This window comes from Dipteris shenzhenensis, chromosome 3, assembly GCF_047967505.1.
Source record: "Dipteris shenzhenensis isolate YYH24624 ecotype China chromosome 3, Dip_SZ_1.0, whole genome shotgun sequence".
NCBI classification, from domain to species: domain Eukaryota; kingdom Viridiplantae; phylum Streptophyta; class Polypodiopsida; order Gleicheniales; family Dipteridaceae; genus Dipteris; species Dipteris shenzhenensis.
Genome location: NC_141598.1, coordinates 32,084,624 through 32,156,712, shown reverse-complemented (window position 1 = coordinate 32,156,712; position 72,089 = coordinate 32,084,624). Strand labels below are relative to the sequence as shown.

The window sequence follows — 72,089 nt, the reverse complement described above, 5'->3', positions numbered from 1 at the left end:
CGGTTTGACACATCAACCAAGTTTGGAGCCTCTAGCAAAAGCTCTGCCTGAGCTGTGGGACCCATCCCATGATCTTGGCTAGTGGCCAATCCATTGAAACACGTTTGTCTACTAAAGAAGACCCAACTGGGGGATGGGCCAACACACCAAAGCCTTTCTACATGATGTTTGCACCGACTCCAATATCCTTCTAAGTATCCTGAGGCTGAGGATCCGCTTGCAAAGATGAAAGAACCCCTTGTGTTGAGAGTTGTAGTGCCATGAGCACATAGATTAAAGGGCAAAGGTATGTGATAAGGAATGTATTAAAGTAGCCACCCTAGGATGTGGACTACATGATATGGAGATGTGGATTGAGGATATCCACAAGGAGAGATGTGGATGAGAGGATCCCACATGGTTTGACTATTAAAAGGGCACTCTCTATATAAGAGGCCTACCATGTATTGTTGAACACACACATTGCAAGAGATATAGATTTGCTACCTCCCTCTCATGTCTTATTAATGTGCTTTGAGCCTCCTTAGTTCTTTCGCTAATCTTGTGTGCACTAGGCTAGTACGATCCGCACTTTGTCATGGTATCAGAGCTTAGGTCTAGTCTCCTAGATTAGTTGTAGGCTTGCCTTAGGAGCACATGTTCTCTCCTAGGTTAGTTTTAGTTTTAGATTGAGAGAATTCCGTCCATCGAATGAAAATTATATTCATTGCTTTAAGATATTTCCGTCATTCCTAATGAGAGAGAGAGAGAGAGAGAGAGAGAGAACTTCATTCTTGATTGAAAGCCACAAAGGGCTGATTAGCGATCCACAGGTGGCCAAAGCTTCAACGACTGGCTCCGACCTATGCTCCTATGCCAATGGTCAGCACACGGTGATGGAACTCCCACAGGCTCCACAAATGCTAGGAGGGGATTTCATCCTTGCTATCAACCACTAAGTCCATCGATGTCTTGGCCCCTGGCTTCTCCTTCGTAGTCACAATGAAGCAGCCCATGCTTCATTAACAGCTGGCAGCAAGTGACCAAATTGAACACCCACAATGCCATGGTAGAGCCAGGCCTCGATAGCCGACAGTCCATGGAGACTCCAACTCTCTCATTCAATAGTCATATCTCCGTCTGACTCAATGACCCTGCATAACGAGCCTGCATATCCTTTGATCTAATTATCTCCAACGAATCTGTGTGAGTAGAGCACCTCTATGTGAGCACCTCTATCAAGACCGGCTTCCAACAGCCTCAACGATCAGCAGTGCAAAGTGAGCAGCACCTCCAACAGCAGCTACCTCTTCAAGGCCTTAACACCGCCATACAACATCATAGCTCCATGCTACCAGACCTCCATTAACGGGCTGCTACAAGCAATGCGTCTACTTATGCCAGCCAACCAGGACTCCATCTATGCTCCAAAGCCTTTGCATACCAGCACAATGCTATCCCACAGTGCCCTAGTGTATTTCCACAGACAACTATACGCCCGCACCTCTTACGTCATCGTTCTGCAATAGCAGTTCCTTGCAGACGACCTTATCTTTCTCTTCTTCCTAATGTTCTCCCCAAAAATGACATGTGGCACTCCCATGAGAAGACATGTGGCAGATAAGGTTGGGTATAGTTAAGCTAAGGTTTGGTTATGTTTACCTTTAGTTAGTTTGACTACGGTTAAACTAATGGTTATCATGGTTAGGTCTAGTTGGGTTAAAAAACTGGCATGTGGCATAGTGCCACCTAAGCACTGTTGACCCTTCACAAGCACACTCTGGATTCTACATGTGACTCCATATGCCCCCCCCTCTTCTTCATAGAATCTTCGACAAGCTGTAACTTCCAATCCAGGAAGAATTTGCACATGCTCCAAAAAGGAAAAGTGATCATCTTTTTGAGCTCCACGCGCCTATCAGATTAAAATCATTGTTAGCAATTAGACACTGCCAATATTGAAAGAAATCAATTAGTAAGACCTTTGCAACAAATGACAAATCAAACCATGAATGCACACATTGCTATCATAAGCATGCCAAAAGCCCAAGTATATGAGATGACCATAGCCCGAAACATGGCATCCACACATAAAGCAATAAGGCACATGAAAGAACAAAGCATCATGCATCAAGCTACATCAAGTAAAGATGCAAACGCCATCGACATGTATTGAGAAGCAACAACCTTGCCACCTTCAGCCCCCATATGTTTGTAAAACAAGCCTAACCACTTGAGAGTAGCTATGAAAGCACCTAGGGGAGGTATTGACATGTAAAAGCCACACTTTACCACCTTAAGTAGTAATGCATGCACTAAGGGGAGGTGATGGAATGTAACTCACATCTAACCACCTTGCAGTAGCCAAAGGATCATGGCACTAAGGGGAGGTGTTGAGAGTTGTTGTGCCATGAGCACATAGATTAAAGGGCAAAGGTATGTGATAAGGAATGTATTAAAGTAGCCACCCTAGGATGTGGACTACATGATGGGGAGATGTGGATTGAGGATATCCAACACAAGGAGAGATGTGGATGAGAGGATCCCACATGGTTTGATTATTCAAAGGGCACTCTCTATATAAGAGGCCTACCTTGTATTGTTGAACACACACATTGCAAGAGATATAGATTTGCTATCTCCCTCTCATGTCTTATTCAGTGTGCTTTGAGCCTCCTTAGTCCTTCCACTAATCTTGTGTGCACTAGGCTAGTACGATCCGCACTTTGTCACCTTGTTCACCGCTTGCCAGCTTCATGTTAGCCATCTTTCTTGGACAGTTCCTGGCATAATGTGAGGTTTCCTTGTAGACACCTAAAATATTCAAGGCATTCTATGTCTTTATTCAAAATTCATAAGATTAAGTATACTGGCCCACAATTTGATATGCATTCTTCACACAAAAAATCCCATTACCATTCCAATTTATTGACACATCAATTGATAACATCTTCATCATCTCCATTTCTCTTTACCCAACCCCTATTGAACTCATCAATTATACTTGAGGCACCAACGATGTTAGTAATTTTTAAAAAAACTCATCAAATGTACTCAAGGCACCAATCATGTCAGTAATAGTTAATTGCATTGATTATCAACTCGATTATGATGAAGACCATTAATCACAACCCTATCCCAACATTATTATGCTCGACATACAAACATAAAAAATACACCACTAAATATTTAACACCAATAGTATGAATCAAAATCACCTAGAATACTACAAAGACTATTGCATAGTAACACTAATCACATTAGTAAACTTAGTATTACATGGAATCACCCACAATACCAACATCTAGCCTCAAAAGACATAGGCTTGGCTAGGCATCTCAAGCTACTCATCACGAAATGCATTCATTAGAATCTTTGCCACATTTAGTGTAGTTCCATGGATCACTTTAGAATAGTCTCTCACTATGCAATAAGATAAAAATGGAAAATAATTTCATAACATCCTTTGTGATTATGTTGCAAGTAACCTAGGTTGTGCTTTTGAATATACGAGTCAACAAGTATAAGACAAGACGTGGACTTGCTCAAATATCCATGGAGCATCATCACGAGTCCTCATCCATGGCCTATGCCCACTGTGGCTACTCAATGGGATCCTTGAACTTCATGGGTTCCTTATCCTGTAATGCATTTGTCATATGGACATGGTGCACTACCACATACCCATCGTAAGTAAGTCTCTGTGCATGGTAAAGTACTTTCTAGTGTACCTCTTGCATGAGGTTGCAAGCCCATTTCTTGCTAAAAAATAATAGTATCGAATGTGACATTAGGGCTACAAAACTCCTCCATGTATGGTAGCTGCATTAGTACTACCATATGCATGATAATCTGGACTAGTTTGCACCGATCTAGAGCCACTAAATAGTAAACACATGGATCTAGGTATGATTTAATGCTACAATATCAATCATACGTCATTCATTCCAAATCATGTTTGCATTCCCTACATTTGTCTATAATTATTCTAGCCATGGGCTCATGATTTCTACATTGGTCACTCCACTTCCTAACTTGGATGAATCCTCCACATTTGGCTATCCCTACACTTGATTTCAACCATATATGTGTATGTATCTAACATAGAAATCACCAGCTCATACCCACTATTAAGCTTGTCAAACATGGCATTTCTACTAATATGAGGCTCCCATGTGATCATATTATAGGCTTAGACTCTAATTGCATAGCCAACAAAGATACATTTCTTAGCTTGTGTATCTAACTTTGTCCTCTTCTCATCTAGCACATGTACATGGTAAATTAGTTTAACATATGATACATCTAGCTTTTACCCTAAATGAACTTCCTCTAGTGTCTTATTGTGCACCACCACTGTAGTAGGCATTCTCTTGTAAGACTACACACTTCCTACCTCTTCACAAAAATGTATTGGAATGTGTTTCTTGCTCAAAGGGCCTCTTTTGAGTTATGTAATGATACTATTCTTCCTTTTATATTTAACACTTTGCTATGGTATGTACACACATGAAGCCTGCCAACAATGAATGCCATGCACATCAAGATATGCCGGAAACTCCTTGGCCTACCTTGTGGGCACAATGGACCAAAAACCACTTCCTTGCACCCACCCTAGAGAAGAGAGGAAAATTCTCTCTCAAATACAAAGCACTAAAAATGCCTGATGGGCTCCTTATATAGATGTGGCAGTAAGAGCATCACAGCCATTACCGGTGGTAATGGATCTATTTCTAATGGATGATAGACTTAACTGGGATTTTCTTCTGTAATCCCTCAAGAATTTGGGGCTAGGGGCAAAGTTCACATCATTTGTTGCTTTGTGGTTTTCCAATGCATCAGAAAAGGTCTATGTAAAATGAGTCAAAGTTTCTCCTTAAAGAGATTAATAAGACAAGGGTGCCCATTGGCCCCTTTATCATTTGCCATTGCAGTTGATGCTTTGGGGTGGTTAATAAAAGATCAAGTGTCCATGAGATCAATTAGAGGAATTGAGCTTCCCTCAGGGAAATATTTAGTTAATGATAAAGGTACCATTACTAGTGGGCAAGGTAATGTTACCAATGGTACTAGACTCTGTACTACTAGCAACAATGATACTATTAGTGGTTTAGTCTCCCACCATCTATCGTTTTGGTACTATTGCCTTTGTTGGCAGTTGTACTCATTCAACTAGTACTAAATGCATATTTGCTAGTACAATGTATCAAGGCTATTACCAAAACTCCAAATGGTGGGTGAGCTTTTGGTTTCCCATTTTTATAGATTGAGAAGGTTTTGTTGTCATTGTGAGTTAATGGCTGTTTTTTGCATGGACTATCAAATGTATCGAGAGTGCATTTGTACTAACACAGACAACACAAGTCGGGATGAGTATACAGACAGATGATGTTGAAACCCAGAATACACAAATGGCAAAACAGAAAGAACAAAAGACAAAAAATAGAAATGCTAGTTGTATATGGAAAGGATGCAAATCTCATTCCACCATGGAGTAACACCTGTGAGACAACTGAGCTGTAAAGGTGCATTGATTCCCTTGACTATAAACTTTGATAGCCTTTATAATGGGATGATCCATGCTTTAAGTATGTGTTTCCACCAATAGCCATCCACATCTTGTGATGATGCTGGGCATTTAACCTATCTAGATGTTCAAACTTGACTCACATCCATTCACTCGGGGTGGCAGTTACATAACTACCTAGCTAAAGTGCCAGTGGTATGGCCTTAAAGGCATGTTAGTTGTGGTTTCCAACAAGAACTTGGACAATGGATAGCTACAATCAGATAGACAAGACTTAGATGAGTTGAACTTGTAACCCTACAGCACACCCAAGGGATGAATTAAAATCTAGGAACTCCTACAAGGTCGGGTTAGAAGTCAGATGCCTTATAGTGATATGCACAACCTATTCTAATATATACATCAATTTAGGGAAAAAATCCAGGGCTGAGAACCCATAATGACTTTGAATGATGCTAACTCTAAGCTAGAAATGACTCAAACGATGCTATTGCCATGTTGAAGATGTTGGACAATTGGTAAGGAGGCTGGTGGGATCTATGACCAAATTGTATTTGAGCTCCTACTACTCATCAAGCACCCGTGTGCAGTTGAACACCTACTATAAGGTGGAACCATGTCCTCCATAAAGGCTATGAAACCACTTCTACAAGAAACGACAAAGAACTTGCCAACTATGGTGACCAAGAAAGTGATCATTAGACTGGTCTAATTTTTTGAAGATTGTTATTGGAGGCGGCTATCGTGCGTGTATGTGCATGCTTGCTACTATTGATGTGGGAGATGGCTTCCTTAGGAAGGGCTATTAACACTCAGGTGGGACCACTCAGCTATGGTGACTCAATCTATGGTCCAATCCTACTTCTTCAAGAAGAAGGTCAGAAGTAGTAACATGTTACCTATTGCCAAATCACTAGAGACTTGCTTGCAACACCTTCCATCAGGCTGAAAGGCTTCATGCATCCAAGAACTCTATGCCATCATCATTGGGGGTAGGGGTGGCAATAGGGGTAGGCTAGGGGACAAGAGGAATGGGCAAGGGTGGAGGAAGGAGCTAGGGAAGAGCAACATGGTTACACACATAAGACTACATGAGGGCAGAGAGGTTCAAGTACCATGGAGGTTGTGGGAGTTGGGCTTCGGTGAACATCTATGCCACGTGCTAAATGTCCATACATGCACCCTCTATAACCTGATTGCAAAACACTTGCTTAGGTTAAGACTCGGCCAGCTCCATCTAGAGGGATTCATAGTTTTGATTGAGCCCCTACAAGTCTTTGATCTTGGTATTCATCTTGGCCTTCTCTTCCATTAACTATAGGACTTGAGACATGGTGGGCATGTTCAGACCTCACCCTCGGGTCTGGGGTGTCAAATGGGCTAGAATTGGCACCAGTTGGGTCAAACATGGGGTGGAAGGTAGTGTTCTTAGATTAGCTAGACCCACAGCTATCAGAGTCTCAAGGGTGGGGTCTTCCAAAGCTGATTCTCTGCACATATTTCACCTTTGGGTGTAGCACATTGAGCTGTTTGGTTTAGCTTTGGATCAGTCAACCTCTTGTGTATCCCATCCCTTGCTCTTTGCCCCAAAATACAGCTTTGCCACCTTGAGATATTCCTTGGACACGTCCTAATTCTATTGGACAATAATTTTCTCTTTCAAGAGGATAACCTCCAAGGACTCCATGGATATGCCCTAGGCCAAGTAGGCTAGAAGCATGAGGGTCTCCAACCTGGCTGGTACCTTGATCATGACTACCTTGCCCTTTTGCTATGTCATAGATCTTAAGGTGGCCTTCTTCTTGTCGCATGATAGGTTATTCCCATTGTGGCCTTCTCTTGGCCATTGTTGCCCTTCATGGTGGCTAGACCCATGGTCTGCAAGGTCTATTGAGGGGGGGTGGCACCACATAGCTTGCATCATTGTCAAGTTTGGCTTGTCATTTTAGAGCACCTCCATAGATTGGTAGCTGTTCGAGCTGGAGGATCGAGCACAACTACTTGATGTAATGTTGCCATAGGTTGTATGCTGACTATTCAGAATCCTATGAGCTCCTTAAGCCACCCGAGTACACCCGGCTACTATGAACATCCATCGAATATGAGTGTCCATCAAAATCCCATTATGGTCACTAAAGTGTTAATAACTATTTCCTATGTTAACTATCAAACATATTGAGAACATGTATGTACTAACATGAAGGACACGAGTAGGGCTGAGTACACAAACAAATGATATTGGAACCTACAATAAACAAATGGTAAAATAAAAAGAACAAAAGAAATGCCAACTGTGTATTAGAAGGATACAAAGCTCATTCCACTATGGAGTTCTCTATTCAACGCCCAAGATAATTGAGCCACAGATTCTCTGTAAACTTTGGTAATTGTTATAATGGGCAGATCGGCCCTTTAAGTATACGTTCCCACCAACTATCATTTAACCTATCTAAAGATTCAACTTTGACTGACATCCACCCATCTGGGATGGCAGTTACATAACTACCTAGTTAAAATGATGGTGGTATGGCCTTAAAGGTGTGTCAAGTGTGGTCGTCAACAAGAGGTTGGATGATGCCTAGCTAAATTCGAACAAGTCAGAGTTAGATGAGTCGAGACCTATAAAATTGTGTGCATCATTTCATCAAAAATATGTTCATGAATATAAATCCTGCAAAAAGTGCACGTGATTACATCAATGGGTAGTAGCTCATCCTAAAGAAAGGGCTCAATTACAAACCTCCGCTTTCTTTCACACTACTTGGATGGGAACATTGCATCTTCTTGAATGTTCTCTCTATCAAATTCTAGAATTTGTGAGGAATCTTGTGTTATAGTTGAAGTTTTTCTAGTTTCATAAATCTTTCTTTTGACGGAAGACAAAGATATATTGGTTGATGGGTACATTGTTTTTCATTTCCTTCATTGTTTTCTTTTCTTCTTCTAAATAGATTTTCTTCAAGCTTCCCTCCATTTCATTAGTCCATATTTTTCTCTTATCAAACTTCTTTCATATGCAGGTGCTGTATTGCAATTTGCATTGTTATTTTATCCCCCAGTAATCTTTGGTTTTCAAACAAATGATAGTTGAGTTCAATGTTGTCATGAAACAATTCAATTTTGAATGCAAATGATTCAATCAATGCACAAAATAAGAAAGTGTTAAATGGTGAGAAGAGGAAATCCAATTTTTGAAATTCATACAAATATGTTCTAGCATTTGTTATTCCCGGGTATATTTTTTGGATATTAGGGTCCTCAAAGAATTTATTGTTCCATTCATTGTCTTCATCTATACTTGAATCTATGATATTCATAGGTTTGCGAGAAATACAATCTTTCAAGGCTTGTGTCGAGATGTGAAAAGTTAGTAAGAAATACAAAGTAAGATGCACTTATTGTTAGGGATTTGAGACATAAAGTTCATGTTTATTTCAAAATCACACAATGAATTTTTATACTTCATTTTAATTCTAGTAGGTGTAATTATGTTTTTTTTTAATTCTTCATTAAAAAAAATACCAATGAGATGGACAACTATGAAAAGGAGTAATTTAAGCCACAAGTTACAAAATTCAAGAACTTGCAATTTTGGAGATTGTTGAGTTGCAAGATGGAGGAAAGTAATATTTAGAAATAAACTATCAATAGTTCATTGCATTAGAAGATGCAATTCAAAGTAGCATCAAAAGATTTAACTGCTGTCATTACATATTCTTTTGCTCCTCTTCAACTTTAGGTGGAATATTTGCAATGAGGACCCCCAACCTATTGATTAAGAAACGTCCATATCCCATTATGGTCAAAGAGATATGATGTAAGTAAGTGTGTGTTGTCTAGCTACATGAATGCTTGCAGGAGAAGATTCTAGAGGGAAAACATTTTTTCTCTTTCCACCACCAGCATATATCTCTATCCAAAAAAAAATGTAATTGTCAAAATTTTGATTTTCCTTTCCAACATATGTCAAATAGCAATGCTACTAATGATAATAATCTCCAAATGGAGAATGCTTTCAAAGGAGTCACAAACTAAAGATTTGCTAATATGATGTGCTTTTTTGGCTGAGTTTTAAGTTCGTTTTATAAACTAAAACAGCTTTCCAAGATTATGTCCTGATTGAAAAGGAACTTGATAATGCTATGCAAGTTTCAAACTTTTGTAAAATGCAAATACACAAAAGAACATTTTGTTAGAAGTGATTTCACTACCATTTTGTTTACATGTGTAATTCAAATAAACTCTCAATTCTTACTTCTATTTCACCTTCTCAGTTTTAGTTAATTATCACAGACATGTATATGTAGCTGAAAACTGGTACATTATAGTGGACTAAATTTCATGCTTAAAATAGAGGAGGCAAATTACTGCACATTAAATACTAAAATTTAAGCATTCTTGCATATCCCTCCAAGCTATTTTGGTTTGAAATAATGTATTAACTATAACCTTCCCTTCCTAAACATTTTTGCACATACCCTCCAAACTATTTTAGTTTGAAACAATGTATTCAATATTATCTTTGTATTGTAATAGAGTAGTAAGTAATGGCACAAAAATTACCATCTTGAAAGCATTCATATCTACATTTTACTTACTGCACATTCAATGGTGAAATTTACAAATTCTTGCACATGCCCTCCCAACTATTTTGGTTTGCAAGAAATATATCTACAATTATTTTTTAATTCTAATAGAGAAGTAGCATTTGAAGCATTCATATCTGTGCATATTCCTGGAAATTGCAGTGGAACGTAACAAATTTCACATCAATGATAAATCCTTTTCCACATAAGCTGAACATAATTGTCTACAATATTAGTTTAGTGGCTTTGTTTCAAAGGAAAATTTACAATCTACTATATTTCAGAATTTGCTCATGTATTAATATAATGAGGTTAGCATTAAAGCTGTCAAAATAGGCAGTAGTAATACATTTTATCATATATCCCGAGTTTAATAACAACTTCAAAGGGTTCCAACCCTTCAAATCATGATAAATGAGGATAATACTCTATAATATAAAGGTTGCAACATCTTAATATTGATAAAAATTAAAATGTGGGAGGTTTCCATAAACCTACACAAGCAAACAACGCCTTCATAGGTCACAACAATACAAGTAAGTAATCACACAACGATGCACACTTTCAAAATCACACAACATGTATTAAGCACTCTGCTCTCTATTTGTAGAGAAACATCAGAAGAAGAGAGACTAGAATAGCCTTCGAGAGGTTAGAAACGTTTCTGCCTTATATTCCAACTAGAGACACAAGAAATACCTACTTGTAGCCTGGTAGTACTTTGGATTGGAAGCATGAAACGTAGCACCATGACTCGTCATTCCAATGATATGAAGGTAGAAAATTAAGATAGCACACACAACCCACTGCTACTCATTTATAACTTCAATGCAGAGAACCAGTGCACACTACACGAAGCGTAGAGCAGCATATCCAAATACACATGAAGGTTTTGCAAGAGATTGAAAAATCCATCGTAAAAGGCCAAAGAAGACAGCGCAATATCAGAGAGCAACTAGACCTTCACAATCTGCCATGGCAATATCAGAATCCCATAGAGAACTTTGCCACAACACATAGGCATACCTACACGAGTATGAGAAAACATCCAAAGCCCAACATATACAGGCACATTTGTATAAATCAAACGAGATTTTCATGAGCACACACATTCCGCCCTCTACCTAGGTGGAATCCGCACAGCTAAGAGCTGGCCAAGACCACAGACCCCCATATTTGATGACAATAAAGCCCCTCTCTTCTCATGTAGCAAATGAACTCTACCTAAAATAGTTGTCATTGACAAATATGAGTCAGCAACAAGTGCCACCATTAATTCGGTATTTCCACAATGGGAATGCCAATAACATTGGAAGCACCCAACTGCATGTTCTAATGAAGATTCACATCTGCTAGAGCTGCAAAACTAAGCCAATTACTCACAATCGTCCCCAAATAGAATAAAATTCGAATTGCTTGCCATTGATTTGCCCTATCGCAAAACGAAAACTTCCACCATGCATTAACACCATAGCCTCTAATTATGAATCTATCAAGCAAAGCCTTCGAACCGTGTCCTGCAAACTTTCTTGCGCAGCATGCAATAGTGGCGGATGGGAATCACTCAGAAACCATCCACAAAAGAGTCACTTTGCAACCTTGCACCCATAGAGAGTAGAGGAAACCGCTCAGATGTAGGTTTACAACCACAAAAGTGAAAGGAACTCACACAGATTCGCCATGTTCAGAGTAAGAGGGATGCGAAAAAGCCCCTAGAATCATAGAGAGTTGCCACGAAGAGCAGGATGACAAAACAATAGCTTGCAGAGACGCTGCATGCCTCAAGTCTACGAGAGAGAAGGGAAAGAGCCACCAGCATCATCAAAAGTAGAGCATGGAGTTACGAGGAGGAAAACACCAAATACATTTAGGGCCTCTACATAACAACAGAAACCTAAACCCTAATTTCCTTAATCATACCCTAACCTACTACTAACTTTCATACTAACTAGAATTAAACATGCTAAAGTTGACCATATGAACTGGAACCTCAACTATGAACCTCAACTACGAACCTCCTTAATAGAAACTATAACCACCTTGCAGGGCCAAAAACTTGCAATTTTTTGGTTGAAATAGAAAGAATAAGAAGATACAAAGATCAAATAGAAATTTGCAATTTCAAAATGTTCAAATGGAAAGAATAACAAAGTACAAAGATCAAAATGGAAAGAACAAGTGAGTACAACTACTTGTGAGCACCGCCTTTACTACGGGAGGGAGGGGGAGGGAGCCAGAGAAGGAGTGCCTTTACGACTCGGAGAGAGAGAGAGAGAGAGAGAGAGAGAGAGAGAGAGAGAGAGCACAAAAATAAGAAGATCAAATGTGGCAAAAAGTTGTGTGGGACACGTTTTTAATGAAAGTGTAAGTAGAGCGCTGCCTAGAAGGCAGTGCTATAATAACAAGGTACAAAGATCAAATAGAAATTTGCAATTTTTATGAAATAATAACAAGATACGAAGATGTGAATAGAATGTTGGAGAGGGCAAAATGATGGGGTGAGAGAGGCTCAACAAGATACAAAGAGAGGGAAGTATGGATGGAAGTAACAAAGAGCTTGAAAAAGGTGCAGATACAAGTTGCATTCAGATGGAAGGTTGCTCTATTGGGAGACCAGGGCAATCTAAACGACTCCATTTTTTATGTATGGCACATCATAAGTGGGGTAGTACTTACCCATCTCTGGAAGTTCAGGAATGACATTGTGTTCGAGAGACCTCATCATGGAAGAACTCTAGGACGATTGATCGTTGAGGATGCCAAGAGAATGATCCTTTGTTTTTGGAAGAAAGAATGAGACCTATGCGGCCTTAGCTAGAATCTGGATGTAATCTGCCTTTGCTCCCTCACAAAGGGACATACTTTTTCCTGTCTTTTCTTTTCTGTTGTAATTACTTCTTTTTTGTAATATGAGATACCTATTTTACCCGGGAAAGAAAAAAAACAAGTTGAATGACTTTTGTCATTCATAAGGCCTGCCCAAAAGGAGTTAGAGCAAGGTTGCAATTTATTAGCCGCATCACGATAATGTGGGCTTGGAGATCGAGAGCTTGAGTGTGTGTGAGAGAGAGAGGGAGAGAGAGAGAGAGTTGAGAAGAAGTGGGAGAAAATGGTGGAGCAATAATAAGCATTTTCGCTTTGGAAGCCTCCCGTGGCAGGCCAAAAAAGTAGGATTTTGAAAAAGGGCAAAATAGAACGTGGGGTGAGAGAGGCTCGAACTCTCGACCTCAGGATCACTCAGAGCTATGAGACCTACGCGCTAGCCAACTGCGCCACCACCCCAACTGATGAGACAGATGTGGTGTCAAATGTATAACTACTAATCAATGCGGTTGTTCAATGCAAACTACTTGGAGGACGAGACGTGATTTTGATCCAGCAGTTTCATTGTAAAAGCAGGAGAGCCAGAGCCGGAACCCAGTGCCCTTCCTTCCCCCGTTATTCGAGTTCGGGTTTCTCATAGTTTTGCAGGCATCCAGAACCGGTTTTGTCACCGTTTTATAAAGCGGCCTGCCACAACCAATTCTCATGGCAGTCTCCAGCTGCGACAGTGTTCGCTTGCATTCAAGGTAGCTGTCTTTTCCTTGGATGGAGTTATTATTGTAGCATCCTGGCATTATTAGTTGCCACCTCCTTGCAACCCTGCACCTTCAGGGACTTCAGAGAGGTCTTGCGCTCTGAGATTCTTGTCTGAATCTTCTTGGGAATCCCGCAATTCCCTGTAATAGAACGAGCAGTTCACTTGGAAATACGCAATGACCAATCCATTCTGACTTGTCAAACCATTCATGGCAATGACTCTGCAAACCCGACAAATTCCGAATACAGAATCCTACCCGCTGCATGCTCAGCTTGTGGCATGCCTTCCCAGTTCCGTAATATGGGAACTTAACAAGTGTCCCCTTTTTGAACGACTTATTAGTGTCGGAGCTTGAATGAAAGAGGGGAGATACTTGGTCCACTTTTTGCAGCAAATGGCTGGAGGGAGCCATTTGCCGGAGAAATTGGTTTTCCCTGGTTCAATATGATTATCCTTGGGATTCCATCATTCTCAGTTTATGGATTAAACTGTGCGGATATCTTAGTTTATCTGTCAAAGCTTTGTAGAGTTTGCTATTTGCAAACGCTACATTATAAAACAAAGGCACGGTGGTGTGTTTGGTGTGCTAGCAGCTATTCAAAACGGGTTGTTTCGATTTGCTAAGGGTTGTTAGGAGGCATAATTCCCATCCACACAGGTGATGGGGCCAAAATAATTTCAAACAACAAAATTTTGATCGCAGAATTCTTGGATCGTTTTGGAAAGCAAGAGAGCGGTTTCCAAGGCAACCCCGTGGCGCAATCTTGAAGAACAGCTGACAATGGGCCCTGATGAAAGCAACAAGTACGGTGGAGGAGGACGACAGCAACGGAAACTTTCTCCTTTCAGGAGGAACTGTACCTTGAGCTTCAGCGTCAAACTCAATTGGTGAAGCAGAAAGTGAAGGAATCATCCATGGATAACACTCTCACGCCCTGGTCCAGATTGTAGTCTGCAGATCTACAGGCACTCACAATGCAGGGCATTCTTGTATGTTCTTGCTGGAGTGCCTTCTGAGGCAGAGTCGACAAATGGTCAAGAGGCTGCTACCTCTTTGGTTTTGTCTGGTTGAGTCTCTTGTATGACTTTGAACAGTCGTTCAGCTGTCCTTGTTTTGTCCAGCCAGTTCTCCCACTTGGCCTTTCCAAGGCAGTAGCGACTTTAAATCCAAATAATTCAAGAAATATTTACTTTATACAGAAAAATTACCCTCATGCTATACTTTATTCAGGAACCAGACTATGGTAATAGTTAGGCCATAGGCGCTGACATGCATATTTCACCTTGTGAAGTTTTCATCCATGTTGCGGCCTGCTGATATTGTGATAAATTCTATCTATCTTAGGTGGTGCGTTGCCCTATCAGCTTTATTTCTAAGCTTAGAAATGCTCTTGCAGGACTACGGTTAAATATTGATGAGCATAGCTGCATGGAGGCGGTCCAACGCATTGTGGGCTTATTCGAAACCTGGTGAAGCGAAATCAAATGAATTTGCTTCATGGGAACTTTCGTCTAAAGAAGATGGAAGCATGCTAGATTGATTCTCTATGCCAAAGTAGTATTTGAAAGTGAGGTTAAGCAAAGCATGCACACAACTAGGGATCCACTATTTCAAATACTATCAAAAGGGTATTGAATGTGAGCCTCAATTAACGATTCGAATATTGGTGCTCTCATATGGTTCAAAAAGATTTAGCAGCAGGTCATTAGACTTGTCTTTTGGTCGGTTGGTTTATAGATTGGGTTAGTCAGTATGTTGACTGGTCAGCCACGTCTGTGGAGCTATTCAGCCCTATGAAAAGGCCCTTTTGGGGTCAGACATTCTTTCCGGCAGTCCCACCCTTGCAGGTCACATTTCAGGGTGAGGAGCAGAAGTCCCAGACATCTAGAGCCCACCTTGGTGCAGACCCAGACATTGTAGGAGAGCATAAGGTGGTGCAAAGCACTCAACTTCGTCTGCAGAGAACTTGTGCGGGAGTGCTCAACTTAGAGCAGCTACTGAAGTCCACTGGGGACAGTCGTTTGTTTAGGAGGAGTCTGTAGTAGAGGGATCAGCAAACAAAGCTTGTTCTTGGTGGCTTACCTCAGGGCTTGTTTTGGCTATATTTTGTACTTGGAAATTACCTCTATTTATGAGATTTGTTCGGCTGAATATCTGTGTTTTCTCTCTATAAGCACACACAGTGAGTTGTCATTCTAGTTTTTGTTGTGAGATCTTAACTCTTTATTTATTACATTGCATAAGGGCTAGATGCAACAAGAAATCCTCCTCTCTAACATGGTCTTAGAGCCAAGCGTCTGACTAGCTCTAGCTTCTTGGAGACCAACAACAAGGACGGCCCTTCTCCAAATTGAAAGTGGAGACCTAAGCAATTGGCCATGCTTCTGGTCAGCAAGTTTCCGAGAGCTACCAAGGGTTGGTGACGACTCTCCCGTTAGAGAACAGACAGGTCGAGGAACTGGGCTCTCTGTTGCTTCAGGTAGAAGCTTAGATGGAGCTGTGCAACGGAAGTGACGATGGTGATGAGAAGGCTCTCATAGCCAAAAGCAGGATTGGAAAGGGGAAGCTGTTGGAAAAGACAGATGCCAAGAATGATGGAGGGGCCTCTTCTAATGGAGGGGACTCTTTTGAAAACAAGAAGAAAAGAAAGAACTTGTGAATGCGTAGACATTTTGCTATAGATTGGAGAAAGAAGAAGGCTGACCAAGGAAAGAAGGACCAGTCAGACATGGCATCTGCTAATGTGGGAATCGATTAACTCTTGTAAGTGACAACACCTTGACACATTGAGACAGAGTATGCAGATCTAGGGGTGACAGTGTTCATAGCATAATTCAAACAATGGTGCACAAATTCAGACTCAGTGGTGGACGATGTAAACTGTTGCTCAGTCATGGGATCTAAAGACTGGTTTGTACCACTTGCGGAAATGGAGGAGCATACCTAGAGCTGGAGCTCAATCACCTGGGGAAGCATGACTTCAAGGGTTACACAGAGGCACGGAAGATCATGGTACTTTTGGGAGGTACTGAATGGCAAGCATCACCAAACTGAAATTCCCGGGTGTGTGTTTTCACTATCGTTTCTTTTTTCAGTAGATTGTTTTGGACTAGTGTTTGTTTAGGTGATATCAATTGGTTGGATAGTGGAGGTGAAAGCCTTCCATACTAACAGAGGGGGATCTCTCAATGTGGAGGCTTTTGACACCTGCTGCACAATTACTATTGAGATTAATGACAAAGGCTTCGACAAGTGCATTGGCTTGACCTTAGGTCAATTTTAAACTAAATGACATGCGATCTTGACAAATGACACACACACACATTGGTAGGCATACAATTTGGTTCCTGGTAACCCTGAGATCTCCATCCTCTGTCGGAGCTCGTCCCCATCAAGCTTCCAGTCTGAGTCTCCATCCACCGCGACCGAGGCTGCTTTGTTTGGCGGAGACTCTAGTATTGTGCCAAAGGCCCGACCAATGGAAGGAAGGATGGCGGTGTAATCCCCCATCATCTACTACGACTGCAATCTTGAAGTGAGGACGTCCACATATCACTTCACCCTGGGGTTCAGAGTGCAAGAAGTTGAGGTTTGAGTGTTTTGTTTCAGCAGCTCTTTTGCAGTTTATTCACAGATCTCTCAGCTTACCTTTAAGCTCTCATCTCTCACGCTCCTTTCTCAGTTTCTCAGGTCCATATCTCAGCTCTCTCCGTCATAGTTACCAGGGAATAGGAACGTTCCGGAAATTTGGGTGTCGGAACGGGAACGTTCTGGGAAGGGGGAATGGGAACTGGAACGCCACGTCATACACGACACATCATCATGTGACATAAAACTATGCTAGAAAATGAAAGAAACTGACATTTTACAGATTTAAACTTTCTAGATAAGCTCTAAAAGACCCATTTGAAACTTTCAAAGAGCCTTTTCTTTTTGGACGTTCTGGGGCTGTTCCGGTTTTGGCTTGCTTCCCGGAACGGCGTTCCAGACATTTCAGATGTTGGAACGCCGTTCCCTGGTTACTATGCTCTCCATCCTCATATTCACCTCAGTTCATCTCTCTCGCTCATGTAGTCACTGTGCATGCCCATGGACAGCACTAGCCTCATCATTAGCCTCGCACAGTGGTCCACAACGTTGGGGTGGCAGCATTGAGGTGGCTGGAACTGCTGGTCAGCTCTACTTGTTCACATTGCTCTCTTCAGAGTGGCATTTTGTGCGCTTTAGAGGAGTGTCCTTTGTATTTCAAGTTCTCCAAGTTTAAAGCAAATTCTCCCCTATATTGGGGGAGGGGGCCCTCAGTGGGTATACGGACCCAATCGGTTGTTGATCTATCCTCTAACCCTTCTCTCTCTCTCTCACCTCTCTTTGATGCATACACAAAGACGTCTCGCATGAAGCTTTAAGGGCTTGCTGCGAATTACACAATTATTAACCGTTGCATGTTACAACCAGTGCACATGGACCTGCAATACTAGTCGACCTGTCTTCTATCTTCTGCTGACCTGTATTGTTGCGTAGCAGTCTTCTCTAGGCTCTGCCGACCAGTACTTGTCTCTTTGATCAGCACTATATCTTCTGTACCTGCTGTACCACATGATGCTGCACATGCTGGAGCCATGTGTCTTATCTGCTCCTGACCAGGTATAGCCTCTGAAATTGCCTTGTACTTCCTGTCTTGTAGCTGTACAGGTTCTGTACAGCTTGCTGTCCTGTGCACAACCTACTGCAGCTCTGCCTACACTTTCTGATCTGCACGCGTGGTAGTGCTCAGATCTACCCACATGGCTTCCCACAGATCCCAACCACGCTGCTGTACACCTCCCGCAGTCCTCCTCATTTGGGGGCTCACAGGTGGGGAGGTGACCTCAATAATCTTGACAGCCCCTCTTAATGACCCACAGCCACTCATTGATGCAAATGCTCCATGAGCTCCCACAAAGAAGCTCAGTGTTAGAAATGAAGCAAACAGAGGGTATCCCACAATGGAAGACTGATAGAGCGTCCCAAGAATTCATACGGAAGTGTTTAGGTACGGAATTCAAAACTTCTTTACTTGTGTGTACTCAACAAACATGTGTATGTGCAAGCCAGCAAGTAGACAATGCTTCACAAGAGAGAGAAGCAACCAAAATATATATCCGTCCACCTGGACACAATACAAAAGAAGTACAAAGTCCCACCAAAATGTGGTCCTCCATCCTTACCCCAAAAGGTGTCCTCCTACTACCTCCGTGGCACTTCTAGATCCCTAAGCCCGTGTGCTCCTCGATGAGCTTCTGTAGACCTTAATCTTCGTGCTGTGATCCCCCTCCTTGCTGTCCTGGAAGCCATGGTTACGACCCCTTCTATAGCTAGGTCTGCAGCTCTTCAGCCTCACTAGAACCCCTAGATGGTCATCTGTAAGCCCCCAGCTGAGGAGAGCGTTGGGGGGTGAACCATCGGGTGATGTGGCTGCCGCATGGGCAGCATGCTCACAATAAAATAACAAAAGATGGGGCTGCCACATGGGCTGCCACGTTGGCAGCAAGTCCAAAAACATACCTGGCAATTCAGAGCCGCCATTGTGGACAGCAAAGGTACTGATATGCCACGTGGCTGCCAATGATTGGCTGAAGCATGATTGCACAGGGACTACAGGCAGGAAACACTGTGATAATGTGGCACTGACGTCAGCATCTGTATGGAGGGGCTGCAGGGAACTGTACGGACCTAGAGCAGGCCTCCAGGAGCTGGAACAGAGCCTCAAAACAGTGCGGAGCAGCAGCAGTAAAGAGGCACCTTGTCTTGGACAGGATTGGGCCAGATCTGGGTCCTCATATGGGCAGGATTGCCTACGGCCAGTGGCAGCCTGCCACGTGCCAGCCATGCCTCTACAAATGTGCCCCCAGTTGGGGGAAGTTACAGACTACAAGGTTGGCCAGGAGGGGGGCTGCAAATCGGGCTATTTTCCCCCTACTGGGTGGGTTGGCTGAGGAGCTTCCAGCCCTATAAAAGGTTACCATTGGGGACTCATTCTTCATTCACTCAGGCAGCACTCCAGGGAACAGATTGGAGCAGCAGAGCAGCAGCATCTGAGCCGGGAGGTGACCAGACCACTTCCAACACCCCCTCTCACCGATACATCTTGGCCTGATGCCAACCCATTGATGAAGTTACTCCAGTAGCTCCCGTTTCAAGGCCCTGGAACACTTTAGTGACGATGTCGCATCCGGCTTTTAATCCAGTGGCTCCCAGTTTTGCATAAGCACACCACCTTGGTACACAGGTCCATCCTTGGTAGCACCAATGGCACCACTTCCTTCAATCAAGTACCGCCTTTGAACTCAGGCCCTCTAGGTACCAGCATCCTCCAAATGTCCCTTCATGATGGGTGAACATCTTGAAGTTCTCCAAGCACCATGCTCTCAAGGTCTATTTCAACCCCTCCTCTTTCGGGCAAGGTCCGCAATCAAATAGCGTACTTGAGAAATCAAATCCCAAGACCAATGTGTAGTCATGTGATGTCCCAGTCACAGCATCCATTTGACTCTGAGCCATGTGATGTCCCATTCACAGCATCCATTTGACTCTGAGTCCATAGCTAGGTGCGTACGTGTACGGATGGTTTTTTCCTATGCGTTCCGTACAGTATACCGTACGGCCATCTGTAGGAGAGATGGTGGAGGAAGAGTGGCCTCATATTTTCTATACTAGATGCATATGCCATTGCCTTGACCTCTTGTTTGAGGATATTGGAAAGCTTGAATGTGTGAAGCCAATGTTGGTACATGCTAACATGATTGTGACATTTGTTACCCCGAAACGCACCGTGTTAGCAATGTATAGAAAATTCAGCAAGAAGGAATTGGTGAAACCAGCACAAACATGATTTGCTTACATGTTTATCATGTTAGCAAACTTGTTGGATGAGAGGGTCTACAATGGATTGCCCTGCATGGTTGTTAGTGATGATTGCAAGAAAAAGGTGTCACACACTATGAAAGCACAATATGTGTCTTCTATTATATTGGGTGCTTCATTTTGGTAAAATGCAAATTGTGAAGCTTTGTGCACCTATTTTGAAGATCCTTCGCCTGGCTGATAGGGAAGGGGCTACGATGGGACTTGTATATGAGCTCAGTGATCAGATAGTCGAGATGATAGCAACTATTGATGGGATTGACTCCTCAAAGCTGGCTTATGTTAGAGCCTTGTGTGTTGACAGGTTGGATATGATGTACTCTCCATTGCATGCGGCAGCTCTTGTTCTCCATTCTATTTGGAGAGAGAAAAATCCAGATGGTGACAAGGAGGTGCATGATGGGTGGATGGATGTCATAGAGCGGTACACGAAGTATGATGTTGATAGCTAGGGCACCTTATGTGATGAGTTGGATATTTACAAGTCCATGTTAGGCACATTTGCTCGTGCGATTTGAAGGATGAACAGAGAATGCACCAAGGGGTGAAATGGTGGGAGACGTTTGGGGCTCACACACCAAATTTTCAGCGGTTAGCTCTTCGAGTGCTCTCACAAGACACGTGTGCTTCTCCTTGTGAGAGGAATTGGAGCACATTCTCTCTTATCCATACTTGCCAATGAAAATCGGTAACAAAGGCAATAACAATCCTGATAGTGGTGATCCTGGAATTGGGGGCAAAAGTCTCCTCAAAGTCAATGCCTTGTTGTTGGCATAGGCCTTAGCAACAAGACGGACTTTGTAATGGTCCTCGGAACCATCAGCTTTCCGTTTAATCTTGTATACGCACTTAGTCCCAATGGCATTCTTGTCAGGAGGCAAGTCACACAATTCCCAAGTATTATTCTGATGGATGGAATCCAATTCAGCTTGCATGGCCTACAACCAACAATCGTTTTCAAAGGCATCCTTATGGCATAATGGCTCTTCATTACATGCTGTAGCAACCAATGCAAAAGCAACCAAAATAGCATGTTCTTTCCTGACAGCTGCTCTAGTTCAGGCTGGCAGAGGAGCATCTTGTTTACTACTTTTAGAGTGTCAAGGAGCCAATGGGGAAGCTTTTTGGGCTCCTGAATTTCAGCTCTCTCTTGGTCGACTGCCCTATGCATAATATCCTGATCAATCGGAGGGATATCAGGCTGTAAATCTTGCTGATTTTCAGCCTGCACAAACCATTGGAGCCCATTGCCCTTCATAAAGGTGGCTTCCTTTCGGAGTTCGGAGGATTCTGTGAAGTGTCCACCTGAGTAGGCAGCATCAAATTGTTGCACAAATGTCAAAGCCTGCAATCTGTCCTGCATCCCATTGAAAGTCTCAAACTTGACAGTTGCCCCTCCCTCCTTGTAATCTTTCAATTTGCCTTTAGGGGTGAGATTGTCATAAAGGAGGGGCTGTAAAAATGGTGGGGGCATCACTGCTCCTGCATTCTGAACCATTCCAGCCGTACCCATGGTGGGGTTTGGCATTCCAGGTCCCACTCCCTACATCTGTGGCATCTTCCAAGTATTGCCCATTGTCCGAGGCATTCCTGTCTGCATTCCAGGCTGCATCCCAATGTTTGAGTACATCATATTGGCATTTGCAGGGGGCATTCCACCCATCATAGGTTGCTGGAAATTCTGCATTCTAGGCTGCGTGCTGCCCATAAAGCTACCTGGCATTCCGGGTGCCTCTGCGGATGGTGCCACCATTGCCTGAAAAACTGATCCCCCTCCGAAATATCCTGGATTCATCGTGGGCTGAGGAAGGGCTTGCTGTCCCTGATTGACTGAATGAAAGTTATTGGCATAACCCGCTACAGGGCTGATCGAGGGCATCTCTGATGGCTGTCCACCGAAAGAAACATGCCTAGGAGTCTTCTTATGCTTCTTATGTTTCTTCTGAGATGACTTTTGCTTCCAGGGGAAGCAATCATAGGGGGAGGAGCTTGCATAATCTCCGTGACAGCATGTTGCAACTCTGACAGGGCTCCCGCTACACGTTGCTTTCGTAGCTGAAAAAGTGCATTGGGATCAAGCTCCTCTGCCTCATCTACCTCATCCTGTGAGTCCTCCGTGACATGCTCAGGAGAAACTGGATGTGCCCCACTGTCCTGCTGGTCATCACGCCCGCTGGTACTGTGCTCCTCTTCAAAGCTCTCTGATGCTCTGTCTTCTTCCTGCCCCTCCTGCTCTGAAATGGTCAATGACCTCTCACGGTGTGACATGCTTGCTAAGATTGATGGCTATAGCAGCAATTGCAATGAAGGTGTCCTTCACCCAACACTACCAGGGCTCACCTCTGTAGGAAGATGGTGACAATCCCGGCAAGGGAACCACTGAAACCGGCCTTCGATAAACAAAAAGGCAGTGATCTTCTTCTACTCAGTCATAAACTTCATAAGTGGCCACAATGCAAGCTTCAGTCACTTCAATCACTTAGCACAACTTAGAAACAAGCTTCAACAATAACAAAGGTGAGGCTAGAATGCCCCTGCTCAATGAAAATAGTACATAGTGTACCCACTGGCCCCAAATGCCTTGGCGCCCCTTACAGTATTTATTTAATGCTTCTGAATGGAAATGCTTTACAACAAGGGTTCAACCCTACACTGTTCCTCTCTACAAATCCTCTACTTGTCTTCAAGGCATCTAAGCATACTAAGCATTCACTTCTGATCTGACACAACTTAGAGGCATTCAAGCATCCAAACCACTGGCAAACTGAGCTCAAGGCAGCCTCAAGGCTATCACATGCATCCACACTGTCCTTAGGCCTTTTACAAGATCACCCTTGCCTTTGGGTGCTTGCTAGAACCTGTAGGAGTCCTGAAAGGACTGCACACAACACGCATACACTGCAAAAAGCTGCAAAGCAAGAAAGAACAAGGAAAAATAGAACCTGGAACCAACTCCCGTTATCTGTGGCAGAGGGGCGAGCTCCTTCCTCGCAGCTATCCTTTGTCCAGGCTCCCCGCAGGGTGCCAAGGGTACGAACCAGTTACAGGTCTTCGCTATTTTTGGCGCATTGGGCTCGAGTCTATATAAGGGGCCAAGAGGTTCAGTTCTCAGGGTTGGGTGGAGAGCAATCTGCTCAGATTCCTCACGTTTGGTTTGTTCTTGTGTTTGCTAGAGTTTTCAGGAGTGTTGGGGACGTGTCAGTTGATATCATAACCAACTCCTGAGATAGGAATCTCTGTTACGAGTAAATTTGGATGAGATGTCACGGGGGTGTGAAATTCTAAGTACTACAAGACCGTGACAACTTTGGTTTTAAAAGTCCAAGCATGGGCTTAATAATGTGTAATTAAATGCGGCATGGTGCCTAGCACCTAAGCGTAATTAATCCCTAGGCCCAAAGGCATTCCAAGGAATTAAAAGAGTGGTTGTTGGAAAATGATGATGTGGCATTTTTAATGGGCCCCCTAGAGGGCCATGTACCTTCAGTGGCCCCCCTAGAGTTCCAGGTGGCTCTAGTGCCTTCTACATGCTCCTTTGTCATTCCTGGACCTTCCTGGGCCTTCTAAACTTCACATGTGTGGTTTTCTCTCTCATCTTCTTCCTTTGTTGAGATTTTGGACTGGTTTTTCAACCTCCTTCAGCTGAATTCCGTTTTTCTTCATAACTCCTCACCCGTTTGGATTTCGTTTGGCCCGATGGCTTCCCCTCTGCCTCCCCTTCGTAGTGATATGATTTTCCCTCCGTGCGTTTGGTAGAATGGGCAGAGCTGAGGCTTTTTCTGGACCTTTTTGCTTCTACCGCCTCCTGGGCCTCTCCTCTTGCAAAGCTAGAGCTTTCTGTTGAATTTCGAGTGGTCCCACGCACTGGTTGACTGGTTTTTCTCAGTTTTGGAGGACTTTCCGGCGATGAAACTTCTCCAAAACCTTCTCAATGCATTCCTCTCTGAAGCACGTTTCTTTTGAGCCCAAGAACTCCCATTTCTTCGCGACAGAAGTGCTTCTTTTTGCATTTTTCAGTGGAATTCTTGCTGGTCGGCTCTTGTAAATGCTCTTTCTTCATGCTTTTGCACTCCTCTTTGGCTGAGAATGCAATTGGGCATTGGCTACTATGTCCTCTTGGCGATTGAGGACTTGGTTCGAGTTTTCAGGGCTTGGTGAGTTGTGATTTTGCTGCTCCAATTTCTTTTTTCCATAAGCTATTGGTTGGCCTCGTGTTCCGCCTCTTTCTTGGCTCACAGGTGCCCAGGCAGTGCTACATGAGTCATTCTTTGGTTGGATACTTTGCTGATTTTATTTTGGAGCTTTGAAAAGCTTTGTGAATGCCATCTGGAAACCACTCAAAGAGAGTGCAACTGGGGTGCAATGTGATTGCATCTGGACAGCCAATTGGATTGAGCCTATGGGTTAAGTGCACTTATGTGATGGTGTTCTATGCTTGAAAGCCTTAAGAAGGCTTAGTGAATTGGAGCCGCGTGCTCAGTTGTAGGGAAGGTCTCCCAGATGCAACTTGTAATCATTTCACTGTGAAATATAAAGAAATACCGAAGGGGGCACCACGGTGTTTGGGGCCAATCGGGTGCACTTGTCTATGTTTGTTGAGCAGGGGTATTCTAGCCTCCATCCCTTTTTCAGTGGTTTTGTTTGTGAACAAATGGGTAAATGCCAAATGGTGATCATGCAATGGTTAATGGTTGTGATATATGCTTTGTTTTTCTCAAGGTATGTCTCAAATTTGAAACTCATGTTCATGCTCTGCAAGTGCTAGTTGGTTCATTGTTTAAGGGTTGTGGTTCTGGATTGGGAAAGAAGAAAGGAGAGAGAGTGAGAGAAGGGTGAATTCGTTGCTAGATGTGAAGGGCTGAGAGAGAGAGAGAGGTGTAGTTAGGAGGGGGCAGTGAGGTCTGGGTGGAGAGGTGCGAAGGGAGTTGTTGTGAAGAACTAGCCTTCTCAAGAATGCAAATGTGTGCAATGCATGGAGAATTTGAATGCCGATTGGCCCTCCAATGAGGAAGAGCGCCCTCGTGAGAGTACTTGTTTCTATTTTTAACCTACATGCGTGAGAGATGGCGGATGAATGCAAGGTGAATCAAAAATGCTACGCGAGATTCACAATGAAAGGGTGATACCCTTTCATTAATGTCCCTTGAGATCACTCACGTTCCATCTTTCCATTTACACCTACCCTTAGCCTATGACCCATGCATCGACGATTCAATGCACCTTAATGCACCCTTCCCTTCCTATTGCCCCTAGGACCTAGACACGTGTGTGCACATTTTATTAATAGAGTAAGTGTCACATGTCCAAATTCGATGCCGTCTAAAGCAGTGGCTCGAGTTCGACTAGTCCTATCTACTCAGATGATCCACCGCCATAACAAATCGATTGGTGTCCAATATAAATACAAGTACATGTTTACACCATTGGCATATAATATATAATAATGTTTTAATGTCTAAACACAGATTAGTGATTTCTCTTGTCATGACCCTCCCTCCTGCTTGAATGGGCAGAAGTCCTCTTTTGGATCCTCTCTTGTCTCTTTCTCTTGCGTTCGCTTCTCTTTTACTTCTGCAGTTGCCTCTCCTCTTAATAATCTGCAAATAGTCTTCTGTTGGTAGTACATAATCTCTTTTGAATCAGAACTTAAATCCCATCTTCAAGTTTTGGTTCCTCTAGATGCTGAATATTCAAAATGCAGAAGTACCACTGCAATGCCTCTTCAGTATCTTTTCATGCTCAGAATCCTCTTCTGAATACTTAGCTGCTGAAATCTCTTTATAGTAACCTGCTCAATAAGCTGAAACATATTCTCACCAAACAGGTCAGTATTAAAACGATTCTCTCACCCAAATGTTTAATTGAACTAGGTAGACCTTGCTTGTTCATTTTTGCTTAGTCACCTGCTTCCTTTCTTCTTTTTTTCTTGTTTTCTTTCTCTTTTGTTTATTTGACGTATTTTAGTAAGCACTGGGTTTGCCCAAGAGACTCCGCGGGTCTTTAGAAACCCAGTATAGCTGCTTATGCTTGGGCACTGATGACGACATAAGTGTTGCCTTGCTTGCTAAGTATGTCTTCCTTTTGTTTTTCATAAAAGTTTTTGTTTACCTCTTTTTCCTTCTCTTTCATTTTCTCTTTTATTTTCTGTGTAGATTTTTTATCTTTAGAACAATTAAAAAATCTAAATTTGTATGATTGGACTTATTCTAGTCTTACAAAGGTATATATAGGTGGACCTTGGCTATAGATGATTTTGCGATGGAGAGCTACTTAGTCTATAGAAACTATAGACCTTCAATCTATTTTTTCAACTCTTCTATTTCAGCCCTATTCATCCCATAAGACGCTCTACATGGAGGAGAAAATTCTTTATTCTCTGTCCATACTCTATAATGAATATGCCTACTCTCTATTTAGTTCACACATCCATACACTAGTGTTGGCTGAATGGATAGCATTTACTCTTGGTTCTATGTTCACTGTAGAGTCTTGGGATGAGGAGGTGGAAGCCTCACTCTCTTGCTTGGATGCTTTGCCTTTCCCTTTTACAGAATTGGTTTTGGCAATTTTGGCTAATAGAGTAGGACATTTATGCCATGGATGCCCTGGCTTATGTTTCGTACATCCGAAACATTTACTCTCCTTAATTAGCTTTTTCTTCTCATCATTAGTCATGGAAGGAAATGGTATCCATCCAGGATTGTTGGAAAGGTCACCTCCCCATCTGTAAGCCCCCATATGAGGAGAGCATGGGGGGGGTGAACCTAGGGTTTGAGTGTCTGTCACATGGGCATCTGATTGGATGCCATGTGGGCAAGAATCAAAGAGATGGTGGGTACTTGGAGCTAGGATGGATCTGCAGTAGCAAAAGGCGAAGCAGTAGCCAGCACAAGGAACCCGTACGGCGCAGAACACGTGGCCGGGAAGAGGATCTGGCAGAGGCACAGACATGGCAGGGAGTGCAGGCCCAGATCTGCAGCAGGAAATGTGACTGTCAGTGGGCAGGTGGCAGGCCTTTTATAGGCTGCATATTTGCCTTGAAAGGAGGGCCAAAGGGCCCTGGAAGTTTGGGCCAGAAAGCCCTGGGTTGTGTGCCTTATAGGGCTGGACCAGCCACAGACTGGTCGGTTTTTTTACCAGCCCCTTTGGGGTCTATAAAAGGAGCCCTTTGGCAGGGCATTTAGCATCCAGCTTCCAGCAGATCCAGATCAGAAAGGAGCAGCAGGCAGCCACCCTCTGGTCCTACATTTGGGAGGATAGAGAGGTGCTTGAAGGGCTGCAGACTTAGCCAGGAAAGGGATGGGACCTTGGCTGTCATCTAGGGCAGCAAGGTGCTGAGATCACTAACATCATCTGGAGCAGCAATTCCACCAGCAGAAGGAGCAGCAGCAGGGCTACCTTTGGGCCTACAGTCAGGAGGAGAGAGAAGTACCTTGTGCTGCAGACTTAGCTTACAGAAGGCTGCCCACCTAGGCTGGTTTCCAGACAGCAAGGTGGAGAGGATCATTCTAGACGGAAAGTTTACTTACGCTCGAGGTGGAGCACGCGGACTCGAGTCTAGAGATAGCCAGCAGATAGGAGAAGGACCTTGTGGTAAGATCAGAGGACCACATCATTGGTGGGACTCTAGATTTGTCTCTTTTGTATTGTGTCCATAGTTGTGGACGGAAATATATATTTTGGTGGTTTCTCTATCTGGTTGGTTCATTGTCTATTGATGAGTCTGCACACCTATTGTATGCACATAAGTAAATAAGTCTGTGATTCCACACCCACACCGCACACTGTGTGAGCTCCTGGGCATTACTATAAGTCTTCTGCTGCGTGTACCCTCTGTTGGGTATTTTCTAACAAGGATGTGATTGGCTATTAACATCTTGTACAATAGCTTTCTCCTTTCCTTTGTTGAAGGGTTTACAAGGATTCAATTTCCTCTCAGCAATCTCAGCCAATTTAGTGAGGTCTTTCAAGGTGGTTGGGTTGAACATTTCAACCTCATACCTCACTTTCGGGGTTAGGGCTGCTAAATACTTCTTCCTTCTATCATTCTCGCTCTTCTCAGGTAACTCTAAAGAGAGTTTTCAAAACCTAGCTGTAAATTCAGCGTTACTCTCGTTTTCGAATTGCTTGAACCTTTCCCAACGGAAGGTCAATTCTTCTTCATGCCTCGGAGGCATGAAAGTGGCCTTAAGCTGCTCTACGAATTTGGACCATTGAAGAATAGGCTCTTTTCCCATTTGTAATAAGGACCACCACATCAAAGCATCCTTCTGTAGATGCAGTGTGGCAAGAACAAGCTTCTCGTGATCGGTCTTATCTTGATGGGCAAAATATAGCTCAAAATGGCGAATCCAATTGAGGACTTTATCTACCTCTCTTGCTCCATCATACTTTGGGAATTCTATTCTTTCTCAGGGTTGGAATTTAGCTCTCTTTGAGGGGGTACTTAAATCGTCATCCCCAAAATTCAGCACTCTCTTAGTCCCTAATTTTGTCATAATGGATTGTTCAATAATATGACTAAGCTGAGAAAACAATTTATCAACGGGGGACTCCTCTCTCTGTCACGGGGGCGTGAAATTCTAAGTACTTTATTTTGGAACTATCGGAGTCCTAGTGTGTGTGGTCCTAGAGTCCTAGGAGTGTCCTACAGTTGTGTGAGTGTGAAGAGTCTTGAGGCCACTTGTGCCACCTCATGTGGTAGGTGTGATTCCTCCCCTAGATTATAGGATCTAGATTCTCTTGTGTGTGACCTCATCTATGAAGTGTCAGTGTGGGAAGATAAGGCTTGCCCAGCCTATAAATGAGGCCATGTACTTGCTGCCTATAAATGAGGTCATGTACTTGCTGCCTATAAATGAGGCCATGTACTTGCTACGATTCAACCATCTATCAACATCGGCTATTGTGCCTCAGCTCTTGTCTCCAATCATGTGATGAGTGTCTCTCACCCTCTCCCCATTTTCAACACTTTAATGTACTACAAGACCGTGACAACTTTGGTTTTAAAAGTCCAAGCATGGGCTTAATAATGTGTAATTAAACGCGGCATGGTGCCTAGCACATAAGCGTAATTAATCCCTAGGCCCAAAGGCATTCCAAGGAATTAAAAAGAGTGGTTGTTGGGAAATGATGATGTGGCATTTTTAATGGGCCCCCTAGAGGGCCATGTATCTTCAGTGGCCCCCCTAGAGTTCCAGGTGGCTCTAGTGCCTTCTACATGCTCCTTTGCCATTCCTGGACCTTCCTGGGCCTTCTAAACTTCACATGTGTGGTTTTCTCTCTCATGTTCTCCCTTTGTTGAGATTTTGGACTGGGTTTTCAGCCTCCTTCAGCTGAATTCCGTTTTTCTTCATAACTCCTCACCCGTTTGGATTCCTCGACTTCCGTTTGGCCCGATGGCTTCCCCTCTGCCTCCCCTTCGTAGTCATATGCTTTTCCCTCCGTGCATTTGGTAGAACGGGCAGAGCTGAGCACTTCTTTTGCTGGTCGAATTTGCAAAAGTGGCTTTTTCTGGACCTTTTTCCTTCTACCGCCTCCTGGGCCTCTCCTCTTGCAAAGCTACAGCTTTCTGTTGAATTTCGAGTGGTCCCACGTGCTGGTTGACTGGTTTTTCTCAGTTTTGAAGGACTTTCCGGCGATGAAACTTCTCCAAAACCTTCTCAATGCATTCCTCTCTGAAGCACGCTTCTTTTGAGCCCAAGAACTCCCATTTCTTCGCGATAGAAGTGCTTCTTTTCGCATTTTTTAGTGGAATTCTTGCTGGTCGGCTCTTGTAAATGCTCTTTCTTCATGCCTTTGCACTCCTCTTTGGCTGAGAATGCAATTGGGCATTGGCTACTATGTCCTCTTGGCGATTGAGGACTTGGTGAGAGTTTTCAGGGCTTGGTGAGTTGTGATTTTGCTGCTCCAATTTCTTTTTGCCATAAGCTATTGGTTGGCCTCGTGTGCCGCCTCTTTCTTGACTCACAGGTGCCCAGGCAGTGCTACATGAGTCATTCTTTGGTTGGGTACTTTGCTGATTTTATTTTGGAGCTTTGAAAAGCTTTGTGAATGCCATCTGGAAACCACTCAAAGAGAGTTCAGCTGGGGTGCAGTGTGATTGCATCTGGACAGCCAATGGAATTGCACTCGGAAAAAAGAATGCCTTTGGATTGAGCCTATGGGTTAAGTGCACTTATGTGATGGTGTTCTATGCTTGAAAGCCTTGCGAAGGCTTAGTGAATTGGGGCTGCGTGCTCAGTTGCAGGGAAGGTCTCCCAGATGCAACTTGTAATCATTTCACTGTGAAATATAAAGAAATACCGAAAGGGGCGCCACGGTGTTTGGGGCCAATCGGGTGCACTTGTCTATGTTTGTTGAGTAGGGGCATTCTAGCCTCCAGTCCTTTTTCAGTGGTTTTGTTTGTGAACAAATGAGTAAATGCCAAATGGTGATCATGCAATGGTTAATGGTTGTGATATATGCTTTGTGAGTTGTAAATAAGTGCCGAAGTGAGTAAAGGTTTAGTTCCACTGCCCTCTGAGTGATTAGAGGCCGGTTTTATTGGTTCCATTGCCGGGATACCACACACTCTTTCTCAAGAGGTGGGCCTCGGTAGTTTGGTGGAATGATATCTTTGCTGCACTTTTTGACAGCTGAATATTACAACCATAAACATGGTGAGTACCCATGAGCAAGAGAGCTCCACAACTCCTCAAAGGAGAAGGCAGGAAAGCCTTAATGATCCAGCTAGTGTGCAGCTGCAGGGAGCACAACAAATGCCTTTTGAGTAGGCCACACATGAAGCTACAACTAAGCTCAATGGTGATACTAGTTCTAGCAGTGAGTCAGATGATGCTACTATGTTGAATGCACAGCTTGCAAGTGCAATGACTGCTTTGACTCAGCTGGCTCAAAATTTGGCTCATATTGTGCAAACAAATGCCAATAAGAAGAAGAAATCAAGAAAGCACAAGCACGGAAAGAGTGAGTACACACATGCATCAGCTTCTCATGGCGGACCGCACACTAATGCATCAGTTTCCCATGAGGGACAGCCATAAAAAATGACTCAGAAAGTGACTTCCAAGAGAGAGGAATCACCCAAAAGAGCACTTGAGAAAGAGCTACAAAAAGTACAGCCAGTGCAACAGTATGAGCAGCCAGCACAAGGCCTTGGTTTGGGTACTTCTACTCCTCAAAATAATAATGTGCAGTCCATAAATGTGGCTCAACCACCCACCTCGGCCATATTTGAGGCAGCAACCTGTATATTTTGGTACAGATTCTATCGGTTGGAAGGTTCCTCAATGTTCAGTCGTATTGACCTCAAAAGTGGATACCATCAGATAAGAATACGGCCTGAAGATGTCTACAAGGCTGCCTTCCGCACTTCATTTGGCTTATATGAGTTCCTTGTGATGCCTTTTGGTTTGACTAATGCACCTGCCACTTTCAATAGAATGATGGACAGAATTTTTAGAGCACACAGAAAGTTTGTGGGCACTTTCTTCGATGACATCATTGTGTTCTCTAAAAATGAGCAGGAGCATAGGAAACAGCAAGAGTTGAAAAGACACAAGCTATTAATAAACACCAAGAAAAGTGAGTTCTTTATGCATGAGATTAATTTTCTCGGTCATATAGTGTCAAAGGATGGAGTCAAGATGGATCCTGCAAAAGTTGAGGCCATAAGGAGTTGGCCAATTTTGAAAAATCTACATGAAGTCAGAAGCTTTCTTGGGTCGTGTTCATACTATCGGAGGTTTATAAAGTACTTTGCAGAAATTGCTTCTCCCTTGCATGCTTTACAAAAGAAAGCTGTACCGTTTCGGTGGGGACCAAAGGAAAATGCAGCTTTTGAAGACCTGAAGTAAAAGTTGTGTTCTGAACCCGTTATTATCTTGCTAGATCTTGCAAAACCCTTTGCTGTAACTTGTGATGCATGTGGGAATAGCATAGGAGGCACTTTGATGCAAGATGGCAGAGTGGTTGCATATGAGAGTAGAGTTCTCAAAGATGCTGAATTGTACTTGCAGAAAGAAAGAAAGAAAGAAAGAAAGTTTATTAAAGTCTTCGAAAGACCGATGGGTCTATGAGACTGTGAAAATCTTGATACAACGAGCTGTGGTAGTGGAGCCACTAAACGAGCGTCCATACCAATGCAAAATGCAAAATGCCAAAAATGCAGAATGGCAGTACTAAGTCCTAAGTACAACATAGTGATGTCGGTGGTCGACTATATATCAATCTCAGCATCATCATCAATATCATCATCATCCCCAGCAACAGCAAGATATCAGGATGGATGAGACATAGGAGAAGGAAATGTTAGCAGTGATACATGCTTTGACCACATGGAAACATTACCTTCTTGGAGCTGATTTTTATGTGCAGACAGATCATCAGTCACTTAGATATTTTCTCACATAGAGAAAATTATTTGAAAAGCACATGAGATGGGCTAACTTCCTCTCAATGTTTCATTTTCAAATTGTACATGTGCCGGGTAATAAAAATGTCGTGGCTGATGCACTTTCCAGGAAACCACAGCCTGAAGCAGTCTCCAAGAAACCCAGTGTTTCAGCAGTGAGCATTGCTTACAACAATGTGTTAGATGTGATGAAAGATCAATATGTTAATGATGCTGATTTTTCAACTATTTATGATCAGCTTTCTGATGGTCAAAGGCATGATCACTATATGTTGAAAGAGGGTTTCATTTTGATGCATGGACGACTCTGTGTCACTGATCAGATGCGACAGAAAGTCATAATGGAAAGTCATGCTCCTCCATATGCAGGACATAGGGGAACTACAGCAACAATTACAGCAGTGGAGTAATACTTTTATTGGCCATCTTTGAGGAAAGATGTGGAAGAATATGTGAGAACATGCATGGTTTGTCAGAAAGTAAAGTTTGACAGGCATAAGGCACCTGGGTTGTTACACCCTTTGCCAATTCCGGATAGACCATGGCAAAGCATAGCTATGGATTTTGTGTTTGATCTTCCACGTACTCCTACTGGACATGATGGATTGTGGACAATAATTTGCAGGTTTAGCAAACAAGCCCACTTTGTGCCAGTAAGAAAGAAAATTACAGCAGATCAAATGGCCAAATTGTTTCTGCAGCATGTCTTCAAGTATCATGGGATGCCTGAATCCATAGTTAGTGATAGAGATCCGAGGATGACCAGCCTCTTTTGGAGAGGGCTATTTGAAAATATGGGCACTACGCTGAATTTTTCGTCATCTTTTCACCCTCAGTCTGATGGACAATTGGAGCAGGAAAAATCTACCATCTTGGATATGTTTAAATGCTATGTCTCAGACCACAAAAGCAAATGGGAGCATTATTTGCCTTTGCTGGAATATGCTTACAATAATACGGTGCACACATCCACAGGTAAAGCATCTTTTGAAATAGTGGAAGGTGCCAGGAAGATACCTCCCATTTTGCATACAAAAGAGAAAATCTTCGAAGCTGATCGTTTTGTGGAAAGCCTTGAAGAGGCTTACAAGAAGATCAAATATGCCTTGCAAAGAAGTCAGGACAAGCAGAAAAGAGCAGCAGATAAGCACCGCAGGAAATTGGTATTCACAGAAGGTGATTGGGTTTTGCTGCGTTTTCAGAAGGCAAGGCTGAAAAATAAGAAAGGCAAGGAAAGGTTGTACACAAAGCTGAACATGCGTTACTATGGTCCTTTCCAGGTTTCTGAAAAGATGAACGAGGTAGCTTACAGGCTGAAGTTGCCTCCGGATTGGAAGATACATAATGCCTTTCATGTGAGCTTATGAAAGCAATATCATGGACATATTTCCGAGGATTTACCTAATGAGGTGCAGCCTGAAGTGGAAGAACAGGATGAACTTCTGGTCCCAGAGCAGATTCTGGCACACAAAGATAGAAAGCTCAAGGGTAAAGTTATCCGTCGCTACTTGGTAAAATTTCAAAATTACCCATCACTTGATGCGAAATGGATGGAGGAAGGTGAACTGAAAAATTCACCTGGGATATTACAGCTTTACCTTGATGCTTTTCAGTTAAAGCCGACTGCGGTCCAGGCTCCTACAGGTAGTTTAGCAGAGCGAGCATCTGGAGCATTACCTAGTGTTCGAGAGGGGGGTAGCACCTCTACTCCCTCAGTACAGACGGGCTCACCGTGATTTCATGAGGTCGCTTGATGACACTGTATGTTTCATCCGAGATACTGAGTTGACCGTATTTCTACTGTGAGACTTCATGATATTGATGCATCTTGACTATTGATCGCCGAGGATCACATAGATTTTGAGCAGTGTATATGGATGGATGATATGGATGGATGGATGCATGCCTCTCCTAGCCATATTTTCACTGTCTCTGTATTTTTTTTTTTTTTGCCGAAAAACAGTGCTAATTATATTACTTCGAGAACAAGATACAAGAGGTCAGCTTATAGCTGACGGGCTGCGTTCACAAACCGGACGCAGCCCTAAAGGTAGCATAATAAATCATACTCTCACGGAGGGATATGATGAGTGTGAATGAACAGCCATCGGGGTGGTGAGTAGTGCCACCGAAGGCCCTGCGTAGTCTGCTCGAAGAAGAGGCCCTGTGTGTCCCAAGCCCGGAGGAAGCGTCTCCGCTTCTCCTGACCGGCCCGGGAGTCTCCTTGAATCTGGTCCCACTGGCCTCTGAGGGTATGAATAATCTCACTCCAAATCTCCGCCATGATCTGGGCAGTCGATAAGGAGGTGCCACCGAGGATCTGCGCGCAGCGCGAGGTTCAGATGTGCCACCCTGTAATGCTGCTGATAATCTCCCAGACTGGCTGCCTCTCCCGAACTCCTGTATCAGCCTCTGCTAGGTGCTGTGGGATATCCTCGAGCGGCCCCCACGTCCCCTGTGTGATAAGGAAAGTGGGGTCCTGCTGGCATGCCTCGAATAAGTGATGAAGACCAGGTGCGGTGCTGCACCAACAGAACGCGCCCCAAGTGATCAATCCTAGCTCTGGTGCTGCGCGAGTAAGAAGCCCGAAAGTCCACCTCCACACTTCCTGGGCGCGAGTGCAGATCCACAGGCAGTGTTTTGGTGACTCCTCATCCGCATGGCAAATCTGACAGCATCCATCCTGGCCTATCTGCCTCAACCAGCTCCCCACTGGAAGACCTTTGTGGGCAAGAAGCCACAGGAAGTATGAGATCTTCCGCGGCCGCCAGCTCTCCCACAAGGCCTTCCAGAATGCCTGCAAAAAGAACCTGGAAATACCCTGTGCGTACCAGTTGGGTCGCTGGGTGGGGGGGCGGCTTTGCATCCTCCCGAGAACTCGCCTGCCCAGAGTCGTGTTGTAGGCGAAGAAGGAAGTCGGCCCCTGTCCTGTCACAATCTCTGGCCACCACCACTCTCCTGGGTCCCAATCAAGCTCTGACAAGGCCCGCCCCTCCCAGAGCCAAAGACGCCAAAGCTGCAACTGGTCCTGCTCGATGCTAGGGTCGGTACGCCAGACCTTCCCCAAAAGGCCTACGACCCTAACCCTCTGCCACGGGAGTAGGGGGTCGATGAGCGCATCCTCTCTCCTGAGTCGTCCATCCCCTGAAACCGCGAAGAAGGAGATAGAGGAGTCATCCATACGTCCTACGACCACCAGTGGGGGGGTGAACTGTCCCAGCCAGCGGGTGTCACCAGGCATGAGGACCTGAGGCTCAGGTGGAACCAACCAAGCAGCTGGGATCGCACCGTCGATCTCCGTGCGTCTCGCCTGGACTCCACGTGCACCTCCAGCTGCGTCTGCAAGATCAGCCATCTCCAGATGTCTGTACGTATCCCTCCAAACTCGAAGGGACCGGGCTGGCCCCCTCATCCAGCCGTCCCACCTGATATGTGATCTCTCCCCCAACTGAAGGCCCTCGGCATCTCTGACCTGACCGTTCCAGATAAGCGGCTGGCGATCGATCTCCTCCTGACAGCTGGGAGGGGACTGAATGAGACTGAGACGGAGCCGCCTCCAAACCATGAGGAGGCTACGAACGAGTGGGGAACGGGGCTGAGTGAGCGGGGCGGAAGTGAAGATCCACCTGAGGGACGGTAGCCACTCTCCACCTCGGCGCGGGACACAAGAGCCGACTCCCTGCTGAAGTAACATCTTCCACGTCTGCCCCCCCGGGGTCAAACCGCGGATGACAAGCTTGCCTAACAAGGCCTGACTCTGAAGCTTTGGATTGATAACCCCCAGGCCACCCTCAGCCTGCGGAAGAATGACTGTCTGCCAAGCAACCCTGGCTCTGGTATCTCTAAGACCATCCTCCCCAGACCAAAGGAAGTTCCGAACCAACCTCCTGAGCTGTGCCACGCTGGATCTCGAGAAGCACCAGCAGGAAGCCACATACCAAGCCGTGGCTAGGAGGACCTGGTTAACTACCAGGGCACGACCTGCAAGAGACAGCTTAGCAGTGCTCCAGAAAGGCAGCTTCCGTCGGATGGAGTCTAGCACCGGGAGAAACTGCTGAGTTGGCGTGATGTCTAGGCCAACCTGGAAGCCAAGGTATCTAGCTGTCTGTCCCCGTGGAATCCATCTGAAACCCAGAAATCGCCCCCACTGAGAACACGCCCCAGGGTCTGTGAGAAAACCAACTGATTTGTTCCAGTTGATTTTCGCACCAGCAGCCGAGCAGAAGACCTCCAGGGCCATCCGCACCCTCTCTAGCATCCTCTCATCGTCCTGGACATAAAGAGCTGTATCATCTGCGTACTCCGAGTCCAAAAGCTCCGTGTCCTCCTGGAGTGGAAGGCGAACACCCCTGATCCCGGTAGACCTCGCCCGAAGGTAGTAAGTCATGGCCTCGGCGAAGAAAAGAAACAAGTAAGGAGCAAGGGGGCAGCCTTGGCGCACTGATCTCTCCAAGCTAAAGCGCTCACCCATCCTGCCTCCAATGATGACCCTGCTAGACGCTGTCCTGTACAAAGCTGAGATACCCTGAATCCAACCTGCCGGGAAACCTAGCCGCTCCAGAGTCCCCTCCAGAAAGGACCAGTCCACGCGATCGTAGGCCTTCTCGAAGTCGAGAAGTAGAATGGCAAGGTGTGATCCGCTGTGCTGAGCCCACTCCGCCGCCTCTGAAAAGGTGAAGACATTATCCAGGATACTGCGATCCTGGACAAAGCCTGTCTGAGTGTCATGAATGAGGTCTGGAAGTAGAGGCTGAACTCTGGCACTGATCATCTTGGCGAGGATTTTGTAGGCAGTGGTAAGGAGAGTGATCGGGCGCCACTGGCGGATCTCCTGTCTATCTCCTCCCTTCGGGATGAGGCAAATCAGTCCCGAAGAGAGGCTCTCTGGCATCTGACCGCTACTGAAAATCCCCTGCAGAGCTGCAAGGAGAGGTTGATGGATCTGGTCCCAGAAGGAGGTGAAGAATGCTCGGGGTAGCCCATCCTCTCCTGGGCATTTCTGTCCGGCGATAGCCATCAAGGCCTCCAGCATCTCATCCAAGGTGAACGGCGCCAACGTCGCCTGCATGCTAGGTTGGACCAGGGATGGAATGTGCCTCCACACCTCCTCACGGGCACGACTAGCACGAGGGGCAAGCGGCTCCTGCTGGAAGAGGGTCCTGTAGAAGTCAGTGGCCAACCCCAGGACCTCCCCCGGATCCGTAACGATGTGACCATCCGCTGTCCTGAGACTCCGAAGCTGATCACCTGCAGCTCTCTGGCCATGCGTCCTGAAGAACTCCCTGCACATCCGGTCACCCTTCCGGGCCCAGAAGGAGAGAGAGGCGTGATAGGAAAACTCTGAGCGGCTCTGGCTCAAAGGGCCTGGATCCGAAGCTCCTCCGAGCCCGGGGAAGCCTGCTGGAGTCGCTGAATGGAGGCGAGGTCCCTCCGAAGAGCTCTCTCTCTACTCCACCATTCCTGTCGAACCTGTAGGGCTGCTAACTGGCAGATCTGGCTGGACTCCTGCAGAGCCTGCGCAACTGCGTCCACCAGATCCACGCACTCCCCCGAGTCTCTGTCCCAAAGACTGCAAATACTGCTGCGCACGTCCTCCCTCGAGAAAATGGAGTCGGGAATCCTGCATGACCGGGGGGGAAGGGTCTGGGCTGCCGAATCTAATGAAAGGAGCACCGGCGCATGGTCGGAAAGTGTCGTCCCTGGAACTATACCCGCCTGACCGCCTCCACTGATGGCCCAATCACTGACATAAAATCTATCAAGCCTCTCCAGAAGTCTGCCTCCTTCCCTGCGGAAGCCCCAAGAGAAGTTCAGGCTCCCGAGCCAACGCCGGAAGGACGGGTCTCTCCAACTGTCCCTACCTCCTGTCGCGAAGATGAAAGAGTCCCAAGCTGACTGCTCTGCCTGAGCCATACCTGTGAACTCCGGACCTCTGCCCTGCTGGTCCTCCAAGGTCTCCAGATTGTTGAAGTCACCTCCAACAATCCAGGAATCCATGTCTGGAAGAATCCCTGTAAGTGTCCTCCAGAATGTGGCTCTGCATCGGAGGTCTGTAGGAGCATAAATGTTGAGGATTCCAATTTTGGATCCCTCCAAATCCAGGCCTACCCAAAGGGCTCGGCCTGGGATCAACGTGCCATGACCGAAAACTCCCTGGGCTAACTGCTCGCACACGGAGGTACAGACACCCCCACTCCTCCCCTGTGCGCCGATCGAGGGCTCCCAGTAAGTGTAGGAACGTCCAGGGAGAACCTTCCCGCAGCTACGGGAATGAGCCGCAGAGAGCTTGTGCTCCTGGAGTAGAAGTACATCCAAACGACCAACCACTGCAGGCTGAAGTTCCTGTCGCAAAATGAGCTTCCTGGGACCACGGGTGCCAGAAGAGTGAAACCCGTTCACATTCCAGGATACGAGGTGTAGGCTCATGGAGAGGGATGGGGGGCTGCGAACAACTGTCTGCTCGCGGTCGAAGTCGATGAAGAATCAGACATGTCGGAATGGAGGCGCTGCCGCTTATGAGAAGGTTTGGAGGGGGAGACGGGGTCGTCCTGCCCGTTCTTCAACACCTTCAGCAAAGGCGAGAGGCCTTTGGTGCCATGAACAAATGCTTTCTCGAGCCAGCTCGAGATCTCTGAAGTGGTCATCCCATAGAAGGTTCGGAGTTTCTGATGGGACCAAGCTCTGACATCTTGGGGGAGAGGCCATGACAGGAGAGGTCTGAGGATCACAATCAGTCGGAAGCGTTTGGCGGCACAACGCCACCGCAGGCGCACATCGCCCTCGGACCACTGAGTCTCGAGAAGCTGCCCACCGGACGGGCCTATCCAGGAGCAGACCTGGGCGTGTGTCTGCTCTCTGAGAGCCTCCCAAACCGAGTCGTCTGTCCAGGTCTCGGTGCCATCGCTGAGGAACGTGAAGGCGAAGCTAGGGCCATCCCTAGGGGCCAAGGCGACAATCTTCCCATCCGCCCCTTTGCGGAGCAGGAAGATACTGATGTCGAGATAAGCCGGGAAGGTCCCAAGGTCGGCCACATCCAAGTAGTCCCAGGGGCCAGATCTGTAAAAGTCTCGAGGAAGCTCTCTCTCCTGAAGCTGAGACCCATCAGAGTCTGCCACTGAGGGGCTAGCGGCCAGGGAAGCCTGCTCCAGTGGTGGTGTAGACTCCGGGTGTCCTGCCAGCGGGGGGGGAGGAGGAGGAGGCTGAGGGGTAGGCGACTCGGACTCCACGGAGGCGACTAGCGGAGAAGGTGGAGGAGACGGAGCGGGGGCTGCCTTTGGCTGGGAAGCCGACGGTGCAGCTAACTCTGTAGGGGAGTCGAGGGGAACGGAGGGAGGGGGGGGATGGGGATGCATCTGGAACTGGGGCTGAGAGGGAGGAGGAGGAGACTGAGGAAGAAGAGACGGGGGCTGAGGCTGCGGGTCGGGCGAAGGGAGGGGAAACTGGGGAAGGGGCTGGGACTGAGTGGAAAGGGGCGGGGGAGCGGGAGAGAGGGGGATCTGAGGCTGTGAAGGCCGGGCTGCCGTCGAAGAAGAAGCTCTCCCAGGTCCCTGGGGCGGCTGCCTGTCAGGTCTCTGGGGTGCTGCTGTAGGAAGGGTAACCTCTGCCTCCTTGCCTTTATTCGAGATCTTCTTGTTCTTTCCTCTTTTCCTTCTAACCTCGGTCCAACCACCCACTAACTCTGGACCGGGCTCCGACTGTCTCGGCTCCTCCTGACGTGGCTATCCGGGGGGGGGGTGGGGGCGGAGGGGGCGGGGGCGGGGGGGGTTGAGATGAGCTGGCGAAGCGTGGACAAGCAGCCGCCAAGTGCCCAAAGCCGTGGCACCTCAGGCACTGACCTGGCTGTCCGGTGACTATCATGCTCTGGGTGATGCTGCCGGCATCTGTCACAATCTCGATCACTGCAGGGAGAGTCGCAGGATCTGCCACAGCCACACGGACTCGGGGGGCTCCTGCCGTGGTCATCGCGTCGGCGAAAGTGTCGTGCATAACCCAGCCAAAGTGGGAGCCCAAGTCCCTGACAATCGGCCGCAGCTCAGCAGCAAGACCTGGAAAAACTAGTGTCACTGGGTGGCGAGGTATACGGAACCGAACATCAAAATCTGCTGCGCTGAATCCACGGTACCACGGGACTATCATGATAATCTTTCCATCCACCGATGTGGGGGAACTGGCAATCAGGTTGCTCGCAGCTTTCTCATTGGAGAGTTTGAGCCAGAAGATGCCCCTTCCCATAAGGGCCACCTCCTCAATATGGCCATCCTCTAGCAGGAGAGTGGACTGGAGCCAATCCCTGATGGCTGATCTGGAAGGAGAGTGTCCAATGACTCTATCGTAAACAGAGGTACGGGCAAAGTCAATGGCAACCTCCTGAACACGAGATGATTGTTGCTCTGTCAGGATAACGCGGTAGGCATCTGGAGAGGGAGGGTCCGACTGGGCCTCCGGATCCCGGCAGGGGGCCGCCATACCGCCAAGACTAACTGCAAGCTTCCGATGAGGAACAGGCTGCCACCCAAAAAGGGGAGGCGAAGCGGGAGGGTGGCGCCTGGGTGTGGAGAGGACGGTTGCGGAGGCGGAGGGTGGAGGCGGGGTGGAGAAGTGGAGCGGAAGGACGGGCGAGGCGAAGTGAGGGGGCGAGGGGGTCGGGACGGGGCGGGGTGAAGGGTGCGGGAAAGGCGGGGGGCGCGGAAGGGCGGGAGGGGGCGGGGTTGGTGTGGCGGGGACGGAGGGGTGAAGCGGTGGGCGGGGGAGCGGAGTGGAGGCGGGGGGGGGCGGAATGGGGTGGGTGGAGCGGAATGGAGGCGGGGGGGAGCGGGCGGGGGAGCGGAGTGGAGGCAGGGGGGGCGGAATGGGGCGGGTGGAGCGGAATGGAGGCGGGGGGGGGCGGAATGGGGCGGAATGGGGGTCGGGCGGAGGCGCGGGGGGCGGGGGGAGCGGAATGGGAGGCGGGTGAGGCGAGGGGGTCGGGCGGGAGAGGCGGAGCGGCGAGAGGGGGGGGTGAGGTGAAGCGAGGGGAGGTGGGGTGAAACGAGGGAAGGGGGGGGGGAGTGGAGGCGAGGGGGGTGGCGATGGAGAGACGGGCGAGATGGAGAGGCGAGGCGGCGAAGGAGAAGCGGCGGGTGAGGGGGAGGGCGGGCGGGGGGCGAGGGCGGAGAGGCAGGGGGCGGGGTGGTCGCGGCGAGGGGGGGGGCTAGGGAGGGGAGGTAGAGCTAGCGGTGGGGGGGAGGGAAGCTCGCAGGAGCTCAGCATTCCTTCTTGTGAATATGTATGGTAAATGTGGTTTCACTGTCTCTGTATACTATAGGTGCGGCTTTCTTGTATACTCTTTCATGCTATATTTCATGCTCACTCCTATGTTTTGGGGCAGCAAACTGTGGTTTGCTGTTTCAAGAGAGGGGTATGTCATGGGGGCGTGACATTCTAAGTACTTTAATGTACTACAAGACCGTGACAACTTTGGTTTTAAAAGTGTAAGCATGGGCTTAATAATGTGTAATTAAACGCGGCATGGTGCCTAGCACATAAGCGTAATTAATTCCTAGGCCCAAAGGCATTCCAAGGAATTAAAAAGAGTGGTTGTTGGGAAATGATGATGTGGCATTTTTAATGGGCCCCCTAGAGGGCCATGTATCTTCAGTGGCCCCCCTAGAGTTCCAGGTGGCTCTAGTGCCTTCTACATGCTCCTTTGCCATTCCTGGACCTTCTTGGGCCTTCTAAACTTCACATGTGTGGTTCTCTCTCATCTTCTCCCTTTGTTGAGATTTTGGACTGGTTTTTCAGCCTCCTTTAGCTGAATTCCATTTTTCTTCATAACTCCTCACCCGTTTGGATTCCTCGACTTCCGTTTGGCCCGATGGCTTCCCCTCTGCCTCCCCTTCGTAGTGATATGCTTTTCCCTCCGTGTGTTTGGTAGAACGGGCAGAGCTGAGCACTTCTTTTGCTGGTCGAATTTGCAAAAGTGGCTTTTTCTAAACCTTTTTGCTTCTACCGCCTTCTGGGCCTCACCTCTTGCAAAGCTATAGCTTTCTGTTGAATTTCGAGTGGTCCCATGCGCTGGTTGACTGGTTTTTCTCAGTTTTGGAGGACTTTTCGGCGATGAAACTTCTCCAAAACCTTCTCAATGCATTCCTCTCTGAAGCACGCTTCTTTTGAGCCCAAGAACTCCCATTTCTTCGCGATAGAAGTGCTTATTTTCGCATTTTTCAGTGGAATTCTTACTGGTCGGCTCTTGTAAATGCTCTTTCTTCATGCCTTTGCACTCCTCTTTGGTTGAGAATGCAATTGGGCATTGGCTACTATGTCCTCTTGGCGATTGAGGACTTGGTTCGAGTTTTCAGGGCTTGGTGAGTTGTGATTTTGCTGCTCCGATTTCTTTTTGCCATAAGCTATTGGTTGGCCTCGTGTGCCGCCTCTTTCTTGGCTCACAGGTGCCCAAGCAGTGCTACATGAGTCATTCTTTGGTTGGGTACTTTGCTGATTTTATTTTGGAGCTTTGAAAAGCTTTGTGAATGCCATCTGGAAACCACTCAAAGAGAGTGCAACTGGGGTGCAGTGTGATTGCATCTGGACAGCCAATGGAATTGCACTCAAAAAAGAGAATGCCTTTGGATTGAGCCTATGGGTTAAGTGCACTTATGTGATGGTGTTCTATGCTTGAAAGCCTTGCGAAGGCTTAGTGAATTGGGGCTGCATGCTCAGTTGCAGGGAAGGTCTCCCAGATGCAACTTGTAATCATTTCACTGTGAAATATAAAGAAATACCGAAAGGGACGCCACGGTGTTTGGGGCCACTCGGGTGCACTTGTCTATGTTTGTTGAGCAGGGACATTCTAGCCTCCATCCCTTTTTCAGTGGTTTTGTTTGTGAACAAATGGGTAAATGCCAAATGGTGATCATGCAATGGTTAATGGTTATGATATATGCTTTGTGAGCTGTAAATAAGTGCTGAACTGATTAAAGGTTTAGTTCCACTGCCCTCTGAGTGATTAGAGGCCGGTTTCACTCTCCCTCTTGCACTTGGATTATAATCCATGTGTACGGGATTTTGAGTTAAAGGCGTAAACTCAGCCCCTTGCTCTTGGATGGACTCGTTTCTCCCTTCATTTCTGAAGGAAAACTCCTTATCAAACGATTCTTGAAGGAGAGATGAAGGTAATTCTATACGTGGGTTATCATACTCAATATGTATGTAACTCTCATCTATATTGTCCTCTTCAAGAGGAGGTGATGCTGTTCTCTCCCTATCTCCTTCTGGTAGTGGAGGAAAAAGGACAAGTTCATTATTAAATATCCCTTCTCCTTCCATTCTTTCCTTTTAGTAATACAAGAGAGAAAATGACTTGCTGTAATTTCAGAAAAGGGGTTTGTTTTACAGCAAAAGTCAAGTGTTGTAGAGTTGGTGGTACTTATCTGACTCCCGCTTTGCTTGTGTCGAAAACCCACTTCAAATGATCTTTTCTTCCCCCTCTTTTAGGCTTTTCTTCTTGTATTTCTGCTGTATACTGGTGCGCTCCATTTGGGCTACTTATTTTGAGTGGATTGGAGCTCTAGATACCGTTATAGGGGGTACTTGATGGGTGAATCACCCCCTTAAAATCTTGTTCCAATCCGACTTTCCGTTGGGGAGAACCGGGGGGGGTCTCTTTTCCTCACGGTTTAAGGGTTTTAAGGGTCTATTTGCACCGGGGGGGTCACCCCATTAGGACACCCCGTTCCCCGTCCAAAGACTTAAAAAATCAGAAAAAGCCCTTGCCTCAGAGACTCTATAATTCAAAGATTACGTTTCCAAGAGCCCCTTGCTTCCAATTTAAAAAACGCCTGAGAGCGACCTTGCGTCCCAGTTTGCTGCCACCCTTCTGTCGGAATTTGCTGACAGTTTTCAGTTTCCAGGCCCCGATGATGTCATGTCGGTCATGGTCAAACTGTGACCTCATCGTGCGTCATCTTTTGAGCGTGGCACCTCTTCCATCCACTAGTCTGCCTTGCGCACACGTCTTCCCTCGCGCAGGCCTTCTTGCACATGGCCTGCCAGTACGGGCCCTTCTTCTACATTGCGCTTGTAGTCTGTGACTTGCATGCTTTCGCCCTCTGTCTCGCTGCACTCTTCCTCTTCTCCTGCTGTCCTTTCGTGGATTTTCGTTGCTCTGATACCAAATGTGAAGAACCAGCCTTCTCAAGAATGCAAATGTGTGCAATGCATGGAGAATTTGAATGCCGATTGGCCCTCCAATGGGAAAGAGCACCCTTGTGAGAGTACTTGTTTCTATTTTTGGCGGATGAATGCAAAGCGAATAAAAAATGTTACGTGAGATTCACAATGAAAGGATGATATCCTTTCATTAATGTCCCTTAAGATCACTCAAGTTTCATCTTTCCATTTACACCTACCCTTAGCCTATGACCCATGCATCTACCATTCAATGCACCCTTCCCTTCCTATTGCCCCTAGGACCTAGACACGTGTGTGCACATTTTATTAATAGAATAAGTGTCACATGTCGAAATTCGATGCCGTCAGAAGACTAGTCCTATCTACTCAGATGATCCACCGCCATAACAAATCGGTCGGTGTCCATCATAAATACAAATACATGTTTACACCATTGGCGTATAATCTATAATAATGTTTTAATGTCTATTAAACACGAATTAGTGATTTCTCTTGTCATGATAGTCGTTAGGCAAGCGTAGAGCTGAGGTGAATCGAAGAGATCCCGCATACGGGCTGGTTGCTCATGGAACGCGTTGGCATGCAGACGGGGAGCGCGGAGAGATGCGCAACAGGCTGGAGCCAGATCGCGATCTGGGCCAGGCGCTATTCGGGGGGGCATGGAGGCTGAGAAAAGCACCATCCCCTCCAAGTTTGGAGGGTGGGCTTTTGAAAAGCAGGGCTTTCTAAAAGCCTGCTTACCCGCTTTATAACTCGGCCACTTCGTCTCTTACTCCAAGCCCGTGGGTTGCGCATGCTTCAAGCTTCTGCACACCATCTTCTTCGGGAGACTGTTACGTTGTACGGCCTGCTACAGACGTCCGTACGGCACAGCCAGGAGCGAGAGTATCCAGGTTCAATGATTCGGGCTGATCGTTAGCTTCGTATCAGCCTCTCTTTTCTTTCGTCACCTCCTATCTGGCCAGCTTTCACTCCTGTACCAGTCTCCTAGCTCCGAGCCCACCTGTTGCTTCTCCTCTCTAGTCTACTTTCTTCATCAGATCAGATTTCAGTTATCGCTGATTCGGTAGACCCCGGGCTTGCGTTGGGTGATCAAGATATGAATTATCAGGCAGATGATGACCAGAGCCTCTACGATGATCTGATTACGAAGACTGCCTTTAGTGAATTCACCACTACTCTCGATGAAAAGATTGAGCAGGTCAATGCGAATCAAACAAGGTTGACACAACAACTCCAAGGGATTCAGACTTCACTCACTGACTATAACTAGGCCTACAAGGCACATACCAAGGAATAAGTGGCACCTATGGATAGCCCATAGAATGGCCTACATTGGGGTGGCTGGAAATGGTTGAGGAGAGAGGCCCTAACATGTCTGATACCACTGTAAGCTAGGGCAAGAGATGGAAGCAATGGGGAAAACCATATTGTTGTGATGAATTGCTGCAATGAAGAAATGAGTACAAAGTACACCCAATATAACAAAATCCTAGGACAGGGTGTCCTAGTAGTACTAAGTGTACTAACTAGTACGCATACTAACTGTACCAAGTGTCCTAACTGCCTATAACTAGGCCTACATGGCACATATCAAGGGATGGATGGCACCTATGGATAGTGCATAGAATGGCCTACACAAACTCTTACAGCTCCTAGGGAGCATGCCAAGCAAAGGCCTACCAATCTACGCCCAATCCATTTGTTGGTCAACTGATGTCACTTGATCCCTCACCACCTTTACTATGGTGACATGATCCTCCACTGTGTCCCCTTCCTCGATCCTCATGTTGTAGAGTTTCATTTCTAGGTCAAGGATCTGGTTCGTTGTTGACCTAGTAAATATTTTCTTCATGTGGTTCATGTCGAAAACGTTGTGCCCACCGTGAATGATCGAGTCCGTAGTCCTGTCAATAATTATAGCTAGGGCCTGTTTATCTTGTACTAGCCACTCTTTGACTACATCTGGATCCGTTGGTGTCACCACTACCCCAACTGCATTTTTTCACATCTTGTGGCCGTAGCTCCCTCCGGTCAGATCATCTGAACCAGTAGGTGGCTCCGGATCTCATCTTCCAAAGGGGATAGTTACTTCTATCGAGCTTATCCAACTCCCCAAAGATGGGATGGCTAGTCTAGTAGCCATGAAGAGGAGGGCTTAGGAGGAGTACATTTGCCTAAATCTTGATCACCCTTCTTCTCGCAAGGGTACATGTTCTTCAGACATAGAAGTCGATTTCCACAAGCTTGAACTGAGATCTCCTTCCAAAGGTTCTCACCGTCGAGCTTCCAATAATTGTGAGTCTTCCTCAGGGCTCTGATACCATGTTAGAAAGCAAAGATCGAGGTTGCTAGCTACAGCCAACGCTCCCCACACAGCGGACGATTGTAAAAGCGTACCACACAATGCTATTTCAAATCTCACTTTTTTCCTTAATGAGTACAAGTGCAAAGAGGGAGATGCAGACAATTATTAAAATATAGCCAATTGTGAGGCACTGTTTGGTCCTTGATCCTTGACCTTCTTGCTGCTTCCATGTCAGCCAAGTGCGAGTGTAGCTGAGCTAGCTCACAGCCTAGCTAATTAAGCCCTAACCCTTAGCTATTCTAGCCCTAGAGGTAGCAGCTAGAAGGGAAAGGACAGAATAGCATGTAATTATGAGAATCCATTAGCAAATCAGTAGGAAAGTACATGGAAACCTTCGGGGAATCCATTAGCAAATCAATAGGGAAGTACATGGAAACCTCCACGGCTTGTGAGGGGCTGCACAAGCAACAGGTTAGGATGGCGATTCCTAGTCTAGGAGAAGATATCCTAGCTCAGCTCTGAGCAAAACAGGGCACAGCTGTAAATGAATGTTCATTAGATTGCATTCCAAGAAAGAATACATGCTCTACAGTAGGGCCCCCTTTTATCGATATAGGCCTGGGAAAAATGTACCACAATGCTTATGGATGGCCACCCTAGGATGCCACGTGGAAACGTTAGGCCACCCTCCTAAAAGTACTACTTATTTACAAAGTACTACGTATTTAGTAGTACTAAATAAGTTTTACTAAAAGTACCACTTAATAAGTTGTACTAAAAGTACTACTTATGTACAAGCTTCAAAGCCATTTAAAGGCTGACTAGACTGGAAATAAACTAAATAAATTTTTAATACAGTCCTCCCTGCCCAAAGGAATTTGCCCTCAAATTTGCAATGGTGCTGTGTACAAGGAATTACAACCATGGAATGAAGAAGAGAAGCTTATATCTGGTCCGGTGAGTATTCTCTGCTGCAGCTATCAATAGCTCCCACTAGTGCATGTTGAACTGCAGCAACATTGATGGTGGAGTAGTAGCTAGACTAGTAGATAGAATAGATGAAGTCTTAGCAGCTCCACTCAGCTGGATAGTGACCATATCTGTCCAAAGCATCAGCTGAGCAGATAAGGATATTGGTCCACTATGGAAGATGGCTGCCATGATGTCTTATCATCTAGTAAACCCCGCCACTTGATGTAGTACTCAATTTATGACTTATTTCTGAGAATATGGTCTCGGAATCCAATAATCCTCTCGGGTATATACTATATGTGGCCCTCTACATCCATGGGAGGAAGCTCTTCTATAACCTGCCCAAGTATTTCTGCAAAAAGGGGACATGGAACACATTATGAATCGTTGATGAAGGGGGCAGCTCCAGCCTATAAGCCACCTCCCGAAGTTTCTGCAACACCTTGTAGGGTCCATAATATATGTGAGCGAACTTAGTATAGGTGTTCCCTTTCAATGAAGCATATCTAGACTTATGGAACCTGAGGAAGACATTCAAATGCAAGCTCCCTCCATGATCATCTACATATGCCTCCATGCATGCTCGGGCTTTCACCATGTGGTCCATACGTTCATACGTTCATCGACCGTACGTTCATTTGTTCATCGACCATACGGACAAAGACTTCTATCCATACAATGCCAAGCTCGTCCGTACAATCGTACAAACACATGTTTGTATGTAAGCCTTCCGTACAACGCTGCACGCCATCCGCACACGCACATTGCCATACAAGCCATATGCAAGTTGTTACTCCTAAAAATCTGCCGTACAATTGGTCATTTAGTTTGCAAATCATTTGTACAAGTTGCCTTTGATGCTTTTGCTTGTTACTGGGTCAATTTTGCATCAGATTTACTCAGATTTGCAGGCTGGGACACCTCTTTTGCAAGGGGTCCTTTGATTGGACATACATTTCTGAATGCCAGTTTTTGGGAACAGCTTGTGCATTTTGCTCAGTGTTTGAGCAGCCATCTTCGCATTGACACTTGTAGACATTTACTGTCGTTTTTGGTCTGATATTTGCAGCCAATAGTGAGATACTTGGGCAGCCAGCTCTTTGCATTTGTAGCCTTGATACTGTGACACTTTTATTTTTAAAATTTTGGGGATTTTCGTTTGCAATGGCCAACCATGAATCTTTTGGGATGCTTGCTACTGCCGAGGACAAGCTTGATGACCCCAATTATCCCATGTGGTCGCACTTGGTGCGCCACCTGTTGGTGTCCAGGAACTTTTGGGGAATTGTATCTGGATTGGAGACTAGACCTGTCTCTTCATTACAGGCACCTGCTGCTAAAGCAACTTTTGCCACTTCTAGTTCATCTACCACTACTCCCTCGGTGCCTACAGCCGACCCTCCCACACAAGAACTGATTCGTTGGGATGAGTGAGATGCACAGGTACATGTAGTGATTGCCATGAATTGCAAGAGAGTTGTTATACCTCACATTCAGTCTTGCATAAACAGCCAAGGCTGCATGGGACACTTTGGCCATTCTTTATCAGATACGCAATGAGACCAGAGTTGCTTATTTGCGCATATAGCTTGACAATGTTAAGATGAATGAAGGGGGCAGCATGGATGCCTATTTGACACAGGTCAAGGACTTCAGATAGCAGCTCATCAATGTTGATGAGATTGTACCAGAGTCACAGGTTGTGTCCACCACACTCGATGGATTCCTTGACTCATATAAGGGATTTGCTTCAACACTTGGACTAGTGGCCATGGGTAACCACAACCACTATTCTTTTGATCAGCTTGTTTCCCTACTGCTACAAGAGGAGTAGAGGCATCAAAACAGGGCTGCTTCTACTTAGCAGATCAAGCCTTTGCTACTGATCATAGGGGCAAAGGAAAAAGGGGAGGGGGGGGGGATTACAGCAAGCCCAAAGCTACATCTGGTTCTTCTTCTCCTATTGATGGGAAGAAGAAGAAACATTGCAATTTATGCAGGAAACCAGGTCATGACATCTCTAAGTGCGGAAGCATATTGCTTCTGAGAAGAAGAAGCAGGGACAGCCAAGACAGTAAGGTCTTGATGTTGCTAATGTCACAATACAGAGGTAGCCAGTCTTGCTCATGATGAGTGGGCATTTATTGTGGTTGTGTCCATGACACTCGAGGGATTCCTTGACTCATATAAGGGATTTGCTTCAACTCTTGGGCTAGTGGCCATGGGTAACCACAACCACTATTCTTTTGATCAGCTTGTTGGACTAGTGGCCTTGGGTAACCACAACCACAACCACTATTCTTTTTTTTTATCACCTTGTTTCTCTACTCCTACAACAGGAGCAGAGGCATCAAAACAGGGCTGCTTCTACTCAGCAGATCAAGCCTTTGCTACTGATCATAGGGGCAAAGGAAAAAGGGGGGGGGGGGGGGGATTACAGCAAGCCCAAACCTACATCTGGTTCTTCTTCTCCTACTGATGGGAAGAAGAAGAAACATTGCAATTTATGCAGGAAACCAGGTCATGACATCTCTGAGCGCCGAAGCGTATTGCTTCCGAGAAGAAGTAGGGACAGCCAGGACAGTAAGGTCTTGTTGTTGCTAATGTCACAATACAGAGGTAGCCAATCTTGCTCCTGATGAGTGGGCATTTATTGTGGAGTGTCATTATAATTCTACTCTGCCTGATTCAGCTTTTGCAGCCTTAGATTCTGCCTCAGACTGGTACTTTGATAGTGGTGCTTCCAAGCACATCACTTCTTGCAAAATCCTCTCACACATTAAATGGTACTGTCACTCATGCAAATAATGCAGCATATCCCGTGAAAGGGATTGGTCAAATGCTTGTTGCTACAATGTCAGGTGATACCATTCCACTTGTGGAAGTTTTATATGTTCCAGGTATAAAAAAGAATCTGATTTCTATCTCAGCCATCTCCACACGTCTTTAGAGTCCTTCTTGATGCGTGCCGTTTATGATAATCGGTACAATAACTATATTGTACTTGAACACTTGATAGAGGCCAAGATATGCACAACAGGCTGCTATAGAAGCTAATGCCATGGCTGAATCTGTAATTTCTGATACACATCTATGGCATGAGAGATTGGGACATCTCAACTTCAACAATATGGTGAAGATGTGTTCACATGACATGGTCGTAGATCTTCCACCCATGCATGCACTTTAAAAACATGTATGCGAGGGCTGCTTGTTGGGAAAAATGCATAGGTTTCCATTTCCCAAGGACAGGTTCCTTGGTGCATCCAGAAGTTGCATCTTGTACATAGTAACGTGTGCATACTAATGCAGACAGCATCACTTGGGGGGTACTATTACTGTGTTACTTTTATAGGTGACTTCACCAGGTTCACTTGGATATATCCCATGAAGCTGAAGTTAGATGTCTTCTCTTGCTGGAAGCATTGGATTGCCTTGGCAGAAAATGAGAGTGGGGAGAAACTCTTGACGTTCTGTACTGATAGGGGGGGTGAGTACATGTCCCGGGAATTTTCTGATTTTTTAGAAGCTGGGGTATCATTCATCACTGCACAATGCCATACACTCCACAACAGAATGGGCTTGCAGAGCGTAAAAATAGAACAGAAGTGGGACAGTGCATGCTTAAGGGAAAGTCTTTGCCCAATAAATTTTGGTTGGATGCAATTACGTGTGCCAACTATGTGCTCAACGGAGCACCCACTCGGGCATTGAAGACCATGACTCCCTATATAGACAGGTCGTAAGCCTTCCACTTCTCACATGCAGGTGTTTGGGTCTCTTGTGTATGTGCATATGCCCTCTCAGTTGAGGCATAAGCTTGATTATAAGGCTGTCAAATGCATCTTCATTAGCTACAGCTCACAAAGCAAAGGTTGCAAGTTGTTTCAGCCTAGCACATGCAAGGTGATTGTCAGTAGGGATGTGGTTTTTGCTGAGCATGCCCCTTTACCTTGGCTGGAGAGTAAAAGACTGCCTTCAGTGGAAGCCTCTGATGTGTCCGCCTTTCACAGATACAGATGACACAGCAGATAGCACCATGTCACATGCTTCTAGCAGCTCCAATCTTCCTCTCATTATGCCTGCTCATCCTGATTTTCCACCGCCGGATGGCCATGCTATCGAGCAAGCAGTTCAAGAGGAGAGGGCTGTCATGAGACAGAAAAAATCAGTCCCTCATTGGCTTTTGGATACCCTCAAGGGCAGCAAACAGGCTGATCCTTTGCCTGCCCACACTAGAGGTGTGCACAAACAGATGCAAGGCAATTTTTTGGTTGTAGCTTTGATTGCCACTGCTTGTAATGAAGAGCCAATATGTCATAAGGATGCTTTTGGCAGCAGAGAATGGATGGATGCTATGAATGCTGAACTTGAGTCCATTCATGAAAATGGCACTTGGGAGTTGTGTGACTTGCCTGCAGGCAAGCATGCCATCGACACAAAGTAGGTTGTTGATGGCAGTGTTAATCGCTACAAAGCTCGCAATGTTGCAAAAGGTTATCCCCAGCAGCATGGTATTGACTTTGAAGAGACATTTTCTCCCACTTCACGCATCACGACTCGGTGTGTAATTGCTCTTGCATCTCACAGGAATTGGGAGGTCCATCAGTTGGACATCAAGACCGCCTTCCTTCACGGGGATTTACTGGAAGAGGTTTATGTCACTCAGCCTCCAGGATTTGAACTTCCAAGGTCTGTAACTAAGGTATGTCAGCTTAAAAAGGCCCTTTATGGTTTGAATCAGGCACCATGGGCATGGTATGCCAAGATACATTCTTTTTTGCTATGCCTTGGGTTTCAGAACAGCCCTATTGAGGCTACTCTTTATGTCCGGAAGAGTGAATCAGAATTTCTGATTTTGATTCTATATGTGGATGACATGCTTATCGCTAGGCCAGACTCGCAGAAAATTGCAGATTTCAAGGCAGCTTTGCAAAAATCTTTTGCCATGACAAATATGGGCCGGTTGTAGTATTACTTGGGCATCTAGTTTGCATATGTTGAAGGGGGTATAATGATGAGACAGCCCAAGTACGTTGGACAGCTCTTAGACCGCTTCCAGTTTCAATGTTGCAAGCCAGTTTCTATACCATTGGAGCCTGGCTTTCATTTCTCCTCCGAGGATGGGAGTGTACCCTGTGATGCCACTCTTTATCAACAGGCTGTGGGTTGCCTTCTTTATTTATGTCATACCCAGCCTGATCTTGAATATGCGGGTCTTCCATTACTTGAAGGCCACACAAAATTTGGGACTGTTCTATGGTGATGAGTCTCCATTGGTCTTGCATGCTTTCATAGAAAGTGAGACTGAGCAGGTTGTTATGACACGAGAGTGTCCCACAGTGGCAACTATTTCATGCTTGGATCTTCATGCGTTTTAGGTTAAGCAAGAAGCAGCCTACAGTTGCTACTTCCAGTTGTGAAGCTCAATACAGGGAAGCCTTCACAACTACAGTAGAGTGTGTTTGGCTCTGTAAGCTACTCGCAACTCTTGACATCAGCCAGCCAACTTCTACTACCATCTATGCTGACAGCTAGAGTGCTTTGGCTATTGCGAGAAACCCAGTGTTTCATGCGTGTACAAAGCACATTTAGATTCATTATCATTATGTTCGAGAGCGATTGTCAATTGGATACATACCATTGTCCTATGTTCCCACGGAGAACAACTTAGCAGATCTCTTCACGAAGGCTTTACCACGGTCCAAGTTTGAGGCTTTTCGACATGCCTTACACTTGGCACCATTTGTTATGTGATGCTAATCTCCATGTACTGTCATAGGTTGCTATATCCATCTTGGAAAATATGTGCAACCATGATATAGTTTCCAGGTATACCTGAGATGTATCCAGGGTACTTAAGCCATACCATGGAGGGGGGTTTGTTAGCACTCAGCCCTAGTATGGCCTTGTAGGCTAGTCTTAGGACTTAGTCAACCCTTAGGTTGACGTCATTGGTCAACCGTATGGTTGACTTTGGGGCCATATAGGCCACCTCTTTGTACTTTCTCATTATCCATTTGCAACTACCGTTTCCCCTTCTCTCTACCTTGCCTTGGCCCCCCTCCCACCTTGCCCCGCCTTGCGTTGCCTTCTTCCCTCCCTTCTGCCTCCGCTACCCCTCAAGATCCACCCGCTTTGCCCTCCTCTCCTTCCTAAAAATTAATAATAATATAATTAAAATATAGTAATATATGTATGCATGCATGTGTGAGTATATATACGTATACGTATATACACATATGTATACATATATACATATACATACATACTTATGTGTGTGTGTGTGTGTAAATCAATATGTTTAAAATTCTGTTATGCAAAGAGGTAGGGAAGAGAGGAAGTTTTGAGGGAGAAGAAAGCTAGAGATTTATTAGTAAACTCTTGTCTTAAAATTATCACTTTCGAATTTGCAGGAAATGGCAATGTGTCCCAAGCTGCCATGGTCTAAGCAAGTTTATTGATCATGGATGGTACTTGTTGGAGCCGAACCAAAGTGTTTTTCGTTGATCACCATGGAGAAAGTCTCAAGCTGAAAATTTAACATCAAGACAATAAGAACGATGGCCCAACCATAGAGATTGATCACAAAAAAAATGGCTTCATGAAAGTACTATATAAAAACAAGAAAGGTGAACATGTACAATGTAAGTTACACAGACATGTTTCTTGAAGCCAGTGTTGGATGTATGAAGTTTTCCACAAATACTTCATGCCTCGGAGTCTTTGAGGTAAATATATGGGAAGCATTACCAACTATCCAGAGTAACATTCTACTAGAAGCATCTCAAAATGCACCCTTAAAATACATAGTTCATTATTTAATAATTTTAGATTATTCGTAAGTAATGTAAGAATTTATTGTATTACAAAGATAAAGATATCACTGACATGAGCATAAAGCATTACAATCCATACATAGGTTTTGTGAATTCTTAGGCTACGCTATGTATCCTTATATTCATTCTTTCAGCCAAGGAGATCCATCTCATGGGAACAAGTTTGTGAACAAATGAGTCTTTTTATCGCTTTTATGATAGGCCTTTTTTGTTTTTTCCTTTGTTTTTCCAAAAAGGATAATCCAAGAGCTTAAGAGCCCCTCTAGACACACAACTCTCCTTCATATTTGGCCAATCATCCTAGAAGTACAAATACTTCAAAAAAAATTATCCCTAGGAATACATACTCTAATGTAATATTGCATACATCAAAGAAGCATGTACATGCATGAAGTGTGCAATGGGTATTTGATGTGTTTCGAAAACATACCCAAAATTTTGACTTGATGTATGTAGGAGAAACATATACTCTCTCTCTCTCTCATGTATAGAAGAATACATGCATTCGTTTAGTGGAAAGGATAGTTCAAGTAAAAGAATTAATCTTGGTTTATGGGATGCATTAATTTGAGTAAATTTAAAAATAAACTATTTGAATTAAACATGTTTATATGCATACAAATGTGTACGAGCGCACACACACACACACATCTATACCTCTACACATGTATATATATATAATATATTTGTACTATGACTATATATATATATATATAGAGAGAGAGAGAGAGAGAGAGAACTATGGGGGATAATCTCACACTATTAGGCTAGACTCTCATATTCACAAACAAATCTAAATGTCAATTTTCTTCTAGATTTGTGTGTGAATGTAATGTAAGTGCCTAGCTTAATAGTGTGAGATTATCCTCTCTCTCTCTCTCTCTCTCACACACACACACAAACATGTATATGTATACATATACATGTGTATGTGTGTGTAAAATCAATTCTCGCTCTCTAATCTCTCTCTCGCATGCATAGAAAAATATATGCACACAATCAATCTTGGTTTATGGGATACATTAGTTTGGGTAAATAGAAGAGGAAATTAGTTAAATTAAACATGTTGTAAGCATACACATGTTTATGTGCATACACACACACCCACCCATACCTCAACACCTCTCTCTCTCTCTCTCTTTCTCTCTCTCTCTTTAACATTAGATGTTTCATCATTAAACTATGCCATTGGTTATTACTTGTGAGTTTGCCTTTGACAACTAATTACTCTATTTAAATGTGAAAGCATTAAATTGTAGGCATGGCTATAGTTTCTAACATCCTAATAAATAAGTGTTTTGTTTCAAAAGGGTAAACATCACCATATTTGCATAATGAAACATTGTGAGAACCTCAAGAATTGATATTTGCCATGAACAAAATTTTCCTCAATTTAAAATGTGAGAAGACAACATTGCATGAGGTTATAGATAAAGCCCCAACATCTTATGGGTATTGAAACATACATACATAGAAACAACTATGGAAAGAAAACTACATAGTGGCAACACAGAGATTGTGAAAGGTTAATCTCTCTCTCTCTCTCTTACTTCCTCTTCAAGATATCTTGGAGCCTTGGATCCGTTAGGGTGGTCCAAGGTCTATGAAAATTTGGCCTTGTTTTGCCATATTTTGATAACACACATCAAGAGGTATTTCAAAAAGATTTGACCACATGGCCAAATCTTCTAACATTGTGGTGATTCTATGTCAACTCTCGATGACATACCTCTTGACATTGGGTCCAAGGTCTAGGGAGATTTGGCCATGTGGCCAAATCTTGATGACATACCTTCTAATTCAATCCAATAATTGCGTGCCACATAGATTGTTAAATCTCCTTTTAAAGTAGCAAGGTCTAGGGAGATCTATTCGTGCGACCAAATCTTGATGACATAACACTTGATGAGATCTGGCAGTGTTGCCATATTTTGATGACATACCTCTTGATTCAATTTAGTGGGTAGTTGTGTGTCATGTGGTCTGTTGAACCTCTTTTCAAATCACCGAGGTCTAGGGAGATTCGGCCACATGGCAAATCTCGATGACATAACTCTTGATGGGTCTAGCATCTAGGAAGATTTGGCCATGCACCCCAATCTTGATGACATACCTCTTGATCCAATTCAGTGGTTCTATGCCATGTAAAATTTTAAATATTTTCAAGGAACCAAGGCCCAGGGAGATTGTCTATGAGGCCAAACCTTGATGACATAACTCTTGATGGGTCCGAAGTCTAGGGAATTTTGGCCGTGCAGCCAAAACTTGGTGACATACTTTGATTCAGTGGTTTTGTGCCATGCAAAATTTTGAACCTCTTTCAAAGAACCAAGGCCTAGGGAGATTGTCTATGGGTCCAAATCTTGATGACATAACTCTTGATGGGACTAAGGTCTAGGGAAATTTGGCCATGCAGCCAAAACTTAGTGACATACCTTGATTAAATTCAGTGGTTGTGTGCCGTGTGGATTGTTGTACCGCTTTCTAAAACACCAAGGTCAGGTAAATTCAATCATGTGGCAAAAAATTGATGACATACGTGTTGATGGGTTCAAGGTCTAGGGAGATTTGTCCGCGTAACCAAATCTTGATGGCATACCACTTGATTCGTTTTAGTGGGGTAATGCCATGCAGATTGTGGATCCTCTTTTTAAAGAACCAAGGTCTAGGAGATTCAATCATGTGGCCAAATCTTGATGACATACCTTGTTATGGATCCAAGATCTAGGAAGATTTGGGGTGTGCGGCTAAGTCTTGATGATACGTGTTGATATATTAAGCCTTGATGACATACCTCTTTATTAGTCCAAGGTTTAGGCAGATTTGGTTGTGCGGCCAAATCTTAATGACATAGCTCTTGATTTAGATTAGTTGTTGCATGACATGTGGATTGTTGATCCTCACTTTAGATCACCAAGTTCTAGGGAGATTTGGTTGTGCATCCAAATCTTGATGACATACGTCTGGGCATGTCAAACCTTGATGGCATACCTCTTGATGGGTCCAAGGTCTAGGTAGATTTGGCCGTGCACCCAAACCTTGATGATAGGTCCATGGTCTAGGGAGATTTGTCTATGTAGCCAACTATTAATGACATAACTATTGATTCATTTCAGGTGTTGCATGAGATGCAAAATATTGATCCTCTTTTCAATAGGGAGATTTGGTTGTGCACCCAAATCATGATGGCATACCTGTTGATGGGTCCAAGGTCTTTGGAGATTTGGCCATGTGCCCAAATCTTAATAACATAACTCTTCATTTATTTTAGTTGTTGTGACATGTAGGCTATTGATCCTCTTCTCAAAGAAACAAGGTTTAGAAAATTTTGATCATGTGGAAATTTTGATCATGTGGCCAAATCTTGATGGGGGAAACTTGAAAGCAAGAAGAGGTGGACAAAAAAGCGTGACCTTGGCATTGCTTTTTTCTTATGCTTCAAAGCATGAGGAATGGTATTTTGAATGCCATCAATAACGAGGAAAATTATTCAACTTTCATTCACTTGGCAATTGAATATTGGTCTATCACTTTTCCCTCCTCTCCATTCAATTCATCTATCCCACCACCACTACTACCACCCCACTTTTCCCTCATCTTCATTCATGTCTTTCAAAGTGCTCAGCTTGGGCTATGCACAATTTTTGACACAGTGTGGCTGCTAACAATTATTATGTCTCATTACCTCTCTCTCTCTCTCTCTCTCTCTCTCTCTCTCTCTCTCTCTCTCTCTCTCTCTCTCTCTCTCTGACCTCCATGCGCTATCATCTAGAAAAAGTAGGAGATCTTTCAAGGTCGGAGACTAGACCAAAGGCGTGTCCAGAACCTGGATCTCACCTCTCGAGGTACCTGTTGTCGCTGCCCAATGCCTCTCTCTTGATGGAGTCCAGGCTATCACCTCCAACTACAAGTGGCATCCTATGCATGTAGTATAAGAGAAGAAGGGCACCTCCTCCACTCTCTCTAAGTGGCCTACTCTGGATGGCCAAAACCACTCACCAGGGTCCCACTGTACCTCACTGAGGGGACGAACCTCCCATAACCATAAGCGCCAACGAGCTGCATCCAGATTTGAGATGCAAGAGGGGTCGATCGACCACTCCTTGCCCAGACGGCCCACTACTCTCAAGAGGTATATCATTATGATTTGACATATCAAGAGTTTTCCAAGTAGATTTGACATAGAATTACAATAATACTAATGGGGATGCTATTGCATGGCACAAGGGAATGTCTTTGAAGAGAAAAATGAATTCCTGGAACCAAATAGAAGAATAGTTTCTTGAATAGGTGTATATTTCTTTGTACCTTAAGATTTCCATCCAAGAGCTTCAACAAGAGTTTCTTAGAAATCAACATTTGGCCACACAATCAAATCTCAAGATTTGGTTGCATGCCCAAATCTCATGGCACCCATGGACAAATATAGATTTTGAAATTTAACACACACCCTACAAACTATAATTTGGGGTTACACTTTTGAATCCTACTTTGAAGTCATGCCTTTCCAAAACTAATAAGAACCTATCCTTTGAATTTTGATTTTTCAATACCAATAAGATTCACAACCCGAAGGAAAATGGACAGGATGCAACAATCAAGTACCATCTTATTTTTTGTTTGTTTTTAATTACTTCAATGACGTCACTGGAAGATCTCTCTCATCCATATGAGATGGAGCTTATCAATGCTTGATGGTTGTGCTTGGACTTACAGCTTGATGATTGATAGGGTTTCGTTATTAGCTGACTATGACAATTCATGGGCAGTGGGTTTTCCAATCTCTGAATCTCAGTTTTCTTCTACTTCAATAGCATCATCTCCTTTCAAATATGCTGATGACACTAACAAGATGGTGGAGATGCTTATGGAATGCAATGCCAATGTTAATGCAAAGGACTAAAACTTTCATACCCCCCTTGAGGCCAATAGTGCTACTCCTTTGCACAAAGCTACTAGAAGTAATGCAATGCCAATGTTAATGCACATGACCAAAACGCTCATACTCCCCTCTGTTAGGCCATTAGTGCTACTCCTTTTCATAAAGCTACTATGTATGTTTTTACTTTCCACCAATAATATATTTACTTTCTAGCAATAATATATTTAACATGAACATGAGAATTTGGCCGCTTGGCCAAATCCCAGTAAACATGTACCTTATCTCTTGTGAGGTATGGCTTAGGTGGATCTGGACCCGGCATTGCCAAATCTCTATAGACCATGGTTTTGTCATGTGAAAACACTTAATGACATCAAGATTTGGCCAAACATCCAAATCTCTCCAGATTGTGGTGAACAAAGCTAAGAGATCAAGATTCGGCCACCTAAAACTCTCACTAATATATGCCATTATGGTAGATTTTGCCACTTGGCTCGGTCTCTTATGAGGTATGGATTTTACAAACACACACACACACAGTCATGAGAAAAGAGACACGACATTAAAGTTTGGCAAAGTGGCCAAACCTCTCCAGGACTAGTGCTTTGAACAACGTTACGAGATAAAGATTTGATTTCATGGCCAAATCTCTCACTATGCCCCCCCAGGTGTAGATTTCACCACTTGGGAAAATCCTTGCAAGCATTGCCTGGTCTCTATTCGTGGCCAAATCTCTTTAGACCATGGTGTTGTCACATGAAAAGAGGTATGCCATTAAGATTTGGACAAGCTCCAAACCTTAGTGCTATGAGAAAAGATGAGAGATGAATATTGGGCGGGGCATGTTTGAAACTCTCACTACAATATGCGTGAGTGGTAGATTTGGTCACTTGGCTAAATTCTTGGAAACCTATCCAAGGATTTGGTCACTTGGCTAAATTCTTGGAAACCTATCCAAGGATTGGCCTAGTGATAGATCTAGCCACTTGGCCAAATCCATTTGTATCCACGTTATGTATTATGAGGCGTTTCCTATCAGTTTCTTTGCACCTAAGTTACAGCATGATGCTTTGATATAGACATACGATGATGGAGTTCATGAATAGCTGGGAAATCTCTCACCATGCTTTGCCATCTTGATTGGACCTTGTCTTACGCATGTGGATAACCATGGGTGTATTTAGACCCTTTTTGTACAATGATGGAGTTCATAAATAGCAGAGAAATCTCTCACTATGGTTTTCCCTCTTGACTAGACCTTGTCTTATGCATGTGGATAACCATGGGTGTATCTAGATCCTTTGTCCATGGTGAGTGTAAAGCTCTTGTGCAAATAGAATGGGTTGGATTGTAGTGTCGTAAGCATGACACTAGTGGGACATCATTAAGATTTGGACCCTTAGCCAAAACCCCATGGTGGTGACTTTGTTAGCATCATCTCGACTCACTACACAAAAGGCAAGTTGTTAGCATTATCTTGACTCACTACACAAAAGTACTACATGGATGCCAATAAGGAAGATCCCACCCATTCTCTTGATTTTGAAGACGTTTTATGGTCTCTCCCTAAAGGTAATCATCCAAAACCATCATACTATATATTCTTTGATGTCATCCCACCACACATAAAGTGTATCTAGTAGAAAAATCAACCATGCAAGTGACTTCAAAAAAAGAGCTTGTGTGTGCATTGCTTAGATTTCTCTATCCACAAGCATGCATCTATCTTATGGCTTAACATAGCATAGAAAAGTAAATGGAAAAGGAGTTTTTAAAATTGTCATTGAATACATCATGCCTACAAAACTAATCCTTAAGGACCTTGAATTTGAAGAAAGTGGCTCACATTTAACAAGAATCATGACTATACTTTCAAGAATTCAGCATGGTTCAAAAGTTGAAGTGCACATGCAACTTGTAACCCTCTTGTGGCACATGAGATAAATCACATTCTTGGCATTGGGGCAACATACTCTATAGACCCAAGATTTTGAACAATGTGACCTTAAACTTTTCATCTTTTTTAGACATTCGGGCCATTCGGTACACATTTTTGAATGAGGACATATGTATCATTTTTGAATGATACAAATAAGTATTTTGTGGATGATATTTTTAATTTTTCCTTTAACATAATTTCTAAAGCTTTTTGCAACAAAATAGTTGAATTGACTTAAATGCAAAATGTTTGATTCGTGCGATATTATTTTATCATTAAGTTGTGTGATTTTCTATTATCAAAATTTCCACCATGGTTATGCTGGCCATCCTCTTTTCAGTACTTATAGTCATCTTTGTCATTATCTTCTTATGCAGGTTCTTTGGTATGTTGCTTTAAAATTGTAAGTCTTGGTGCCATGTCTTGGGATCATGTGTACCTCAAACTAAGGGCACATTATTTTTGAAACATGGTGTATTGAATGCACAAAATGGTGTATGGTGAAACATCCATTTTTTATTTTTTTGATTATATAAGTTTACCCAATGCATTGAGCATGCAATATGCTACTGGATATGTTCTTGAAACTATAAAAAGAATATGTATTTATAGATACTTATAACAGTTTTAGATTGGGGACATTTTGGGGTTTCATAACTAAAAACCCAAATACATTATGTTATTTGCACACTTTATTTTGGGATATGGCTAGTTGATAAAGAACTCTATCTCTGAACAACATTATCACTACTAAATCATTTTACATAGAGTTCACGTTTAAGAAATGTTCAAGTGGAAACCCACAATAACACATTGGAAAAAAAAAGGAAATGAAACTAAACACATTGAAAGATAGCCGACCAAAAACAAAATGATGTGTACACACACACTACGACAATTTTCAAATTAAAGCTAATTCTTCATGTGCTTCAAGCTCCAACTATGGCATATGTATCTATACCTCTATGGTGTCCACTACATCACAATCCATAAGTATCCATGTGTCATGATTATTTTTCCAACATCTAAGCATATCTCATATAACAAATACTACACGCTGCTTTATACCTTATTACTAAACTTTCTTTACTAACTACACATCTAAAATGGCCTCCCTTGTAAAAACCTTCTCTAAAATCCCACATTAGGTAAAGAAAATTACCAAGAAATTCCCCTGCCATGTCTTTGCATGTTCACACGGTCTTTGTTTTGTGGAGGAAAACTGATTTGAAGCAGTAAATAGATACAATGGAGGGCATGAGCTAACTAAAACCCACGTATTTTCAACCAAAAGTAAACTTCATTGATGATTAAACATTGGATCTCATATTCATTCTAAATGCATCTATAGAGAGTGGATCAGGAAGAGGCTACTCTGGACTATCAAAGTTTGGAAGAGTAATGGGACGGAGGATTCTATATGCACCTTCTCTTTGAGTACTTGGTAGCATGCATAATAGAAAAAAATACTAGATTTTGTTAAGGAGGTAGGACTCCATCCCAAGAACATTATCTTGCCAATGTGTGAATGGAACTCTTGAAATGTTTCCTTGACACCCTCCACTCACTCTCTCTCTCTCTCTCTCTCTCTCTCTCTCTCTCTCTCTCTCTCTCTCTCTCTCAGATGGAGGATTTACAAGAAATGAGAATAATCCTTGTACTACAAAAGATGCCATTGCAGCATTCGATGATGAGGACAATTCACTCAACACCCATTGACCATTGGTAAAACTCACACCATAGGAACTGATCACGACCACCGTCTTGCACCAGGCCAAGTAACCTTGCCTCTCCCTATGAAGTTATCTGGCTTTCGCTAGAAATTGAATTCCTTCAATGGATCTCCATCATCCCAGAAGGTCCATTGCTGTTGTTGTGGTTGTCGTTTCATTAGCATCAGTGATTCTAAGGATCGTTGCAACGACCATGTGTGCATGCATCAATATGGCTTTGTCCGAGCTAGACTAGAAAGAGCATTGATCTCGGCTTGAATATTTTGAAAATCAAGCTAGATTGTTGACAAACCAAAGATCACCACACCCCTCATTCCATGGGTTTGTCCACACAGAATGAATTGTGTCTTGAGACCTACGGATCTCTTGCCAGTTCCACGAAATTGTTGCATGACTCTCCAAACATGTGAGCACTGTTTCTCATGGATTTACGCGGCTCACCATACCACAGAACGGAGATTGGTGAGCAAACATGAAAACTCAATAATACCCCACATGGGAAGGCAAGATGAATTGTGGTCGCCAATGTATAGTGCCTTTGCATATCGGATGAAGACAATATGGGGTAATCATAGAGATTCACATAATGGATAATCAAGTGATACACTCATGCGCAAATGGAAATACATAGAGATAGACCCAAAAATAGAAAATATAGGAAGAAATCCCATCTCCGTTGTTGCATAAATATATGTGATAGAATCAATGATCAAAAACTCAAGGTTGCATGAATATAAGGCTCTAGCTCTGACAACCATCATTCCCCCTCGTAAAGGTCATGACTACTCGCACCACTTGGAATCCCTACTCAGATCCATAAGATTGTTAATGCCTTGATAGTAATGATGGAGTCTTATGACTTGGTTGATTGTATCACTGTCAAAGTTTTGAGGCCAGATCCAAAGGAGGATATTACCATGACATTTTGGAAGGAGCAAAAAGCCCTAGCATAGTTATGGGGTCATGTCAATGCTCATGTACATTCATGTACATTCCTTCATCTTCCTCAATTGTGCACCCTAACTGACCAATCATATTAAACACATGACCTTGGCCTGAGGGATTTAGGAGCATTTGGCTCTCTATACAACAAGATGTCACCATAAAGAGAGTCTTCTTGGAAGTGTAGATGCGTGTGATGAATCCTGCAAAGTCAACGATGTAGGAGCACATTAACAAACTTCTAGCTCTTTGGAAGTAGGTTCTTTAGGCTAGGAAGGGGAGATCATAACATATATTTCATTAATTTTGGACTATTTTTTCCTACTTGGACTTTTCTCCAAATTCCTTCTCAAATGTAAAAGTTAACTTTTTGAAAATATTCTTTCCAAATCAAAAGTTTATTTTGTGGCACTATCCGAACCACATAAAAGTTTATTTACTCACACTATCATTTTGCACTAATAATGGGAAAACTAGGAAATATAAATAACCTTTAGTTTTTCTTAACCTTGATAATAATTTAAGTAAATTAAAATAATAATCGTTGGTAAAACAATCCTTTTTTCTCTTATATAAACTCTTTTATTTAATATAAATAACAAACAAGTAATAATTGCATGCCTAATCCATCATCTTTTTCCCATTTTTTCCTCTCCTTTCATTTTTCCTTTTTTTAACTCTTTTGTTCTTTTGTTTCTTCCCCGTTTTTTCTCCATCGAAAATAGGATCTTTGAATCTAAACAACAATGGCACTCACAATATGCACATATTAAAGACCTTTAATATATAAGTAACATGGAAGATTTGTTTGTATTTCAAAGAATAGCAACAACTATGCTCATAATTTTACGTTATCATACTTTGGTCACAATAAAATTGACACTCAATGAGTCTTTGTACAAGAGATTTTGATGCTTGAGACAGCGATCACTACCCCTAGCCTTGCTAATGATTGAGTCATGTAATTATAATTATTGAATTCGGACTACTGAGTCGATGTACCAACAAATTGATTGAATTTCACCTTTACAATGATTTTAAGTATAAATGTTTGAACATGACACATGCCTATTGCAAGATGTGGTTTGGTCATCGTATTGTTTATCCCATGTCTCACCAGCTATCACTTGGTTGGCATCTAGAATAACTCTCATCTAACCACCATGGTCCCTTCATCATTATTGCTACTTGAATGGTGTTGGAAGACAACACAAAATGACGGGTTCATTGTGCTTAATGATGAGTCCCTATTCCTCCAACCACTCGCTTCTTTCACGAAGCTATTATCATGGAAATTCTTCATTTGCACTCTCCTACTACCTCCTTAGTGAACCTTAAAATTATTGTATATGCACAATAATTGCCTTTAGTATTTTTATTTTTTCTTCTACCAAATAATGCTTCAAGTGCTTCTTGGTTTTTTTTCCTTTAACTTCTAGGGTACTATGATTGTTTCTGTGGGTTGCTCTAAAACCGATTCCTAGTTTGGGGCCCATTCTTTTTTTATACAATTAGTATACAATGTGCTTTTATCCATTTCCTTGTCCTACCTCTTGGTTTATGCGATACTATTGTAAATGTCATAGCTCTCCTATGACTATCCCTCTTCACGCCACTACTTTGGCAACCTCAAATTTCACATTCTCCTATGGTCAAACTACAACAAACCAATCGACTTTTATATCTTCTTCTAGCAAAAATTCTCTCTTTTCTCTAGATGGTCCACAAAATGGACGTGGAAGTAGCATATTCAAATTCATTCTCAAAGTCTATAGTTGGACACAAATTCATCCCTAACCTTTGGCAAAATCAAAGTGCATTCTTTCTCATAATCTTTTTTTGCATTTCGTCAAGGTATTCTATCAATTCTTGTGTCTTTTCAATTACCACTGCATTTTATGCCGTGCCAAGAAGGGTATATTGTCATCATTTCCTTGTGTATCTAATAAACAATTGCAAGCCATCTATTTTTCACTGAGATTTATTAGCGAGCGATTTGCAAGAGGGTACGGTAAGGGAAATTGCGAGGGAAATCCACCTCCCCTCCTCCCTATGCACGGCGGCAGTCACTCATATGGAGGAGGGGGGGAGGGGGATGAATGTACATGAAGGGAGGGGAAGTGAGTAGCATCCCCTCCTTTTCCATGTGCATGGTCGTGTGCATGGAGGAGGAGGGTAGGGAATGAGTGGAGAGAAGGCCCATAGATGGTGGGAGGGAGGAAAAGAGATTTTTGAGTGAAACCCCCTTCCCTCCTCCTCTATGCATGTGGCCGGGGAAGGGGGGGAGAGAGAGAGAGAGAGAGAGAGAGAGAGAGAGAGAGAGAGAGAGAGAGAGAGAGAGAGAGAGAGGGGGAGAAAGAGAGAGGGAAGAGAGAGAGAGGGAGAAAGAGAGTGAGAGTAAGAGAGAGAGAGAGAGAGAGAGAGAGAGAGAGAGAGAGAGAGAGAGAGAGAGAGAGAGGTTAGAAAAGGGAAGAGAGGGAGGGAGAAGAAAGAAACTTACAAAGTGAACCCAAGCGAAGGAAGGGGAGGAGAAGAATAGTGTCATGAGTGAAAGGGATGGGAAAGGAATGTAGGAAGGAAGAGTATCATGATTGTCAGGACAGGATAGGATGCAAGAATGCAAGAAAATGTCGTGCTAGCTTTTCAAATTTTGAATTTCAAAAGCTTATTTTTTCCACACTTTTGAAATTAAACATTGGATCATAAAGTGATAAACTTTTGTTTTTATTTTCTTTTTACCTTTTCTTAATTCAATTTTTGTTTTTGAGCAAATTTGTTTTTGTCTTCGACTTGTTTAAGATTTTATAGATTAAATTAAAATAAAGATTCATGTAATTATTTTGCTCAAAGATTTAAAATTAATGTAATGATTCATGTAATAAATTTTCTATATTTAAATGTTTAAATATAAAAAGAGATTGTGTAATTATTTTGTTAGTCCCATGCTAAGGCCTAGCCCGCAGGGTAGTCCGTGTGCTCATAAGGCATAAGAGCTAGATGGGACCACTCCAAGGTTTAGGTGCTTAGAATCCCTCAAAGAGGGAGCTAATTTTTGTGATGCTCTGTCTCATTCACTATTACATTTTGAATATAATTTTATTTTCAAAAAATCTTTCCATATTTAAATTGTTTTAAATATTAAAATATTTAGAATGTAGTTTCAAGTTTTTTTTAATACTTGAATATTTAAATATAAATAGAAACTTTGTAGTTGTTTTGTAAAGTTTTTTGGGATTAAAACTTTTAAGTTTAAATACTGCACTCCAAGTAAAAAATTAAGACAAAGCACTCCAAGTAACTCACAAATTGTTACTCCATGCCAAGGCCTAGCTCACAGGATATTCCTTGGCCCCTATTAGGCTCACAAGGCATAGGAGCTAGATGGGACCACTCCAAGAGTCAGATCCCTCGAATCTCTCAAAGAGGGAGGTGGTTTTTGTTGTGCCATGTCTCATTCATTGTCACATTTTGAATACGATTTAAAAAAAAATTTAAGTAATATTTCAATATTTAAATATAAATCGAGATTTGTGTAATTATTTTGTAAATTTTTAGACTTAAAAATTCTAAAGCGAAAATAATGTACTCCAAGTAGAGAATGAAGATAAAGAAATTCACAAATTGTTAGTCATACGCCGAGGCTTGGCTTGTGGGGTAGTCCTTGGCCCCTATGCTAAGGTAGCTAGATAAGACCACTTCAACTCTCTAGAAGCGTTGTGGTTTTCCCCATTTTTTCCCCACGTACTTTGTCTCATGCACTATATTTTAAGTAGAATTTCACGTACTTTTAAAATTGTATATTTTAATTTTAAAATAAAATTTTTTATTTAAATAGAGATTTAAGTGGTTATTTCATATTCATTTAATTTAAAAAATTAAAATAATGTGACCTAGGAAATTCACAAATTGGAAGCCCCACGCTATTGCTTGGCCCATGGGCTTGTTGGTCTTGACTCGTAGGTTTTTATTTTCAAATTAAAAACCTACTGATATTTTTTGGGTTCATAGAATTCTCTCTACAAGTGGCAAGATGGAAGATTTCGTAGGCATTATGCATAAGCATGGTTAATAGGTGAAGCAAGGAAGGGCTATTAACCAGATTCTTTGAGAAAAACTTTTAGAGCATATAAATACCTTACAAGAGTGAGAGATGCATTGCATAATAGAAAGCACGAATTCACTACGGAATTTCAAGGAGAAGATTTTACATGACACAAAGTCAATGCTTGAATAGGATGCCCTTAATCACGAGCTAGCCAATATGGTCGATTGATAGTCATATGCATTTGTTTGGATGGATTCCATAATCCGCAATGCATATAGATGATTTATGGAGATGGGTGATAAATATCCGCTACTTGTCAGGGATATTAGTGAAACAAAGATGAAAGATTGGGATGGAATATGGGCTGACCACAAAGTTGTTGTACTTTGACTGGACAAGAAGCATCGTAAGATCGAGAATTGGGAGAAGAAATCATCCTTGAGATATGGCATTTGAGAGGAACGAGCTCAGCAGTTGACAATGGGAGGCACCACAATTTTGAGAGGCTTGGTGCATGGAGATACTGCATAAATATTACAACTTTTTGCTAGTCACATAGGAAAATGTGACTTTTCATTGGACTCTCACAAAGCAAGAGATCTTTCCAGGACACAAGATTGGGCAGGAGGCTATGGGCCCATGTACAAGATCCATTTAATAGGCTCCTCAGGTTTCATTCAAGATAGGCAATATGTTGGCAAAAGCAGATGTTAGTACGCGTAGATGAGAAGCACGAATAGAGAGGGCAATGCAAGTAATGCATTTAATTCTCACGAGATTTATTGTAGCAACCTACAAAGAACCCATATGAACCATTACACCATATATTAATCGTGGGAGCCTATTCGATTTTTTCCTCCGGCTGCCATACAATGAAAGATCCTTCAAGTGATATATTGATTTGCACATGAAAGGAGGAGTAGAGAGGAGGGAGCAGGCACAAGGAAGACTTGACAATGCAATTAGTGAAATAGGAGATATGCAAAAAAGAATAAATTGTTGTTGTATGAATGTCCTCTATCCGATTCATGCTCTTGTGCAAGGAGTAGCACGATTGCATCATGCCCAATGGTTCCACACATATCTATATCTTGGCAACATCTTGCTAATTTTACTTCAAATGTGCATGTCATGTTGGAATCATTGATTGGAGCATGGCACAAGATATCATAGAGGAGCCCAAAAAGACCTTCAAACACTTGAAGCGGTTTGCAGGATGAGAGTTCAGAGGATTGGCATCGACGAATTCAGAAACGGGAACATGGAAAACACATGCTTGCACTAGAGTTGCAAGATTTTACAAGAAGAGGGAGATATAGTGTAGAGTCAACACTTTTACTCTTGGTTGGATTATCAGCGAAATGATCCAATTCTTTTTGGATGCCCATAAAAAATAGTAATTAGGATCTTAATATGACCGAACAAATACTTGTGGACAATATCAGGAGAAACACTTGCATAAGAATGATGGAAAACGACCCATTAGAGAGGCTTATACCTGAGCATGCCATGTAAGAACTGAAAGTGTTTGGTTGTAATAGAAAGTTGGCTATGCAACCTATTGAAGAAATGTATCTTGCTCTAAGATTTACAATTAGTTGATTGGAATAGAATACAATGTCTTTGTATATACATTTCTTATTGGGATGTAATGAAATTACATTTTGAGTCTCATTTTTAAGCCTGTCACGGGAGATAGCTTGGAGGGTAGAGGTGTTGTTATTTGGTTAAACTTTGTTGAGCTTTTAAAAAAATTTTAATTAAAAAATTTTCCTTTAAGAAATTATAAAGCAATTAAACGTGCAACACTTTTTTATTTTTTCTAGATTATATAAATTTATTCATCACTTACAATATTAATGTCTTTCTTGATAAGACTTTGCAGGCCGCCAAACTAGTTTGTAAGCATCCACTACATTTCTTATCTTTTATGTAATATGTTTGTGTTTGTACTTAGATAATAACTTGGTTTACTTTCTTCATGGTCGTGGAAGTTGCATCTCAATACTTAATGACTTTATTTAATTGCACATTATGGTAACAAATTGGTCACTTTATTTATGAACATCTTCACAAGCTCTCATAACCATCATTCACTGTTGTAATCTACCTTTGAACGGATGTGCATAGCTTTGCATTAGAATTTGAGTATCTTGTGCATGCCATTGTTGGCATGCTAATTGAGGATGTCCTAATTGCAAAAGTGTTTTTAGCATTGGGTACACACATCATCTTGACGATCGAAGGACGCTTGTATTTCCAAGGTTTTCTTTGTTGCAAGAGGCTTTGATACTTTTAAAATACATGACAGCGCCTCCAAATATGAGTTTTTTTCAACATCCACATTAATTTTGAAACACACCACTAGATTTTAAAACATGATGCTCCATGGCGTGGATGCTCACTGATGTAGTTTAAAACTAAGGAAGGCTCTTGCAATAAAGAAAACATTGGAAATGCAAACATCTTTCGATGGCCAAGATTATATGTGTATGAGATGATCAAACTCCTCTCGCACTCAGGACATCATGCAAGCAACAGCATGCATCGAATACTCAAATTACAATGTGAGTAATGGCATGTAGCAAACGAATACTCAAATTCCAATGTGAAAATTTTGGAAATCCATTCAAAGGTATGTTGTGAATGATGGTTATGAGAGTTTGTGAAGATGGTGAGTTATGTCTATTAAAAAAGGACTCACCTTTGTTAGCATAATGTGTTATAAATAAAGTCACTAAGTGTTGAAATGGACGTTTCATCCCCTTGAAGAAAAGATAACAAAGGTATATAAATATCAACACCAAAAGATTATATACAACGTAAACACAAGGGCTTGGCCTATAGAATTAGCAGCATGCCATGGACAGCTAACCTCACCGATGTGCACATTCCAGAATTCATAACAAGAGACACCCCATGCAAGAGTTCACGGCAATACTTGGATTTATGAAAATTTGTCCTTGAATCTACATACGGCGTTGAGCAAAGGATTTGTCATCGTCTAGTCATGAAGCAACTCACGTTGTATTGCATTTTGTTTGCAATTAAAATAAATATGATTTGCATGCTTTTTTATATTGGTTGGTACTTTGATGTCGATTACAATTATTAAATAATATTAAAAATAATTATTAATCATTTATTTATTATATCCTAATTGTGATTAATGATTAATTGATTTAAAATTATTAGACATGATATTAAATTTCATATTCATGTCGGTCAAGATTGATCTATTAGTAGTTTTTTTTTCTTTGCCTAAGGGAG

At 43.6% G+C, this 72,089-nt stretch overlaps 1 long non-coding RNA gene across 1 annotated transcript; it reads left to right on the top strand.

The window, feature by feature from the left end:
* Positions 1–13,457: 13,457 nt before the first annotated feature.
* On the top strand, positions 13,458–55,198 carry LOC147903669 (uncharacterized). Its single transcript, XR_015543875.1, has 2 exons — positions 13,458–13,661; positions 54,856–55,198. It is a non-coding gene; the product is annotated as an uncharacterized LOC147903669 (long non-coding RNA).
* Positions 55,199–72,089: the final 16,891 nt, after the last annotated feature.